The sequence below is a fragment of the Pleurodeles waltl genome, chromosome 4_2 (assembly GCF_031143425.1).
Source record: "Pleurodeles waltl isolate 20211129_DDA chromosome 4_2, aPleWal1.hap1.20221129, whole genome shotgun sequence".
Classification (NCBI taxonomy): domain Eukaryota; kingdom Metazoa; phylum Chordata; class Amphibia; order Caudata; family Salamandridae; genus Pleurodeles; species Pleurodeles waltl.
The window spans coordinates 449,972,571-450,044,659 of NC_090443.1; positions in this window are offsets into that span (position 1 = coordinate 449,972,571).

The window sequence follows — 72,089 nt, forward strand, 5'->3', positions numbered from 1 at the left end:
CCCTTTCCCATGCCCTCCATGGTCTGTTGTGCTGTCACTGCCCCTCCCGTCTGCCCATCATGGTCAACTTGTTGCCTCTGCACTCTCCTACCTGTCCTCAATTATCTGAATCCATGCCCCTGACAGCTGCCTCCCCACAGTATTCTAATAAACAACTAGATTGCTAACACTCTGTATTTATTACAAAAGTGTGACACTCCTGATGTCATGTTGAAGTAATCAAAATTGTAATACCTAAAGCATTTCCTTTAGAAATTATAAAAATGAGAGGGTGTTAGTCCCACAGAAATTATGGTTATTGTTCTAAAAAACTAAAATATGGAAATATTTTCTGAGTTCTCAAATAGGGACAAATCACTTTTAAATTATTTGCTATCTTGATTTTTTAAAATCTATTTGATCACTTGATTACATGTTGCACTTAGGGGGGAGAATGTGGTGTTACTGTCAGAGCTGCAGACTTTGCAACTGGGAAACCAGGTTTGAGTTTCAGCATCAGCTCGACATTCTGTGATTTTGGGCAAATCACCACGCCGGCGGTGTTGGCCAGACCGCTGATAGCATTGTGGTGCAGGACCGCCAAATTCTGACCACTGTAGTGAACTGGATGCATCGCAGCCAGTTCAATGCCTGTACCGTCAGGGGGTGGGACCGCCTGGGCGAAGGTTAACCACCTTCGGCTCAGCAGTCCACCTAACTCCGCCTGTGGTATAATGAGTATCCTTACCACCAGGAATTCCGTGGCGGCAGCCCACCACGAAATCCCTGGTGGTAAGGATACTGGCGAAAGGAATACTAATTCCTGTCGCCACAACAGGAATCTCCAACACCCTTCCATGTAGGAGCCCCCCCCACACTCTACCCCATCAGGAGCCCCCCAAGCAGTGATGCCTCCCTCCCCTGACCCCCTCTGGAGGTAGCTGTTTGCTTTTGCTTGGTGGGAGCTGACAGCTCCCACCAAGCAAAAGTAAACACATCTCCCCTTTCTGCAAGTGGTGGTCAAACAGCTCCAGCTTGAAGTAAGCAAGGGTTTCATCTGTTTCCCTGCACACAAAAATGCATGCAGGGAAACAGATGAAAACATTGCTCCGCAAGCAGGGAGCTGTTATTTAAAGCAGCTCCCTGCTTGTGGGAGCAATGGCAGCTCCTGCAGGAGTCGTGAACCAGCTGGGATCGTGGGGGTCTTGAGGCTCCCCCACCACAGCATCCAAAAATTTAAAGAAAAACAAAACATAATTTTCAAGATGTAACTGCACAGTCTATGACGAAGACGTTTGAGGAACAAACACATTGTCAAAGTTATAGACAACCCAGGTCACTAGAGACATTTTCTTAATGTCCTTTACACAGCTGTAGTGTAGGAGCTGCACTATACATTTACCCAATGAGGTAGAACTTACTAATTAGCCAGCAGAAAGTACTCAAGTTGGGTAGACACTTTGCACAAAACGGTGGCATCTTCTTTGATAAATACACATGGCAGGATTAATTCGGACACAATGCTCATCTTACAAAAATTAAACCTAAGATGTAAGTACTTACACATACAAACAAAGCAGGGGCCCATGTTGAAGCTTCACTTCTGTAAAGTACTAATTATCCTAACTTTCTTGTGCATGTTCAAGGCATAATCATTTATGGAGGTCTTTGCATCCTTGCCTTTTTCAAGTGTAATATCTCATGCCGCTATAGCAAGTTGAGTGCAGGGCATGGCTGCAAGCCCCTCCCTGTGGCCACCCCCGCCATGCACGACCAAAGGCTGTGCTTGGTGGAGGGTTGGGTGGTTCATACGTGGTTTGTCGCATGCCAGGCCCTGCAGCCAACCCCTGGCGTTTACGGCCAAAGGCCTTGTGCGGCGGTGGTTGAATTCATGTATAGTAAATAAAATCACTTTACGTTAAACAAAACCCATAGAAATTCACTGAAAAAAAACAAAAGTTACAGGGACATTATAGTTAGGAAATAGAATTTAAAAATGAATAGAAATTTACTTTAAAAAAAGGTTACAGGAATGTTATAGTTAGGCTCACATTTTAAATATAGAAAACCATAGAAATTAAAAAGTTATAGTTATCTCACTATAACTCGTGCTCTAGGGTAACTATAACTCACACCCTCACCATGCCCTGATAATTACACCACAAATGACAGCGCTTATGACATCTTTAATAACTTCATTCATAATATTTGCAGTAACATGTTTCACACAAAAACTGTGCATGGCGGTTGCACAAGTTATAGTTACCTTAGGGCAAGAGTTATAGTTACTAGATAACTATAACTATAACAGATTAATTTCTATGGTTTTGTACATTTAAAATGTGTGCCTAACTATAACATCCCTGTAACCTTTGTTTTTTAAGTGAATATATATATATATTCACTTAAAAAACAAAGGTTACAGGTTATATTCACTTTAAAAACCAAAGGTTACAGGAATGGTATAGTTAGGTTCTAAATGTACACACACGCAGTTATAGTTATGGTTATCTCAAGTAACTAAAACTCATGCCCTAAGGTAACTATAACTCACGCCCTCTGTTTTTTTTTAAAGTGAATTTCTATTTTTTTTAAATTTGATTTCCTAACTATAATGCCCAGGTACCCTTTGGTTTTTTTCAGTGAATTTGTATGTTTTTTTAATGTAAAGTAATTTTAATTACTTTATGGTAATCCAAATCACTGCTACACACGGTGTTGGCCACAGGGCCTGAGGCACTGCAGCCATCCCCCTATAAGCACCAAACCCTGCACCACACAAGTACTTTGGCCGTGTGTGCCAGGTGTTTGCCTAAATCCCGTGCCATGCAAGTCCTTTGGCCATTGGTGCTAGGGGTTGGAGGCAGGGCTCGCTCCCTGTATGCACCCAAACCCACACTGTGCACAGCCTTCGGACGTGCATGCCAGGGGGTGGCCACAATGTTCATCTCCCTATATGCACCTAACCTCATACCACGCATGACCTTTGCCCATGCACACCAGAGGTTGGTCACAGGGCCTGGCCTGCAGCCAGGTACTGCACTCAAAACCCAATTAAGCAGTCAACCATGGCCTTCGGAAACAAAAGGAAAGGGGCAGAGTAGGAATACCCTAACCCCCTAGCCGTAGTGCTGAGGTCCCTTTGGGATCATGCGAAGGCAAGAAAGCAAAAAATGCTGCTGCGAAATTGCGGTGGATTTGCAAACCTGCAGAAATTCTTTTTTTTAAAAAAAACAAGCGCGGTCTCCCACGCTTGATTTCAACAAAGCCCTGGGGTAGTTTCCAGACATCTCTATGACATTCAATCCAAAGACTTTGTTGAGAAAAAGACAAAAATGTTCTATCATTAGGAATGTTTAACATTCAAAACACTAGAAAATAAACAGACACACTACCATGAAACACCAGGATTTAAACCTTCAATCTACTGAGTGCTGATGCTTTGAAGTCATTTTATGGAGACTCCATTACGGGATGGAAGAGAGAGAGAGATTTTTTAGGATTTGATAAATTATATACTTAGAATGAGATATTTGCTGACAACTTGAAAATAAAAATTTATTTGTAAAGTAAAAAGAGTGAGATCACCTTTCGGTATGTTCCTTAAATATTTGAAGTTGAAAAGAAATTAAAGCAGGGAAATTAACACTGATGCATTTAGACTGGAACTGGGGGGGGGCACCTGAAGGATCCCGCAATCCCAGCCTGGTCCCCGCCTCTTGCGAAAGCCAGCATTGCTCTCACATACAGGGAGCTGCTAGAAGCTTCCTGTGTGCAGGAGTTTTCCTGCCCACATAACAGGAGCATTTTGACATCTCCCGCTTGCCAGAAGCAGTGTTAGTGTTTGCACTTGCATGATGGGAGCTGTCACAGCTCCCACCAAGCAAAAGCAAACAGCTATCTCCCAAGAGTGAGTACCTCAGGAAATAGCAGGAGCCAGCCCTGGGAGGTGGTGGTCCCCAGGGCCATTAATGGCTCTAGGAGAGGGACCGTGCGGTCTACCTCCTTTCTTTGCATGGGCCAGCCTCAGGGAGGTGGTGGTTCCCGGGGCTGTATATGGGCTGGGAGGGGGCTGCCTTGCCCCCTCCCTATTTTAAAAAAGGTATTTGGCCCTGTGGAGATGGTTGTCCCCGGGGCCAGGGTTCTGCGCGGACCCCTTTATTAATCTATGATTTAGCTAATAGGAGGTGGTGGTCCCTCCTTTAAAAAAAAAAAAAAAAACCCTGGAGGTGGTGGTCACCCTGGAAGTCTGTGTGGCCTGCCTGTATATTGTTTTATGTAGCACCGGGATGGTGGTCTCCAGGCCATTTCAAAGCCCTTAGATGGGAGTCCTATGCACCCCCCTCCTATTTTTATAAAATGCTGATGCCCCCGGGATCATGCCCATCCGGGGGCTAACTTGAGAACAAGGCGGGAGATTGCACTTGTTTTTTTCTTCTTAAATTTCTGTTGGGTTTGCGGATCCTCTGCGAATTTTGCAGCAAATTATAAAAAAATGCTTTTTGGGCCTGGAAGGTCCTAGAAGGACCCCAGCACCAAGGCTAGGTGGCCAGGGTAATCTTAGCCTGACCCTTTTCCTTTCTGTAATGGTTTCTTGGAACTCCTCTGCCAACATTTCTTGGTTGAGGTGTTGGCAGCTAATCAGATATCAGTAGGGGGACTTTTGGATCCACAGAGGATCTGCATCCCTAGATATCTACATTTCTTTTTCCTTTAATATCTCTAAAACTGCTGAAGGGATTTACATGAAACCACTAAAAAGCATGCTTTCTGGACCAAACCTAGCTTTCTGCCAAATTTTGTGTATTTCCATCCTGCGGTTTGGGGTGTAGTCATATTCATAATCCCCATGGAAAAATGCATAGGGAAAATGTGTTTTGGGACCACCCCTTTTCTCAGCCCCTACTTGACTGATCACCCCGAAACATTTAGGACAGGAGCTGCACTGACTGTTGTATTAGTTTTGAAAAGTTTGTGAAGATTTGTAAAACAGAGTCTAAGTTATGGGCAAAAGAAAAAGTGCTTTTCCTATGGAAACTAGGCCCTAACTACAACTACCTACTGGTGACCGCCAGTAGGTTTTATCTAATATATATATTAGATATTTTTATCTAATATATATAGCTAATATAATATAATATAGACCGCCTGCCCTCGTTCAATTTTAGTAGTACTGGAAGTTTTGCAGCAGCCTGCCCAGGGGGGTGGAAAGAAAAAGGAGGGGTCCAAATTGGACTTCAAATCCAATGCATTTTCCATGGACTTTTGTATTTCCCATAGCGCAAAAGACGTTGGCTAGATTTTTATGAAACTTAGCAGTATTTCATAGTAGGTGATGCAGATTATTGTTTTTTTTAGTACTCCAAGCCAATAAATCAAGTAGATCTTACGTTATAAGGTTTTATTTAGTTATGTCTGTGACAGCATACATATTAAAACTTAATGTTAATAAATGGTTTAACCTTGTAATTGCAATCGCACAGAAGATTGCTATAGTTGTGATATGTACAGTTAAAAGTTTGGAGATGTATTAATGCATGTTTTAAAATTTACGAAGTACTGCGGTACAGCTGCGTTGTACTCTAAAGGGTACTGCGGTGCGGTAAAAGTGTTTCTGAAAAAAATAACCAATAACTTACTTACACCGTGTTGTTTATATACCTGATTTTATTTAATACTTTGCATCATTTTTCACAGTGTACTTCCATTGAATGTTTTGGAAAATATTTGAATGCACTAAATGGGTGTAAGGAAATAAACTCATTAAAGTTATAAAAGTTGCTTTCATCTCAATTTTGTTTTTGACACCTCTGAGGTGAACAGTACTATTGCCTGCACAACGTATAATCATAACACGGGAACGCTCACAATTACTAAGCAATGAAATTAGAGGTACAATATTATTCCCACCTTAAAACTCTTTTCCCCACGCATGTGATATCAACATTTGGTACACCTGATTTATGCTCTATTTCTCTTCTTTTGGCATACTCTCTAGCCCAAAAAATATATCTGTGTTCAATTTTCCACACCCAAACCATTTTCTTTTACCGCAACCAAATAGCTTTAAGAAGCAGTTAGTCTATGCAGTAAAGTGAAAGCTCTATGTAATAGCCTATAATGTGCCAAACGATCTTGTTTGTAACATATTATACTTCTTAAAGAAGCATGCTGATTAATTTAATATAAAATTGGGTGGCAAACATAACCCAAACAGTACAACCGAAGCCTATTAATTCTTAAAATGTCTAAACTGTTAACTTTTAACATACTAAAGAGTACATACTGCTATTATGGTAGAAATGAAGGTCATATGACCATATTCACCAATGAGTACAGTATTACAAATATACCACACTAATTATTTGTGATGTATTTTGTAGTTGGTTCAAAATTATTCTACAACTCTAATTAACTTTAGTCACATGGGAAAAGTATCCAAGTATATGGTTTGTTCTAAATAACGTTTGAACATAACACTAATACCTATTGCATTTTATGTATCAGTAGCATATCAACATACCCAATAGTATTAAGGTGCTAGTTAGCTGTATTACAGATGTACTTGAACAGAAGCTTGAAGATACACTTCTGTACTTCTGTTTTTAAAGGGTTTCATTGTTAGGTGATTAACAGCACTGTTTATTTGCATTTGAGGTAAATTACAGGAAACTGACATTTCATTTATTATTAAAACAATTTTGCATGTACATTAAATCTTTATATTATACTTAATTGAAGTTATTAGTAATAGTACTCTTTTCTTATATTTTGGTACAGGTACACTCAAAGTTACCATGGTGCCTTTAACACATTACCTAAAAAAATTTAAAATGAAAATGTACTCCAAATTTATGAGCCAAAATGTAGCCACAACGTCCACAGGACAAAGTGGACAATGTGAAAAGAAGAATGGTAAGAGTAACATGAAGGTGGTCATTTCGATATTGGCAGTAAAAACCACCTACCGCCGTGGTGATGGGTGCCAAAATACAGCCACTGCGGCTACAATCCATCCACCATATTATGAGCACTGCCGGACTTCTGCCACAAGAAGAGCGGAAATCGGACGGTGGTAAGGTGGCGCTGCTACCACCAGCACCGCCATGCCAGTAGAACGCCACCAGGCGTATTATGACAAGCAATACCGCCTGGTGGTGTCCTGCTGGCGGGGCGCTACTGGCGGTAGCAGCGCCCCTTCCCGTTTCCCTGCCGGAAGACCTCCTTGCACAAGAGAAGTCTGGCTTCCGACAGGGGGGGGGGGGTGTTTGTGTGTGTGTCTGAGTGTGTACATGAATGTGTGAGTGAGTGTGTGAATGCGTCTGTGTGTGTTGTGTTGTTTGCGTGGTTGTATGCATCTGAGTGATTGTGTGTAAGAATGTGTGTGAGCATGTCTGGAAGTATGTGTGTATGAATGCGTGTATGCCAGTGTGAGTGATTGGTTGTAAGCGTGGTGCATGTCTGCTGGTGTGTGCGTGTATGGGGGGTGAGTGAGACGATCCAAGGGGTGGGGGGGTGTTTGGATTGGGGTGGGTGAGTGTGTTCGGATTGGGTGCCCGGCACCCCACTGAGCCCTGCCGCGGCCTGAACGGTGCGTGGCAACCACACAAAAGAAGTAAAGCCCCGGCGCCCCACAGAGCCTTGCCGCGGCCTGTACGGTGCGCGGCAACCACACAAAAGAAGGAAAGCCCCGTCGCCCCACAGAGCCTTGCCGCGGCCTGTACGCCGCACGGCGACCGCAGTGAAAAGGGAAAGCCCTGCCGCGGCCTGAACGGCATGCGGAAATTAAGAGATAGGAGGCAGCTTACCTCTGGCGCTTGCTGTGAAGCAGCGCTTTCGTCGAGGCCAGCAACACTGAGTGGGGGCTGTGCGCATTTGCACACACGCGTGCGCCCCGTTGCTTAGCAATGCGACGCTCAGGCTGTGTTCCCCTGGGAGGGGAACGCAGCTGAAGAGCCAGAGGGGCGGGAGCCCCGTAGATGCAAGGAGAAAGGGCAGGGAGCCCTGATAGAAAAAAAATAGAAAAAACGAACAGAACAAAGGAATTATTATTTTTTTTTTCTTGTTTTGCAAAAAAAAAAAAAAAAAACGACACAACATAAAGAAATGGCCAGAAGAAGGGCGGAGACCCCAAGAAAAAAAAAAGGGGAAAGGGAAAAGAAGGCAAAAGTGAACCCAAGGAAAAACAAAGAGGGAGGGCAGAAGTAGGAACACAAAAGAAAAAAAAAAGACACTCCCTGAAAAAAAAAGAAGATAACACTTAACAGTAATCATAACAGCAAAAGCGCCTACATAACTAGGGGCATCATGAGTGCCCCACCACAAGAAAACCCCCAACTGCCCATGCAAGCAGGAGCAAGTGCCCACTCCTCAGTCACCGCGCTACCCCCGTTCAGCCAACTGGTTGATCCGGCCACAGCATCCCCAAGATGGCGCCTGTGGCTAAACCGATTAGAAAATTACTTTTGCGCCACTCGTGAGACAGATGGGGCCGTGCGCAGATCTCTCATGTTGCTCATGGGGGGAGACAAACTGCAAGGGCTGTTTGATGCTCTCCCAAACACAGGTGATAAGGCGGATTTCAATGCAGCAGTGGAAGCCCTGAACAAGCATTTCGACCCACAGCTAAACTCAGACTTTGAATACTTCAAACTTCGGCAGGCTCAGCAAACGGATGCTGAGTCAATGGATATGTTCTATGCATGACTGAGAAAGCTAGCAAGCTCGTGTGTAGGCCTTAATCAACAGGAAGAGATTAGGGCACAGATCATTCAAGGATGCTGGTCGAACGCACTAAGGAAAATAATTCTATGCCAGCAAGGCATGCCCCTTGACGACATCCTGGTTTTGGCACGGTCACATGAACTATCAGCAGTGCACGCAGATGCCGTGGCGGCAGTAAGAGGACAATCAGTGGCCGCTGCGTCAAGTACGCGTCCAGTCCAGGTGAAGGAAGAGCAGGTAGAGGCCATCCAAACTCGTCAACCACCAGGATGAAAGGTGAACTCCGGCAGACAAAACGCACGCACCTGCCGAAGTTGTGGGTATGATCACAAACCATCAATGGTATGCCCAGCGAAAGGGAAAACATGTATCAAATGCGGCAAAGATAACCACTTTGCAAAAGAATGCCGGTCTGGCCAAGGATGGCAAAGGGACCAGAAAGCAAGGGACACAAAAATCAGAAGTGTGACTAAAGAAGCTGATGATTCTGGTGACACCACCACTCAGAAGACCCCAGTCTTTGAAGAGGACGAAGATGAAGACATCTTTGTGATCTCGTTCATCGGTGGGAGGCAACAAAATAAACAACCTCCACCCATGAGCAATGTCCAGATCAACGGCAGGTCGGCAACAGTACTCATAGATACTGGAGTGTCAGTGAATGTGATGGACGAGACTCTGTTCAGGCAGCTGACCCCAGCACCATCGCTTACCCCAACTACCACTAGAATTTACAACTATGGGGGCAGGAAACCATTGCCTCTGAGGGGCACTGTGGAGGTGTCGGTGTCCATCGGGCAGGCATCAACGCTGGCAAAATTCTACGTGGTGGCTGGAGATCGAGGTACGCTGTTGGGCTGTCACACCGAGGAAGAGCTCGAATTGGTATTCTTTGCTAGGCAAGTGTATGACTCCCATGCTGAACGTTTGATTAACGAGTTTCCGCAGCTCTTTGAAGGCCTGGGGCGGCTCAAATGCAAAAGGGTCAAGCTACATATAGATCATAGAGTTATGCCCGTGGCCCTCAGACACAGACGCGTTCCATTTCACCTACGACCAGCTGTGGAGAAGGAACTACAGTTGCTGGAAGATCAGGGAGTGATTGAGAAGGTAGACGGGCCAACACCGTGGGTGTCGCCGTTGTGATAGCACCGAAACCTAAGCAACCTGGCGCTATCCGTTTGTGTGTCGATATGCACTTACCCAATAAGGCTATTAAAAGAGAGCGGCACATAACGCCTACGATGGATGATATCATAGCGGATCTGAATGGTGCCCAGTGGTTCTCGAAATTAGATCTCAATGCTGGGTATCATCAGCTGGAGCTGGAGCCTGACAGTAGAAACATCACTACTTTTTCAACGCATGTGGGACTTAGGCGATACAAGAGTCTAAGCTTAGGGGTATCCTCGGCCGCTGAAGTATTCCAAAATGTGATTAGGGAGACGCTCTCAGAACTGCAGGGGGTAATCAGTTTGAGTGACGACATTCTCATCTACTCCAAAACCCGAGAAGAACACCATCGACACCTAAGGGCTACACTGCAGAGGTTATCGGAGGCTGGACTAACACTCCACAAGAAAAAATGTGCGTTTTATCATACGTCAGTAGAGTTTTTTGGCTATGTGTTTTCAAAGGATAGTCTACAAGTGGACCCTCGAAAAGCGGATGCTATCCGTCAAGCCCCAATTCCGAAAAACACCACAGAAGTTAAAAGCTTCCTGGGTATGGCAACCTATTGTGGAAGGTTTATCCCACAGCTGGCAACCATGGCAGAACCTCTCAGACAGCTCACGAAAACTGGGCATCGGTGGGAGTGGAGCCCGATGGCAGGCAAGGCGTTTGCTGACATCAAGACTGCTTTACTGGACAAGTCAACAATGGCGTATTTTAACCCTCGCCGACGAACGGAGGTGGTGGTAGATGCAAGTCCAGTGGGGCTGGGTGATGTTCTTCTCCAGGAGCAGAACCCGCATGAGTGGGTTCCGGTTGCGTATGCCAGTAGGGCATTGTCGTCGGTCGAAACACGATACGTCCAAATAGAACGAGAGGCTTTGGCGATTCGGTGGGTGTGCAAGCATTTTCACCTGTATCTCTATGGCCAAGAATTTCAGGTGGTGACCGATCACAAGCCTTTAGTTGCACTGTTTGCAGGTTGTCCTTGCCTGGCACCTCCGCGGATAGAACGATGGACTGTTCTGCTGCAACCATACCAGTTTACTGTTGTCTACCGCCCGGGAGTGAACAACCCGGCACATTATTTGTCTCGTCACCCGTCGCTAACCACGCCCGATGACTCTCAAGAGAAAGATGAAGAGAACACGGAAATATTTGTCAACTTGGTGGTGAAGTCGGCATGCCCTAATGCCCTGAGTGTAGGAGACATTGTGGACGCCACCAAAGGGGATTCAACGCTCACCCAGGTCAAAGAAGCACTTGATCACAGGAAATGGAAGCTCTTCCTGGAAAAGACTGACATGGCTAATCATGAATGTAAAGCAGCAATGCAAGGGATGTGGAGGGTGCAAGATGAATTGTCTACAGATGGGCAAGGACTGATCCTGCGAGGAAGGAGAATTGTGCTGCCTCAGAGTTTATGGGCAAAAGTAGTGGAGCTAGCACATCAAGGCCATCAAGGCGCTGCAAAGACTAAAGCAAGATTACGGGCCAAGGTGTGGGTCCCTGGCATGGACAGTCAAGTGGACAAATTGGTGGGAAAATGCCATTCCTGTGTAATCACCTCAGGGGAACCACCCTGCTGTCCCGTGGTCACTGAGCCAGCTAGTGTGAAGCCATGGACAAAAGTGAGCATGGACTTTGGGAGCTTTCCGGATGGGCGGCTGTCTGTTGTCCTCATTGACTCTTGCAGCAAGTTTCCCGTTGTTGACGTCGTATCTTCCACGGCATTTGAGAATGTGAGGCCGGTGCTTCAGAAAACTTTCGCCATGTTTGGCCTTCCGGATGTAGTTAGAACAGACAATGGCCCTCCCTTCCAGGGACAGGAGTTTTGGTCGTACCTTGATAGTTTAGATATACGTCATTGCAGGGTCATGCCCTATTGGCCACAGGCTAATGGGGATGTAGAAGGGTTTATGCAAACTCTAAACCGTGCCCTCAGAATAGAAGTTGATCAAAGAGAAGACAGTGAGAAATGTCTACAAGATTTTTTGAGTGCTTATCGCCAGACCCCTCATAGCACTACAGGATGTGCCCTGGCTGCCCTGATGTTTAAAGTTCCACAGCGGGATTACATCCCGTCTGGTCCTCAGTGGACACCACCAGAGCTGGATGTTGAAGCCACTCAGCAGCGCAGAGCACGCACTAATCGGAAAGCCACTGAACGGACACGATGTCGATACAGGGGTTTGCAAGAAGGAGATGTGGTTGTAGTGAAGAATCGCCGGCCAGGTGGGAAATTCCAAATTCCATTTGAGACTGAACTGTGGCAGGTTGTCAGTGTCCGGGGTACCATGATAACAGCTGCTCGAGGCCGGCAGAGGGTAACCAGGAATGTATCACACTTCAGAAAGGCAGGGGTTGCGATCACATCCGAGGAGGAGGCAGAGAGTGATGACTTGTTGCTTGGGTCACCGGCTGAGGAGGTGCAGGCCGAGGGGGCTCAGGTAGCGGTGCCCTGTGTACAACACTCTCCGGTTGAAAGCGTCAGTCAGGGACAGTCGCTTCCCCGAGGTGGACACTATCATCTACGCCCCAACCCAGTGCCGAACAGTCAGCTTCGAGACTTTGTTTGTACCCTGGATCCCTAAGGAGCGACGTCAGATCATAGCTGCCTGTTTGACAGAGGGGTGTTGCCCCTGAGACTTTGGTTCCTTGCATCTGTTCTGTTACTAGTCCGTTCTGTTTCATTTTTTTGTTTCTAGTTTTCTTGCATTCTTTCTTTCCCTTCTGTGCGAAGTAAAACATGGGAGGGATGTAGAGAGCCACCCGGGCTCTCCTTTTGTTGGGACCAGGCTCCGCACGTCCTGACGTAGGGCGGAACCAAGGTCTAGTAATAAAGTCGGGGCTGTGCTGACGCAGTTCCCCTTGAGACCCCAACCAGGCTGCACGTGTGTGTTATTTCAATCCGCTTTGATTGCACTGCTCGTGCAATCTTACAGGCGGTACTACTGCAACATTAACACTCAATGACCCCCTAAATGTTTGCAAATTAAAAAATGAGTTTCCTCTCAGAATATGCTTGTGGATGTAAAATACATGCATCTATGTATAAACAACATACATTCAAAAGGAAACAGGTGAATTCCTCCTTCTTGCATACTCGTACACGGAGGGAGACTACTAGAAATATTATCTCTAAACAGCTTAAAAACAAAGTACTTGGAAATTTGCTGCAATAAATACTTCTTTTCAACACCATACTGTTAAACTGAAACATAAACTATATGTTCAGTTAATTATGGAGAAAGACTTTGCAGTGAAAAGGAAATTATTTATTTGGGCAATTAATCACATGAAAACACGAACATGCTTATTTTTAAGTTTTAAAATATGTCAAGCAAAAGGAAATTAAATCTCTACACTTCATGAAGCATATTTGGAGCATGGAGGAGACATATGTCCAGCAGTAAACCATACTTTCACGAAGAAGGTTATCATACATATACTAATTAGCTTTTAGCTGTAAACGATCTGGACATTGCTATGACTTATGCATGGATCTGTAGTTGGCTTAGAGAAAAATGTGACCCATGTTATGAAGCACTCCTAACAGGATTTTCAGGAGAAAAAAAGTAAACATCCTGCTTACCAATGGAATTGCCCCTCTATATGCAAAGTGACACCTAATTGTATGGAAATACTACTAAAATGCATTACCCATTTTAAGAAAAAACATTTACGAGGCAAAATTAACACTTTGCAAAGTTTGGACAACTGCCACTTTTCATTACATTAAAATGATTTCTATACATGAGTGCACTATCTGAAAGCTGAGAAGGTCCTATTGATTACAAACTATATAATCAAAATACTTTGGTGGTGACTGTGAGGATCACATCTCCACGGATATGTTACACACAGAACCTAAAGATGGTGGTATGATACAGTTTTGGACTTCACACAGTTTAATTGGGATATTTTGCAATGTCATAAAACCATTTCTGAAATTCCAAATAAAGTGTGCATTTGTTGTAGATGCATACATTATAGAAAACAAATAAACTATGTCAACAGAAAAAGAAGAAAGCGTAGCTTGGGGAAAACTTACTATGTATCTGATTGTGAAAAACAGAAAACAGATATGATGTCTGTTCTTATCCAATGGAATATTATTATTGCCTTTGAAATCTTGACCATAACTTTATGTCTTTGCCGTCAATTTGGGATAATTTGAAAATATACCTTATGCCTCCTAAATTACAAAATTTGAATTCATATGAACGTATCTGTATTCAAACCTTACATCCTTTTCAAACTATTGTTAGAATACAACCAAAATCAACAGGCTTTCAAGCACAGGAATTAGTGTGTGCACTAAAAGGAAATGTTGTTTTCCTACCATTAGATTTTAAGAAAAATATTGACACTGTGGAAGCACAGCACAAATTAGAAGAACCTTTGGTTGTGTTACTTAATGGACCTCCTCCAAAATATAAAAAATGTTGGCAAGAATTGATAAGCATTTCAAAATATAAGATGCAACAAAGATTTAATATTTGTTACAAAATTATATACACTACAACTTCTTTCAAGTCAAGGACTTCTTTCACACCAATGACCTACAACTTCCAGAGAACAACAATGAAGGGCAGTTTTTAAAAATGAATAAAGAACAATTCAAAGCACTACAGTATACACCCACGGCAGTCTAAATATTTAATGGGAGATGCCTTAGAACTCTATCAAATTAGAGAAGGTACAGGAATTCCTGTTAGTATTAGGGAAAAACTTTAGAAGCTCAATGTTATTCAGTTTTGTTTCCAACTGGAAAAGGAGGGCACTATGATGATGGTCTAATTCCAATTTCTGTATCAGAATATCGTTCTACAAGACTTCATTGTGAAGACCCATGTTTGAGGCAAAACATACCTTATACTTTCACTTTTGTAAATGAAAGTGAGTTATCTGTTACCTCTTATGCTGTTGCCTATGTCATGAGAATTGGAATAGGGTTTAATCACATAACAGTTAAATATTGACTACATAAAGTTGAAAATAATGATGATAACCTGGAATATAACTTAATTAATATTATCGCATGTCAAAGCAGTACAAATAAATACTAGTTCAGAAGACACAAAGAACTCGAATGTTTGTTAAGGAATTTGGGACCACCTCATTGGTTTCTCATATTAAGCTGTTCGGAATACCTATTGGATGATCTATACACTTTCCTTCTAGAGGCTAACAATAATTCACCAGATGTGTCTATGAAAACACCAGGGGAATTATATTCTTTAGATCCAGCAAATGTAAGTAGAGTTTTTTAATCACAGGTTCCAAGCTATACTTCAGTTCCTAACAAATAAAAAGAAAAGTTCGGTAGGACACTTTGTGACTCACATTTTAGTACCTGGTGAAAACAATTATTTGTTTTTTTCTCAATTTGGGATTTCACAAGAAATGTATTGTCCTATAAACTGAATAATCAGAGTCATATCCAAATTTTGGTGCATTCCTTATCCATAGTAGGATATGACTATGAGGTGCGCCTCTTGCTTGGTACTCTTTTCTCCAGAAAAAATCAACCCCCTCACCACTCAATCTCACTCATACTTGTGTAGTCTCACTCATTTAGTACCACTCATTGCAACTCACTCAAACTGAGTCTCACTCTGACTCGTTCACTCAGTAAGCTGTACTGATTCTTGCTCCCACTTAGTCTCACTCATTCTCTGGTTCACTGAGACTAACTCACTGAGCTTCATTCTGACTCATGCAGTCTCATACACATTATCACTCAGTTGCACTCACTGTCAGTACTTAATTTAAATAAAAGTGAGTGCTGATACCTAGGGCAGTGCTCAAAAGCCCACTTCCACTGCAATTAAATGTTGGCATGTTGAAAACCAAGCTGTATAGCCTCAACCAACATTGTGTCTCTTTAACCCACCACCAGACATTCCCTGTCCCTTTATTTCACTCCTGCAGGTTCCCTTTGTGATGTTTTTTTCAGTCTTTCTCTTCCTTGTTCGTTCCCTTGTGTTTTTTTTCCTCCTCTCTTGCTCTCGGTAAATGTCTGATGATGAAAAATAAGTGCCAGTTCCCCAAAAAAGGTGTTGGCGACCCCCACCCTCAACCACTGGCTCAAATTAAGCTCTGCTCACTGTCATTCTTCCCCCGGAATCTTTTTGTCACTCTGATTCATTCTCATTCATACTCACTCTTCCTATCACTCACTCACTCTCTCTGACTGGCTCCATCTCACTTTCACTCACAAATAGACAAAGAATTGCTGATACATAGACATACTCTCTCATAGACACATACTCTCACCCATATGCACACAAGATTTAAAATCTTTTCTACTTACCTTGTTGCCTGTGCAGGTGCTGTTTCAACTCACACTGTTCCATTTACCTGCAGGCCACCACACAGCTCCTTTCTGCTTCCTGAGCTGAAGCATGAAACTGAAACCATGACCCTGTACTAATTCAGATTAGAGGTTTCAGTCTCTGCTTTTTCACCCAACCCTTCCCAAGCATATGATGAGCTGGGAAGGAGTGGGGTGACAGCCTGCAGTTCCAACGGATACCTTTAGTGATTCTTTAGCACCTCACATATGGGGGAGTCACTGAGGCATGCCAGTGCCCTGAGGCGAGGGCTGGGATTTCAACAACCATGGACAGTCTTTTTAATCGCTCATGCAGAAGCATTCATGCAACTGCATCAGCCATCATACAGGGTCACTATCTGCCTCAGACTCTTCCTAGACCTGTAGTAGGTCAGCATTTTTTATTCTACCAAAAGTGAATAATAGATTAATATTCATTCTTGATATGATAAATATGGTTCTGGAAATAAAGAAAGGAGGGCTGTAGTGGGGCGTCCTCCGTGGACACAACTCGAAAATGCCCTGGGGGTACGTCCACGGACGACCTTGGTCCCCGGGGTACTTCTGGTGAATTTTTTTTTTACCCAGAAGCATTAGGCTCAGAGCCGAGGATCGCCGAGACGCCAGTGGATGCGGGGCTTATTAAAGCCGGGGAAGACGAGAAACGGAGGACACCGCCACCGCCGCAGGAACAAACAAAGATGGACGAGCCGAACCACGGACCGGGCAGTCAGGAGGCAGCAGAACGCTGAAGCCGACCACGCTCTAGGAAGAGCGTGGCTTAACCAGGTACGGGAAGGTGGGTGGGCGAGGACTTTTACTTTTATGTTAGTTTCTCCCCTGGTATATAAACAGGCATAAAAAATGCCTAAACCTAGTGTGAGATTTCTTTTCCCCATACACACAAAAGGTTGTTGGTGTTTTCTTTAGTTAGTTATGTTGGTAGATGGGGTGTAGATTTAACCGCTTGGGTACCCCGGACGAGCTGGTCTCTCCCTCGGCACTGGTTGCGCGGGGCCACTCTCCAGGGGGGGCAAAATATTTTTAGGCCTTTTCTGCCCCCCCCCCCCGGAGGCAGATCAGCCTAATATAATTAGGCGGATCTGCCCGCGGGGGGGCAGAAGCATCTAGACATCAGGGATACATATATTTTTATGTTTTTATGTATGAGGAGCGACCCCTTAGGCAAGGGTCACTCCCCTGGGGGCCAGATTGTATTTAGGCTATTTCTGCCCACCTTGGGGTAGATTGGCCTATTTGTGTTAGGGGGCAGAAACCTCTAGACACCATGGATTGGTGTGTGTGTATGTGTGTGTTTTGTTTGGGGGGCAGCCCCTTGGGCAAGGGTCGCTCCCCATGGGGGCACATTACTGTTGGCCATAACTGCCTTCCTTGGGGCAGATTGGCCTATTTTTGGAAGGCCCGTCTGCCCCAAAGGGGGGCAGAAAGCCCACCAAAGACCAGGAAAGATTTTTTTTCAAAATAAGAGGTTGAGGGTATGGCCATACCCCCACCCCAAATAAATGGGGCCAATGTTGTTCTGCCCACCCCCCGATCTACACCCCGGGGGACAGAAAATCTACTAGATGCCAGGGAATAAAGAAAAAGGTGGGGTGGTGGCTACCAACCAGTATGGGCCTGGTTATGCCCCCACCCGAACTGAAGGGGCTAACAGTCTTTCAGCTCTCCCCCGCACACTAAAAAATATTATCCCATGGCAAGCAAGAGGACATTTGATTATTTTTGTTTATTGTTTTACATTTGGGCCATGAGAGCTTGGTAACTCTCAAAATCGTCCCACTTGGAATGGTGAGGGCTGCACTTTTTTTAACTTTGGGACGCTGCCATGTAGAAAAATCCACAAGACCTAGACACATCTGAAAACTAAACATTTAGTTAATTCCAAGGTGGTGGGCTTCACATGCACCCTGCATCATTTCCTTACCCACAATGCCCTGCAAATCTGCAACTTTGCTGGAAAGCACACATTTTTCCCACAATTTTGTGATGGAACCTTCTGGAATCTGCAGGAATCCACAAAATTCCTACACCCAGCATTGTCTCATCTATACCGATAAAATTTCTGCTGCACTTGTCAGCATAAAAAATGTTTTTTTTTCAAACTGCCCTTTTGGACCCACTTTGGTTCCCCCTCTATTTCGACGTGTTTTGCCTCTTCCCTGTCACAAACACTTGGCCCACCTACACAAGTGAGGTATCATTTTTACCGGGAGACTGAGGGGAACGTTGGGTGGTTGGAAATTTGACCCGGTACGGTCATCCCACACAGCAATGTGGGAAAAATTTGTTTTTTTAGCTAAATTTGAGGTTTGCTGAGGATTCTGGGTAAAAAAACATTGGGGGATCCACGCAAGTCACACCTCCCTTGACTCCCTTGGGTGTCTAGTTTTTAGAAATGTCTGGGTTTCGTAGCTTTCCCAGATGGCTGCTGAGCCCCGGACCAAAAAAGCAGGTGCCTCCCCTGCAAAAACAGGTAGTTTTCAATTTGATAATTTTTATGTGTCCAGATAGTGTTTTGGGGCATTTTCTGTTGCGAGCACAAGGTCTACCCAAACAAGTGAGGTACTATTTTTATCAGGAGACTTGGGGTAACGCTGGGTGGAAGGACATTCGTGGCTCCTCTCAGATTACAGAAGTTTCTGTCACCAAAATGTGAGGAAAAAGTGTTTTTTAGCCAAATGTTGAGGTTTGCAAAGGATTCTGGGTAACAGAACCTTGTGAGAGCCCCACAAGTCACCCCGTCTTGGATTCCTTAGGTCTCTAGTTTTAAAAAATGCACAGGTTTGGTAGGTTTCCCTAGGTGCCGGCTGAGCTAGAGGCCAAAATCCACAGCTAGGCACTTTGCAAAAAACACCTCTGTTTTCTTTAGGAAAATGTGATGTGTCCTCGTTGTGTTTTGGGGCATTTCCTGTTGCGTGCGCTAGGCATACCCACACAAGTGAGGTACCATTTTTATCGGGAGACTTGGGGGAACATAGAATAGCAAAACAAGTGTTATTGCCCCTTGTCGTTCTCTACATTTTTTCCTTCCTAATATAAGACAGTGTGTAAAAAAGACGTCTATCTGAGAAATGCCTTTAATTCACATGCTAGTATGGGCACCCCAGAATTCAGAGATGTGCAAATAACCACTGTTTCTCAACACCTTATCTTGTGCCCATTTTGGAAATAAAAGGTTTTCCTGATACCTATTTTTCACTCTTTATATTTCAGCAAATGAACTGCTGTATACCCGGTGTAGAATGAAAACCCACTGCAAGATGCAGCTCATTTTTTGACTCTGGGTACCTAGGGTTCTTGATGAACCTGCGAGCCCTATATACCTACCAGAAGAGTCCAGCAGACGTAACGGTATATTGCTTTAAAAAATCTGACATTGCAGGAAAAAGTTACAGAGTAAAACGTAGAGAAAAATGGCTGTTTTATTTTCACCTCAATTTCAATATTTTTTTATTTCAGTTGTTATTTTCTGTAGGAAACCCTTGTAGGATCTACACAAATTACCCATTGCTGAATTCAGAATTGTGTCTACTGTTCAGAAATGTTTAGGTTTCTGGGATCCAGCATTGGTTTCACACCCATTTCTGTCACTGACTGGAAGGAGGCTGAAAGCACAAAAAATCTTAAAAATGGGGTATGTCCCAGTAAATTGACAAAATTGTGTTGAAAAATTGTTTTTTTTATTCAAGTCTGCCTGTTCCCGAAAGCTGGGATGCTGGTGATTTTCTCACTGCAAACCCTTTGTTGATGCCAATTTCAGGGAAAAAACCACAAGCCTTCTTCAGCAGCTCTTTTTTCCCATTTAAAAAAACAAACAATATTTTCACTGTATTTTGGCTAATTTCTTGGTCTCCTTCAGGGGAACCCACAAGGTCTGGGTACCTCTAGAATCCCTAGGATGTTGGAAAAAAAAGGACGCAAATCTGGCGTGGGTAGCTTATGTGGACAAAAAGTTATGAGGGCCTAAGCGCGCCCTGCCCCAAATAGCCAAAATAAGGCCTGTCACCTGAGGGGGAAAAGGCCTGGCATCGAAAGGGTTAAAGAAAAACAAAACAGACCCAAAAGAAGAAAGAGAAGAGAACAAAAACAGAAACAGCAGACTATGGCCCTCATTCTGACCTTGGCGGTCTTTTCGCAAGACCGCTGAGTTACCGCCGCGGTGAAGACCGCCGACCGCGGCGGTGTGCCGCTGTGCGCATTCTGACCGCTGGGAGCGTTCCGCCGGAAAACCGCCAGCAGCCACACTGGCGGTCGGCGGGAAAGTGGAGACTGGTCAACCTCCACCGCCACGCCAGCAGAACACCGCCCACAGAATTACGACCCACATTTCTGTGTGGCGGTCTTCTGTTGGCGGTCTTCTGTTGGCGGTCACGTCCCTATGGCTCCCGTCGCCTCCCGGAGGACCAACGCACAAGGTAAGTTGATCGTCCGTGAGGGGAGGGGGTGGGGGGGTGTTGTGTGATGTGGGCGTGCATGGGGGTGTGCGTGTGAGTGTGTAGAGGGGGTGTGTGAGTGCGTGTATGCGGGCGGGGGGTGCTGCTGTGTCTATGGGTAATGTGTGCTGTTCGGCAGGTGCGCATGTCGGCATGTATGTGTGCGGGTATGTGTCCCCGTTGTGTATGTGTGTGTAGGGGGTGTGTATATGTGCATGTTGGGGGTGTGTGCATGTCGGGGTACATGTATGTGCATGTCGGGGTGGGGGTGGGGAGGGGGTTCGTACCACCTCTGGAGGGTGGCAGGGGGGTGGAGGGTGTGGGGGGAGGACTCGGGTGGGTAGTGGGGGGTGGGGGAGACCCCTATCAGTGCCAGGGAAGGAATTCCCTGGCCCCGATAGTGCTTACCGCCATGGTTCGCACGGCGGTTCCCGCCCGCAAGAAACCGCGGCAGTAGGCAGGGTCATAATACCCTTGGCGGTCTTGGGACGACCGCCGGGCCGGAGTGCGCAAACTCCAGCCCCGCGGTCATGACCGCCGTGGCGGTCGGAGTGGAGAAGTAGCGGTCGGTCGCGGCGGGGACCGCCGCGGTCAGAATGCCATTTTTAATACCGCCGGTCTGTTCGCGGTCCGACCGCCGTCTCTCCGCCGACCGCCAGGGTCAGAATGAGGGCCTATGTTTTTTTGACATCTTTATTTATATATATATATATATATATATATATAAATATACATATATTTGTCATTGTTTTGTTTACATTTTGTTTACATTTTGAGAACAGTAAGAAAACAAATATAAAATATAGAGCAGACCAGAAAGAAATACAGCTAAAGACAGGAAAGTGAAACCAAGACAGAAAGAAAAACGAAAAGAGAAGAGAAAAGAGAAAGAAGCAACACATAAAGTTAAGGAGGTTACAAAATAAAAGTGTAACAGAGAGGAAAGCAAAGGAATACCAGCACATGAAACGAAGGGAGTAGAAAGAAAAGGAAGGCGGTAGAAAGAAAGAAAGAATCAGAAACAGTAAGGGGAAGGAAGGAACGTAAAACAAAGGAGAACATACTTACCAACCACCTGTGTTCTTCTTTTCTTTACATGCTCCTCCTGAGTTGGCTCCTGGGTAAAAGAAGAACAAAAGAGAGGAAACCGTGAAGATCAAAGGAGAAGACCAAGATGAAGAGCCAAGACAGACCAAGGTTAAAAAGATTAAAAGACTGTCATACTCTGATTTACTTTAATAAACTACTATAACAAAGACACACGTGCACCTCCTTTACTGACATCTCTCTTACAAGGGCATAGCCCTGGAGTCCTTTAAGGGTGGGGCACCTCTGGTGTTATAACTTGATGAATCTTTCGTACAACAATGAAGAGGTGCCTAAAACAAGCCAGACACATTGGCTTTGCCAGTGCTTGTTAGCAGTATCAGACATATTAGTGAGAACAACGATTTTACCATGAATGAGAATAAATGTAAACATTTTAGTTCTGAAAATATGAGACAGTTAATTAAATATTGCTAAGGTCTGTCGAGCATTAGTGTTCTTTAGCAACCTCAATCAATCCCGTTCTTCAATATACATTACTTTCCTCTCTCTCTTTTGGATACTTAGGGCTACATGTACAATTATTTTTTTTCTGTCACAAATGGCCCGATTTCCAAAATCGGGCCGTTTGCGATGGTACAATTGTCTTTTTAAATGTATTCAAACTCCAGAATCACAGTTTGGGTGTTGAAATCATTACTTGGAAGAGGAGTGTTCAGGGCGTCCCTTCCAAATAGTGATTTCCAGTGTTATGTATCAAGCTTTTACGACCAAAATGCAGTTGCAAAACCTGGATATTTTACCATCAACTCAAAGTTGTAATGCCATCGCAAATTGGAAGAAGTCCCTATGAGACCCCTTTCCCTTTGTGAATATTGGAAAACAACTTTTTTTCAGAACAGGCAGTGGCCCCAAAAATGAAAACAAAATGTTTCATTTTTTTATTGTTGAAATGCATCATGTTTTCCTTCTAGGGAAAAAAGGTTGCATTTCAACAAAAAAGAAAAACCTTTATGGAAAGTCAATCACAGACATGGTGGTCTGCTGACCTCAGCAGGCCCCCATCCCTGTGATGGCAGGCATTCTTAATAGGTCGCAAACTGCAACCTACCTCATTAATATTCATAAGGTAGATCGATATGCAACTCACTAGAAATCGCAAGTATGAAACAAAAAGTTTCATATATAAGTAACAACAATTTCCAAATAGCAATTAGGACAAATTCGCTATTTGGAAATGTTATTTCTAACCTTTGTACATCTGGCCCAGAGCCATTTCTCTCCATACACCTTTCTGAAATGCTCTATATGCATTCCTCACATGCCATCTTCTACTTCTTCACTCTCTTTTCATTCTGTCCTTTCTGCTTGTACACATTTTTTCACCTCCCATGCCCATTCTTTCTCTCTCTCTCTCTCTCCCTCTCTCGCAGACACATCCTCTCTCCTTCTCTCCTTGCCTGTAAACACAACATTTTCTTTCAGTTTAGTGCTACCAAGATTTTGATAGCTGTGTACCTACATCACTCACCCACATAAAATGGTAATTACATTTGGCACACACAAGGTCATTGCTGTGTGCACTTGGCAGAGGATTGGATGAATGTGACATCTGAACACATTTATGACCCACTGACTGGCACCAAGGGAAACTCACACTACCATCAGCCTCTGTGGCGTGGCTTGCATGTAGTCTCCATTTTAGATTTAACTCCTTAAATTGACATCTGCTTTTGGTGGTAACCTTTCCCACACTTTAACTCATGAATGTGATGCATGTGCATTTCTGATCACTGATGCCCCGTAGCCTGTACAGCTTGTTCCGGGGTCCTACATTTCAGAACACTTCATTTGTTTTGCTTTCTTGCTGTGCTTATTAGGAGACACCTCATTTCATTGCTCTGCCTCTGTCTCACAGTGTGATTAGAATGCTACTTTATTATATAAACAGCTTCCAGGCTATGGCTCAGCGAGAGGAGAAGTTTTATGCTGGGATGATCATGGAACCTCTGCAGGCTGTGACTGAGATGCAGACCTGCTAACTCTGACTTCCGCCCTGCCAAGGTGGATAATCTTTACTGGCATCCTGACACCTAACACAAAGTAAGGGGTTAGACACTCACAACTAATCTAGAAGAGGGTACTTCACTTATGCTCTCTTTATTATAGTATTAGATACAAATAGGAGTACACAGACATTAGCAAAAATTACCATTTATTTAAAATTTTCATATTGTTAACCATTCTAACAATGCTTATTACAGTTGTATATATCATCTCTCTAATAATCACAGCATATACTATTTATACAAGAATATGATCAGTTCAATACATGTTTGAAAATGCTTTCCATGTCTTTCTTGTGCTTACCTTGGGCATGCAAGAGTGTCTAACGAAATGGTTAGATCTGTTTCCATGGATTCCTTGGGAATCAGAGTGTCATGTTCGAGGTTGCCAACAACATCTTTCACTGGTCTGTTTGGCGGATGGATATTGTATGTGAGTTAGCCGAGATACACCAACACTTACTGATGGTATATGTAGACTGAGTCCCTATATTGTGAAGTTTGTGTTGATTTAATACACAGTCCTGTCATATTTGTAGGAACTTTATAAAATAGGGTCACACTAGGAGGTTATTTAACGGTTCTCCTGAGTTGTTTTCTCGTGTGTGTCCAAGGCTCCTTTTCATCTCTACACAGAGACATCTGTGGTGAAAGTATTCATCCTGCTCAGCTTAATAGGAAGCTCCTATTTATATCCGTAGGATAAAAGGATTACCCCACCATAGTTTGCCTTTCTTTAGTTGCCATTCATTAAACATGGCACAAGTAATTGTTATTCCTGCAACTGCAGACAGGCAGTACCTGCACATTTAACTACACATGGGCTCATCCCTGGCGAGGGAGATGTTCTATTCGTGATTGAGGCACACAAAGCTTATAAATATGAAACCTTTTATTCCTTAATCCATTTTCCTGCAGCCAGTGCTAATACACAAACATTTCATACAGTCACTGACGTAGCACTACAAACTCAATATAGAGCTTCTGAATCCCAGCCCTGGACTTTGGGACAAAACTAACTGGCAATTTTGACACCATATTCTCAATGATTTTAGGTAATATTGAAGGGGAGGTGGCACCTTTGGCAACACACTGACATTTTGCAGCAGTCTCTCCTGTATATTAGAAATGCGAGCACTTATTTATTTATATAATATTTAAGTCTCTAATTGTTTATTAGAAAGAATGCATCTGAAATGCTGGGAAACTATTCGTGAAAGCAGTAGAGCAGTGCTATAAGTGAACCAGGATCAAAACAGAAAAATGAATGTTGAACCATGGTCATGTAGGCCACACATTTCTGTCTTTCACAACTTGAAAATAACAATATACCTGCATCTCATGGGGGAGAGCTGCAACATCACTGCAAATCCACTTTTTGACATGGTCATAAGTGACAGAGGAGTTCACCATTAATGTACCAAGCTGTGCTTAATTTGAGCCTGTGGTTGCCAGTGGGGGGCACCAGCAATTATTTTTTAGGGCCAGCAATTATTTTCTTCCTCAGATATTTTCAGAGTGCACAAGAGGGAAAACACACAGATCAGAAAGAGAAATACAGTAAATCTGTCTTAAAGGGCGAAAGAAGGAACCTACCAATCGAGAAAAAGTGTCAGGGAGCATGTGGTAGTGTATTAAAAACTACCATCCTTGATATTTGGCAGGGGCGTGGCTAAGATGGCGGCTGCAGTGGATGCCTAAAACGTAGGCTCTGTCCCGGGCCCAGCAAAGTATCCTGATCGGCGCTCCCGGCGAGGCAGAAACCCACTGCGCCGACCAACGAAATCCCTCAGGAACCGGCTGGCACATAAAAAAAGCAACGCGGGGAGGCTGCCTCGTCCCTGCGGACCTCTGACGCGGATGAGGCTTTGCCGGCCGACGGAGCCCGGGGCTCGCAAGCGAAGGAGACGCGGCGGGGCAGGGCCCTGAGGCGAACCCCGAGCGAAGCGACCGGCCGCAGGAGGGAGCGGTGAGTGGCTGGGGGAGGGTCGCAAGCGAGGGGGGCTGATACCAGCCGGGAGGCCCTTCTTCCTTCTGACCCCCTACCCCCTCCAGCACCCCGCGATGCCTAATTGACTGGAGATACGGCACGTGGAAACAAGGCACCACTGCAGGTAATGGGACAATTTAAAGCAATACAACGGGGATTTCCTCCCCCCCCTCCTCGATACTCCGCAGTTGAAAGGAGTGCACCTGGGAGACCAAAGGCCTATTTGTGGTGAGCCACACCACCATGAATAATCGAATAGAGTCCAGATACTGGGCCATAGAAGGAGCAGAGAGGTCCACATGACTACCTGTTTTGGGCATTGGGATGCCCCAAACGTTATAAAAATATTAAGAAAGACTAGGCCGCTTTAGCAGGTCCTCCTGGACTCCATGCTGCCATACTTGTGGTGACTGTTGATGGTTCGGGGTGGCCTGGCCCGCACTGTATGGTCTCCCACTGGGTTGTGGGTGTTGATCCCCAGAGAAGCTTGACGCGCAGATCAGGCACTGGAGTGGCAACTTAGAACACAGAGGAAAGATCCTGTCCGGCTGACATGGTGGGGAAATCCAAGGCAGCTAAGACCCAAGAGCGTCCTGTCCCCGCAGGGTTCCTGGGTGAGCAGCAGACGGTGCCTGGTCTGCAATCACTGGAAACCACGCTACAATCCCACTTGGCCCAATTTGAGAAAATCCTACAAGCGATCATAGACAATAAGGGCCTGATTCTGACTTTGCCGCCCGCCAAAGTCCCGCCGACAAATGACCGCACCGCGGTCAAAAGACCGCGGCGGCCATTCTTACATTTCCGCTGGGCCAGCGGGCGCTCTCCAAAAGAGCACCCGCCGGCCCAGCGGAAATGCCCCTGCAACGAGGATGCCGGCTCCGAATGGAGCCGGCGGAGTTGCAGGGGTGCGACGGGTGCAGTGGCACCCGTCGCGATTTTCACTGTCTGCTCAGCAGACAGTGAAAATCATGGTGGGGCCCTGTTAGGGGGCCCCTGCACTGCCCATGCCTGTGGCATGGGCAGTGCAGGGGCCCCCAGGGGCCCCGCGGCACCCCCTACCGCCATCCTGTTCCTGGCGGGAGACCCGCCAGGAACAGGATGGCGGTAGGGGGTGTCAGAATCCCCATGGCGGCGGAGCGCGCTCCGCCGCCATGGAGGATTCTGCAGGGCAGCGGGAAACCGGCGGGAGACCGCCGGTTTCCCGCATCTGACCGCGGCGGAACCGCCACAGTCAGAATGCCCTGCGGGGCACCGCCGGTCTGTCGGCGGTGCTCCCGCCGACCCTGGCCCCGGCGGTCTCGGACCGCCGGGGTCAGAATGACCCCTAAATCTTCACTAGAAAATAGAATCGACACAGTATCTCAAGATCTCAACTTGCAAAGGGTGGATCATCGTAATCTGGCGGAGCGAGTCAGAACAGTGGATGTTACGCTGGGTGGGATGGACCCACTGGTCTCAGAGAACCAGAATCAAATTCAACGCTTGGACTCTGAGGTGAAAGCCCTTTGGAGACGTGCAGAGGAAGCTGAGGGCAGGTCGCGCCGCAATAATGTTCGCTTTTTGGGATTTCCTGAAAGATAGGAAGGGCAAAACTCAGAGTTATTCCTGGAGCAATGGCTGATCAAGGAGGTACTACATGGTGCCCCATCAAAGTTCTTCTCAGTGGAAAGGGCACACAGAGTTCCGGGGAGACAACCGGCTCCAGGACTGCCGCCTAGACCGATGATTGCACGATTCCTTACAGAGATCGTGATGCGATACTTCAACACTTTCGCAGTAAAGGACCAATCCAATATGAGGGGACCACTATCACTGCCTACCCGGATTTCACCCAGGAAGTACAGCGGCAATGCCACTCTTACATGAAAATTAAACAGCGCCTCCGTGAGCACAATATTAAGTATGCCCTTATGTTTCCTGCTAAACTGAGAGTGATCTCGGATGATCAAACCCACGTGTTCACCACCCCGGCAGACGCTTGGACATGGATGCACACCAAGGGCATAGCACAGACCCAGGACGGGGCAGGAGATGGGGATGTATGGCTCACATCGCCGGCACGGAGGAGACCAAGGAAGCGCTCAAAGGCGCAACCCATGGAAACATAAGCTGCGGCCGAGAGAGCAAAAGTGTTGAAGGAGACGACTTTGCACACGCAAAACTCCTTCGGAATGCTACACGCTAATCTAAGTGAACACACGGACTCGGACTCTGGTAGCTCTGACTTGACGGTTCTGGAGGCGCTGAGGGGCCCCACATTCACGCCCAGATCTGCAGATGTACTGTGATTGCCCTGGGGTGGGTCATGGGGGTTACCTCATTTTTTCTTGTGCTCCACGTCCCTGCAGTGGAGCCTCGAGGCCATAGGGTTAAGTAGGATAGGAATGACATTGCTTTTACATATAAGTATCAGACGGTTAGTCTTTTCCTTTACACCCGTAGCACATTGCCTCGAGCCGTGGGGGATTAGGTGGCTATGAACCCTGGGAGCGCTGATACGCTCACTCTTTACTTCAATGCTGGGGGCCCCTTACAAGGGCCACCTCCAATTGCTACCATGGCTCCCCAGATGGTATCCACATGGATACAGTTTCTCGATGTTAGAAGTGTGCTGTGTTTTTTGCTATCATGGATGGCAGTTAGAAAAGTGCAATTATGCCACAGTTTTCGGGGGTTTGAGGGGGTGGGTGGGGGTTGGGAATGGTTTTGTTTATGTTTACTAGGTCTATCTAGATTGCAAAGTATATCCTCACAGCTGTTAGTTCACAGTAACTCTCAGAAATGGAGTAGTACAACACGTAGTGGAGCTAGAACCCAGAACACAACACACACACAAATATTTTACAACAGGACACGGTTCAGTGTGCATTCCGTGTTATGCATGAATATAATATAATTACGTTGAACGTGCGAGGCATGGCTGTGCAGGGCAAGAGGCACCGAATTTACACTTATCTCAAATGTCAAAGAATACACATTGCTATCCTGCAGGAGACACACCTGCTGGAGGCTGATTTGGGGGCGCTAAGGGGGTGCTGGGGGGGCCAGATTGTAGGCACATAATTTTCGGCCAATGCGAGGGGGCTATTGGTGTTGATAGCACAAGGGGTGCCGTACGTCCAACATGCACATAGGATAGACCAGGGGGGCAGATATGTGGTGACAGAGGGACAGTTAGACGGCAAACAACTCACAATAATAGGGATTTACGCCCCTAACAAAGCGCTGACTGAATTTCTACGCACACTGTCTCCAGCACTGCTGATGAACCCCGCAGCGCCTGCCGCGGGGGGGGGGTGATTTTAATAGCACACCAGATATTTTGCCGGATTGATCGGCACCACCCTCAGGGAGGTTGACACATAGGCGTGACACTAGTCCACTGTTGACCTGGGCAGGCGACATGAGACTGCACGACATTTGGCGCATTGGACACCCGACGCATAGGGAATACTCATTCTACTCCACACCCCACAAGATACACACCAGAATAGATATTTTATGGGGGACCCCAGATATATAGTCTCTAATTAAGGATTCTGGCTACTTGGCCAAGACACTTTCTGATCACTCCCCGCTAATGATGCCAATGCGATGGGGTAAGAGACGCCCCGTGGTCCCTACTTGGCGCCTGCAGGTGGAAGCCCTCCAGGATCAGGCATTTAAGGAAGAATTGAACATAACAATAAGACAGTACTGGGAAACAAACAGTGGTTCTACAGAAACAAGAGCGATGGAATGGGATGCACATAAGGTTATCGTGCAGGGTCACAGCCTGTCGGCCACTTGGGGAGTGCGGCACACCCTCCATGTGGAGGTCGCCAAGCTGGAGAAGGAAATGAGAGCTTTGAAGGTTGCGGTGGCTCAAAATGAGATACCATTCACAGAGCTCAGGGCTCAGCGGATGAAGTACGAGGAGGAGGACCTACGGCTCCGCCGGCATGATTATATTTACCACCTGGTGCGCTTACAAACAGAAGGTGACAGATCTGGGATACTGCTGGCATGGCTCCTTCGCGAGGACCACCAGCAGACTCCCTAGGGGCTATACGCTTGGCTGATGGAACTATGGCCACCAACCGGGAAGCAATTAATAAAGCGTTTAAGGACTACTACACAGGCTTGTACAAGGGGCAAACCACATGCAACACTCAACAATTGGGGACCTTTCTTGTGTGGACTCCCCTAGCACGGTTGTCACTGCTAGACAAGGTGACATTAGAGACTCCTCTTACAGTGGAGGAGCTGGAGGTGGCCGTGGCACAGATGTCCCGTAATAAAGCACCAGGGATGGATGGCTTGCCAATAGAGTAAAACATCACTTATTCGAAACATTTGAAACAATACTTATTGGCAGTGTTCGAGGAGGCGTGGTCCCGCATTCTGCTCCCACCATTGCAAAGAGAGGCGCTGATAGTGGTCCTTCCTAAACAAGGCCGAGATCTTACAGACGTTAGGTCGTACAGACCGCTCTCTCTCCTCAACCTAGATTGCAAAATCTTGGGTAAAGTATTGGCAAATAGACTTGCCCCCATAATACACACTTTAATACATGAAGACCAGAATGGCTTTATCCCAAAACGCAATACATTCCTAAATATCCACAGATTGCTCAGCGTCATTGGGGACACTCCGCGGGAGGCATATGATAACGTGGCGATGTCATTCGACATCGAGAAGGCATGTGATAAGCTAGGTTGGGACTTTTTGTTTGCCACCATGCACGATATGGGGTTTGGCCCCGGCTTCATACGCTGGGTACAGACACTATGAGGGTCATTCTGACGCCAAATGGCCGCTCCGCGGTCAGAAGACCGCGGAGGCCATTCTGGCTTTCCCGCTGGGCCGGCGGGCGACCGCCAAAAGGCCGCCCGCCGGCCCAGCGGGAAAGACCCTGCAACTAGGAAGCCGGCTCCGAATGGAGCCGGCGGAGTTGCAGGGGTGCAGTGGCACCCGTCGCGATTTTCACTGTCTGCAACGCAGACAGTGAAACTCTTTATGGGGCTCTGTTAGGGGGCCCCTGCACTGCCCATGCCAGTGGCATGGGCAGTGCAGGGGTCCCCAGGGGCCCCACGACACCCGTTCCCGCCAGCCTGGTTCTGGCGGTGAAAACCGCCAGAAACAGGCTGGCGGGAAGGGGGTCGGAATCCCCATGGTGGCGCTGTAAGCAGCACCGCCATGGAGGATTCCCTGGGCCAGGGGAAAACCGGCGGGAAACCGCCGGTTCCCCTTTTCTGACCGCGGCGGTAAGAATGGCCCTGGAAGCACTGCCAGCCTGTTGGCGGTGCTTCCGTGGTCCCCGGCCCTGGCGGTCATGGACCGCCAGGGTCGGAATGACCCCCTATATGCTGAACCCAGGGCTAGGGTGAAAACGGGAGGCATCATATCCGATAGTTTCCCCATTAGCAGAGAAACTAGGCAGGGATGCCCACTATCTCCCCTGCTGTTCGCCATTGCGATGGAAACATTGGCGGCTAGGTTCCACGCGGTGGAGAGGCAGTGGGGGGGGTGCAGATCTGGAATGCATCACATTATTTTGCTTTATGCGGACAATGCATTGATATATCTGGAAAGAGGGAGCGAGACGATGCCGTCGGTGATATCCCTGTTAGATGATTATGGGAGTATATCGGGATTGGTGGTCAACTCTTGCATATTTCCCTTGACTGCTTGGCCTCTGGGCATGAGGGAGGATGCTCCAGCGGGGCATTTGAGATGGTGTTTTGACATATTTAAATACTTGGGAGTCCATATTTATCATAAACCTGGGGATCTGAGGGATGGCAACTTGGGCCGAGCGCTGAACTCCATGAAAGGATCTCCGCGTTTTTGGTGCTCGCTCTCCTTGTCACGTTGGGCAGAGTAGCGGTCGCAGTACCCAAAAGCTTTTTTCTCAAACTGAATAAACTACTACTGAGACTCATATGGGGAAAGGGCAGGACTCGAGTTGCACTTACCACCCTACACCGGCCATTAAATGATGGCAGACTCGGCGCCCCCAACTTCGAACTTTATTTTGCTTCCGCGCAACTGCAATTGGTACTGAACTGGATACACAGGCTGGAATCAGCAGAATCTGCGTGGGTTAACACGCAGCTACACAGTGTGCCGTTGCAGACATGGCTGTCGAATAACTTGGTGAAGGATGCCACTGGTAACCCCTTCATTATAGCTGCACACGGATGCTGGAAACGGTATATACAAAAAAGCCGCACAAAGTCTCCATACTCTCCCCTCATCCCCTTGGGACAACTGCCGTGAAGGGCCAACACGACCAGAACGTACTCCGCTGCCGCTTGGGCAGAGGCAGGAATGTTAACAGTAGGAGACTGCTTTGAGGACGGTGTCTGGATGTCATTTGAGGCTGTAAAAGACCTTACGTGGGTGGGGTCAGGTCAATTCATAGCATACTACTCCATATGCCATCTAGTCAAGAGGGCGTGGACGTCAGGCGACCAGGAACCAGCCATTTCCCCTGCACTACACCACATGTTGCTGTATGACAATCAAACTAAAGTCATAACAAATGTCTATAAAGTCTTAAACAGATCTCCCGAAACTGGTTTGGAAAATGTAAGAGGGCGATGGAGCGCTGTTCTCCTGAACCAGTTATCCCCTGAGGATTGGTCACAGGCCCTTGGTCACACCCGACAGGTGTTGAGGAACCCAGGTTTCGCCACACCCAATTCAATTATATACATCAGACGTATCTATCACCGTCTCGTTTGAGGGGCATGTTTCCTGCGTCCAATCCTCTATGCCCCCGCTGTGGCTCCCGTCAGCCCACTTCTATCATATGGTATGGGATTGCGGTCCCCTAGAAGAATTGTGGCTGGAAGTAGTAGCTGACATCTCAGGCATAACGGATCATTTATTCCTGCTAGAACCTAGATCTTGCTTACTGGGTGTTAGAATTAGGAACAAAGACCACATATACATTCATAGATTTTCAGACCTAGCACTCATAATGTACAAAAGATTGATTGCAATGAACTGGAAGGCCCCCAAAGCACCAGAACTAAAGTTGTGGCGTGCCCTGACACTACGCTGGGCGCGCACGGAGCATCAAGTACTACGCAGGCTGCCAGACAGAGGGCAGACCCACACTGGAAGTGACGCTTGGGAAACATTTGTCGCTAGGCTAGAGGTTAAGAATGATGAGCGCCCCCCTTGAATCTGATAGCACGGAGCACGCATATTGGGGAGGGTATTTTGATTACGCGACATGCACTTACCTCCTACATTATTTGATCCCTCCCCTTAAAGCTCGATAATTGCATAAAAGACCAGGAGTGGGGGGATTCCCGGTCACCGCTCCATGTACATATAGAGGTAACCACACAAAACACACCCAGTGAGAGTGCACAGGGAAACCGATGTTGGATCAGTTCAAAGTAAGGACTAAATGATAAAGTTGCGATAGGAATGCCGACACACCCAAAAATATCACAGGGTCACGTATTCATAATAACGGACTTGATAGATGACAAGTCAAAACGTGCACACTCCACGACAAACAAACATCCGGAATACACGCTATAACACCGACACTACAACACAACCCACCAGTACATGATGGTTGGAGAGAAGGGTAGTGGACTCTATTATGAGTTTAAGTTTGTTTTTATGCTACTATGTTATTACAGATGAGTTGGTATTCTGATGCTTCATTAGCTGCATTTATTGCTGTGTACCTGTGCTGAAAACAATAAAACAGATGTTTAAAAAACAAATCCTTGATATTTGGCGTGCCAATCCTTAACAGCACCGGACCCCGACTTCTGAGCACAGCTTCAGGCACCAGCACTATTTTATTCACAAACTAAGCACTGGTATCAAGACCTAAGATACTGTTTTATTTCAAGTGAATACACACTCAATTCTGTTTGTGTTCATGGCTCTCACAGGTAGCATGTAGTTAAGGTTTAAAAAAAAAACTTTTTTTGCAGTTTTATACATCGTGAACTTGGCATGGGGCAGTGTAGCACTTTGTAGGAGAACTAGATTAGTAGGCCACTGGGACTTTAAGTGATTTGCACAAGAATCACATGATATGGAGGGAAATCCATGGTTTGAACCTGGTTTCCCAGTTTCTGAGATTGTAGCTGTAGCTGTTGAGACACTTTTCTTTCTGCTTTTAGGTTTGCAGTGTGAAATGTTCTATGGCTTATTGGTCAATGGTGCTGTACACTGTTAAATATTTATCATGTTTCCTGCTGATTTCGATTATTCTATCTACAGGGCAAGATGTTATTTCAAATGTATTAGACTGTATCATTCGTTAACAGGCCGCAGATCTTTAGGAAGTTCCTTGGGCATGCGTTTTCGTACATACCCCATTAGAACCATAATCATTTTGATGCCACTTAGAGCACTGAGGAGGAGAACACAACAGCATTATCAAATCAAATTCAAGTTGAAATAAAGTAATGAAAGAGGATTTGAGAGATACTTAGACGCATGCGAGGAATATGAAATGGAGATCGAGAACACTGGTTGAAGTATCTAAAACAAAGTAGAAATGAGCGAGAGAGCAAGTGCAAAGTAAAATAACAAATGCATTTTAGAGAAGGAGACATACAATATAATATGGGAAACAAAAGCAGAAAGACAAACAAAGTGACAGACAAAAGGACAAGTAGACAATAAGAGATAGAAACAAAAAATGAAGGGGTAAGTGAGGTAAAAACACTGAGTGTGAGTCAGAAAGTAAGAGAAAATATAAAAAAAATGTGGCAACAGTAAAAAAAAAGGAAAGCAACTATACTACCTTGAGAGAGGAATCCATTCTCTTATGAATCATGTACTGCCTGGACGATATTGACTTGGCTGCCCTCTTGGCGCTTCGCACCTTTCATGCTCAGACACCTCACACTTCGTCTTCACACACATAAATACTCATAAACAGTCAGGGGCAGATTTATACTTTTTGACGCAAACCTGCATTAACGCAGGATTGCGTCAAAAACTATAGCGTTGGATAGCGCCATTCCATGACACCGGCCGGGTGCCATATTTATGGAATGGCACTAGCCGGCGCTAATGCCCTGTTAGCGTCCTTGGAAAGGGCGCTAAGAGGTCCGGGGAGGCATAGTGGGAACCGGGGCTTGTGCGCCAAAATTATGGCGCTACACTGTTTAGAGGTAAAAAAAATTGCCTCAAAGCAGTGTAGCACCATTTTCTGGCACACAACCCTCATGGATATGGCTCCTGTCTTCGTAAAGAAAGGAGTCATGCCCACCCCCCCAATGGTCATGCCCAGGGGATGAATGTCCCCTGGGCATGGCCATTGGGGCCAGTGCCGTGCAGGGGGCCCCAAGTCAGGGCCCCGAGCGGTGTCTGGAAAAAAACAAATACTCACCCGGACTTACCTGGCATGGGTCCCCCATCCTTAGGTGACCTCCTGGTGTGGGTGCGGTGGGTGGGGGTGTCCCTGGGGCCAGGGAAAGGCACCTGTGGGCAATCTCCGTGGTCTCCGACCATGGAAATATGCCTACAGGTCCCCTTACGCCTGCTCAGACCCAGGCGTTAAATAATGGCAGTAAGCAAGCCTATCGCCATTATTTAAGGTCCCAATCCCCCCGTGCTGGATTTTAGCATGGGGGGATAAATATACCACAAAGGCCATATCGTCCTTTTCTGGACAGGAATGCCTACCTTGCATCTAATTGATCCAAGCACAAACCAAGTATAAATATGGGCCTCAGTCTGTAAATCAGACTGAAGATGTTCACTTAATAAAAGCAGCGGGGACAAAACTCTGGCTAATCTCCCCAAAACTTCAGGCTGCTGAACATCAGATTTAAGCATACATTCAAACAACTTTCCCCTTAGTAATACGCTTAAGTAGCAAGATTGGCGGGGCAAAAGGGGGTGCCCTTGTCCCTTGCATCCTGTACTTTCCTGGGTTACTTTATGTGCTGTAAATTACATTGCAGCTTTGCGATTCTTTTTGAGTTTCAGTCTTGCTCTATTAGTTTTTTGTTGACTACAGATTTTTTCATAAATGCACACAACTATCACAGTCCTTAATGCCATGGCGGCACCGCCGCTAGGATATCATCATTCATGCAACTTTTTGACCCAATTTGCAACTCATAAACAGACCCGTAATCGGGACAGAGACTACGACACCCTTCTTTAGTGTAAAACTGCCATTTATTAGGATAGGCTTGCTCAAATCTCGTAACATGTAGAATACAAAACAACTTTATCATAACTTTATACCTTTATTTTAACATTGTAATTCCTTTCCGTCCATTCGCGTTTCAAACCCCCCACTTATCCTTCGCATCTCACCCAAACCACTCCTATTTCCACGCATCTCCCTTTCCCCTTCTGCCCCTTGCCTGACTCTGACATCCCCACCGACTGTCATCCTTCCTCTGCTTCTTTCTCCCCCCCCCCCCCCGGAAGGGTGGACAAGCCCGCATCTGACTCTCCACCCTCCCCCATCCACTGCCACCCAGCAAAACCCACTTGGTGTTTTGCTGCCCCACCAGCGAACCCACTGCAACTCGTGCCACACCCCTTACGATTGCTTCCAGAAACTTTCACCCCAGAAGTTTGTGTGTAGAAAACGTAATTCCATCACATAGTGTGCGGTCCCCATCTCAGAAAGGTGCACCCCGTCGTTCCTGAAAAGTACCTGCTCTTCTTCCTTCAGGCCCTCATGCCTCAGGACCTTAATGTTGTGTTCTCCGCAAAAAACTCGCATTGCCCTATTTAGCTTCCTCCTAGCCCTTTCAATTGCCCCGTGATTCTGCGCCCCTTGCCATATCCTTCTCGGAACAAATTCTGTCCACACTAAACAGGTTCCGTGCATGTTGCGCTTCATCATTACCAAATCTCGCTGCATGTGTTGCAGTAGGGTGAGCCCTGAAAGACGTACCAAATAATTTTCCCCAAAGTGTATGACCATCATATCTGTGAATCCCCAAGCCGGCAACAAAGATGTGACAAAAGGAAGCAGATTACCCCACCTCATGCCGCTCTTCCCCCACCACAGCACTTCGTGACGGCTACTTGGTAGTCCCAATGACCGTCCGTAGATCTGTCTTTCCGCATATTTGGCCGCCCAGTGTAGGAAAGAATGCCCCACTAGCCACATGATTGACTTCATGATCTCCCGGGCCCTTCACACAACCTGAAACGAGAAAATGTATTAGCTTCTTGTCCATCAATCCCCATTACCCATTTTCCTCCCCTTCCCTCAAATCCAAATTGCGACAGGAAAACTCTTCCCTGACGAACTATGTCCTGACATAACGTTCGCAACACCTTGATCTCCATCGCCCAATGCGCCTGATCTTATCCCAGTCACAGCCCAGCCTGGCTGCCTCCGTCGCCGCCCCTATTCTAAGAGTGTGTACCGAAATTCCCCTCCTGCCTGCCCAGTCGCCTCAATGCCATCCTCAAGACACACAATAACTGAAAAGCTGTAACTTTACTGCCATTCTGGTTCTGAAAAACCCACTCGCCTTGTAGCTCGCAGCCCGCAACGAAGTTATCCCATTCTCGCACCGGGCAGGCTTCGACCATTCCACCTGGTTACAGCCAAATCCACTTACCCCTCCCCAGTTGGTCCGTTTTTGACCTCCTCAGCCAGATTCCCAATCTGTCCCCCGTGCGCTGCACTTCTCTTTTCATCAGACCCCAATGTGTGCCCACCCCCAACAATTCAGACACTCGGAAGGCCCCAAAAAACATCCAAATCATACATAACCTAAATAACGACACTTCATGTTTGTTGAAGCAACATACCGGTAAGAGGTGTAGAATGTCTATCAGCAATTCAAAAGTAATAGCTTCCCGAACTGTAACCAAACTAGCTCGAACTCTCCCCCATCCCTTTTGCATTTTTCCCAAAATATCGTTCTTAGCTGGACCAACCAAAAAACAACCTCCCGTAAAAAAACACCCCTGCCAACTTGCCCCCAATCGTAGTGGGCGACAAGCCTTTGTTAATAAAAAACAGTACAAAACGCATAACTCGCGCCTCCAGCGCCCCCCGACCCATGCTCCAAAATTGTCCCTTATACACTACAAAGTCCTGAAACTCCAACCACGCCAGGTGGTAACTCCTAAGGGTGGATTCTGCCAGTGACCTTTCCACCAGTCTCCTGACCATCACGCCCCCCACTCCCAAATGTCCTTCGGGACCGCTGTCTTGTGTTCGTCCGCGCCGGGTGCCAACTGTCGGAAACGTTGCCACTGCAAACGATACAAAGAATCTGCAATGGAGTTGTTAGCCCCAGGGATATGTGCTGCCTTAAAAATTATGTTCAAAGTCAAACAACGCAACATAAAAAGTCTCAATAGCTTCAAAACCCTAACGTTTATAGCTTTTTGGTTGTTAACCAATTCCACCACTGTCAAATTATCCACATGAAAGATCACCGTTCTGTTTGTCAATTCCTTTCCCCAGACTGCCAGTGCTACTAACAACGGAAAGAATTCCAGGAAAGCAATGCTCCTACCCTGACCGATCCAATCAGTGGTCCATGCCTCCGCACACCAGCGCCCATCCCAAAAAATTCCAAAGCCAACAGCCGCTGCAGCATCCGAAAAGATCTTCACCTGCCACACGGTCTCTTTCTCTCGGAAAGCCATGGACACCCCATTGAACTGTGTCAGGAAGAGGTTCCAAATTCTGATGTCTTCCCGTAGGCCAATTGTCAACCGTATCCTGTGATGCGGGAGCGATGCCCCTGACATTGCTAAACCCATGCGCCTACAAAAGGTCCTTCTGCCCCGCACCACGCTGCATGCAAAATTCACGTATCCCAGCAGTTATTGTGCCACTCTGAGTTCGATTTTGCGCCTCAGCCTGACCTCCCTTAAGAAAGCCAGCATCTCCCCAACTTTTTCCGCAGGGAGCCGCGCCATGAAGGCTGTCGTGTCTAATTCGATCCCCAAGAATGTCAACATACAACTGGGTCCCTCTGTTTTCTCTGGGGCCAGAGGTACTCCGAACTCCTGGGCCAGCTGCTCAAACATCCTAAGAGCCCTGCCACACGACCCTGACTGTGTTGTCCCTACAAAAAGAAAGTCATCCAGGTAGTGTGACACCATCCGGTGTCCACTCCATTGCACAAAAACCCACTGCAAAAAAGTGCTGAAAGCTTCAAAGAGGGCACACGAGATCGCACACCCCATCAGGAGGACTCTATCTTCATATATCGCCCCCCCCATTTGCATTCCTAACAAAGCGAAATCCTCCGGATGGATCGGGACTAAACGAAAAGCTGCTTTGATGTCGCATTTGGCCAATTCTGCTTGTTTTCCGCACCCCCTGATGATCCGTATGGCATCATCCACCGACGCGTACACCACCTTGGTGTCTTCTGGTGCAATGAAATCATTCACTGATTCCCCTTCGGGCCAAGACAAATGGTGTATAAGCCTAAATTCTCCTTTGTTCTTTTTTGGCACCACACCCAAAGGCGAAATTATGAAGTTTTACAATGGCCACCCGTAAAAGGGGCCCGCAATCCTCCCTTCCTCTACCTCTTTCTGCACTTTTTCCCACACTACCTCTGGCATGACCTTGGCTGACTGAAGGTTCTCCGCCCATCTCCTTCGCCTCAGTCCCTGATAACCTACTCGAAACCCTTCTCTAAATCCCCACTCCAATTTGAGCTCTGTGTCCGTGTCAGGGCAGCCAGTTCAATAACGCCTCAAGTCTAATTGGAGTAGGTGCCCTTTGGTGCAGTAGCACCTTGGCTCCCTCTACCCCTTGCCGCTCTCCACTGTTCTGCAGGACTATTGAGCGCAAAACACTGCATGACCGGATGTTTTCCTCAACATTTGGAATACTCATGCTTGAACCTGCAAGGGTATTGTGAGCAAAATCCCTTATTGAAGTTCCAGCAAGCCCCCGATGTGACTCCCTGCGTTTTCTGAGGTACTCCCGCCCCTCCCTGAACGGGACGCTGCTGAAAAGGCTTGTACACTACAGGGAGACCACTTGCCGTATGTGTCGATGCTGCCGAGTGTGACGATGCCATCCATTGCATCCACAACTCGGAGTCCACATCTCCCCATGGTTTCTCTGGATTGATGCTAACTCTGGCTCGGAACTCCTCGTCATAATTTAACCAGGTGAAACCCCCAAAGTGGAGCTGAGCTTTCCTGATTATATCCATGTATTTAAACATGGCAATTGCCCTATCCAGGAATCTCTCACAATATATGCTGGCATATATGAGAAAAGCCAAAGTCCAGTTATCCATCGTAATCGGAACCCTGGGCCTCCGTGCCAGTTCCCATTCTTCATCTTTGGAGCCCTCTTTAGCCTGTATATGCCTGTGCAAGAGTTTGAAACCATCGACATATTTGTGTCTCCAAATTCTCGCCTTCGTTTCTTCGGCCACGTGAGACCCTAACGGCATCGCGAGCCCCATGCAAGGCAACCTCTTCTTGTGTCCCGCTAACTCTTTGTCCTCCCCTTCTTTGCTAATCTCCCCCCCACTCCCCTCCCCTCCTTTCTTTAATGCTTCCCCTGTATCGGTCCCTTTACCTGCTCCGGTCTCCACGTTGTTACCTGTTTCCAAACCAGTGTGCACAGAATCTTCCCCAACACCCACTGACTTATATCGGGTTGTGCCTCCTGCCCCTTTCTTTTCCTCCCACGGCACCCACCATTCTCCTTTACCTTGGATCGCCCGAGCCGCCGTTCCAACGTCCGTTGAGGTCCTGCTTCTGCCACCTCCTTTACGTGACTCCGTGTGTCCTTGCCCCGCCGAAGGCACCTGTAATACAGAAACTGCAGAGGGGGTTGCGTCGCTCTTGCGCCCTTTTCCCTTCCCTTGCACTCCGCTCACCTCCTTTTCTTGAATCTTACCTTCCTCCAACTCATCAAATTCGTCTTCATAATCCAGCTCGAGCTCAACTTCTTTCTCCATTCCCATCCCTTCATTTATACCACACACCTCCTCCATGCTGCGTTCAGCCCCCGCATTAGGCCCCCTCTGGCGCAAGCAAGGCATATCCTTCCTGCGTTCCCACGGGGTAGAGAAAGCCATTGGGGACTCCTCTATCGCTTCTGACCAACGTCCCAGGGCTGTTGTGCGCCCCGTTGGCTTCGCCACTTTTCTGCCCACCTCTGCTGCAGGCATCGCCTCTCTCTGCTGCGACTGGCCATGTGTGCCAGGCGCCACCGGCTTGCTGCCAGACCCCCCGGCCGCACAGGCCTCCTGCTCTAATACCTGTTCCTCCTCTGGTGCCCATACCCAGCTGCCTTTCTCTGGCCAAGGGCCTTCATCTGGGCAACCTCCTGCCACACCCACCTTCTCTTACCCTTCTTGGACCTACCTTCTGCCTCACCTCTTGCCATACATAACTGTTCCCACCTGCGCTCTGTCTCTTCCACTAACTGTCCTTGCTCTAATATGCGCGCCTCAATGTCTACCGCCGCCCAGTCCGCAAATATCTGGTGGCCAGGCCCCTTCTTATGTTGTACTGGCCCATAATCCCCTCCCTGCCCTCTGTTCCAGGTTTGCTTGATGTGCCCGCTGTGCCAGCTGCACCTCCTGAGGCTGCTCCTGCCTTGTCTGTCCTCTGTGCCTGGGCTGCCCTGTTCACCTCACTGTCTGGCATGTCCTGGGTGGCCCCCTCTGTTGCACCCCCCCTGGTCTAATCAAGGGGCTGTTGGTGCCCTGCTGTGTCCCCTAGTGCCTGTCTCGCCGTGTCCTTTGTGCCCTATGCGCTCCTGCCTTGCCCTGAGGGGCCTGGTGCCCCTCCCTGGCTGCCTTCCTTACTCTTGGCCTTTCCCTCCACCTAAGCCCATTGCTGGGGCTCTCCCTCAACCCCCTGCTCTTGTGGTGCAGGCCTGGGGGCGGCAGCACCGTGCCCCTGGCCTTTTTTCTCCTTTCTCCGCCTTTGCATAGTGGCTGAAAGGCATGCGGCCGTTGCCGCTGCCACACTGTGCGCCGCGGCGCGCGCTTCAAGCCCACCCAGGCTTCGTCCAGGACGCCGGGCCTCAAAAGGTCCGCGCGTCCTTCCTCGCCAAGAATCTTCAAAGCGGCTTTTACCGCTTCAATATCGGGCCCTCCTGCCATGCTCTTGCAAGCAGGGCGGCCGGTGTGCCGAACAGCGCGCGCCCCGCCCTCGCGCCTGCTTCCGCCCCTGGGCGGTAAAATACCCAACGCGCTGGGTTGAAATTGCTGTAAAAATGCACCCGCTGGTTGGTGTACCAGCGGGTGGCCTACACTCGCCTGCCTTCCCTTGAAAATGGCAAACTCCGACTCTGCCACACTCTGCCCCAAACTCTGCGCAGCTTGCCGGATGCTGGCGCCGAGAGAGGCCTGCCCCTCCCCACCCTCCCCTTTCAAACCTAACCTACGTCCCTCCCCGGCCCAGAAAGCCCACCTATCTCCTCCCAGGCCTCTACATCCGGCCCGAGAGCTCCCGTAGATGGACTGGACTGCGTCCAGCTATCAATGGGGCCCTATTGTCTCCACACCCTCAGTGGTGCAGCTGCAGCACCTCTCCGCAACGCTCTAAACAATGCTCTTTCCTCCATGTACATTTAACCAAACAACACCCTGCTCACCTACACATGCACGGTCCTGAGTGACTCTGAGCAGTGCTTTATTGGTAAATTAAAACGTGCCGGTGCCCGGAGCTCTCCTCTGAAACACGCGGCTGCTGCAATTAAATGTGCGAGCAGGGGGATGTGAGGCAGCTTAAACCTGAAGCCACCTCGGGCCTCTTCAATCCATTTATGGACACTCCCTGCCCCTTCAGCCCACTCTTGCAGCTTTCTGTTTTCTCCCTTAGTGAAGCTTTTCCGTTTTTCTTTTCTTTCGTCTTTCACATATGAGGCTTTTGCTCACAGTAAATGCTTGAGGCAACAAAAAAGGTGTTGGTGCCCTGAGTCGGAAACCACTGGCTCAAATTAAGCACTTCCTTGGAGGCTGAAGTAACAGCGCTTCAACGTTATGGCATAGACAGCAACGTGATGTGTAATGCACAGAGAGCGCCAATGACAAAGTCCTTATCTGCTCTCATCATTGTGGGTTCGCTCAGCCCCCCACCTTCCTTCAAAAGCTGAGGGGAACGGCTGCCTGCTGCCTGGAGATATCAACACGCAGCCCTGGCTGTCCAGGGTTAGTTACCATGGCTGGCCAGCAGGGCCGGCTTTAGACATAGGCAAACAGGGACCAGGTCTAGGCCAGCAAGTTTCATGGGGGAGCACTGGAGTTACCTGTAAAATTGCTTTAATTCTATTATTTTTATTACAGTCCTCTGGCACTTCTTCTTTCTTTTCATGAGCTGCACAAATGTTCCTTCCTCTCAATGCCCCCCTGTGTGCATCATTCATGTTTGCTTACTGCACTTACTTCATCTTCGCTCCTTCTCCCCCACCTGGGGCATCTCACCTCTAACTTAACATCTGAACAGGTGATTCAGAGAGGAGGGAGGGGACCAGATGTGTGAGCACAGAAGATGCCCACTGCCACTTCCCAATAACAAACATCACAAGCAGCAAAAGGAGACGAATTAGGTCAGTGGCAGACAGCGGCGGCTCCTCCTCTGTGGCGGAGGAGCATCACCCCATGCCAGCAGCAACCACTGCAAACCGTTAACAACGAAACAATAATAAACTTTGTTTATAATTGTTTCATTAGTAAAGGGGCAGGGCCATGGAGGATGACGGGAAAGAGAGGGAGTGCACAGTGCACTCCACTCAGTGCACATGTGTGTTTGGGCGGCTGTCTCGGGCCTGCCAAACACACATACGCACTGTGCTCTCTCCAACCTAGCACTGTTTTGCTGGGCTTGACAGAGCAGGCACAGGCTCCCAGTCTGCCTGGGAGCACCCTGGCTGGGCGCTCCAGCTAATCCTAATGCTGCTTTCATGCAGCTTTAGGGTTGGCCGCATGACAGGCTGGGTGCCTGTGCCTGCTGTGGGGATGGCGGAGCGGCGCAGCAAGTAAATTGTTTTGTTTTGTTATTATTTATATGTTTTTTTATTATTATTATCACCCCCTGTCTGCCGCTTTTAACCCCCGTGAGCTGTGACTGGTGGCAGACTTTCCAGAACTCTCACCCACAAATTTCATGTGAGATTGCATGGTGCATGCTTATTTTCCTCATGCAAACATAGTGGGTACAATAGTGTCACACAGCAGAACAAGCTTCTCTCATTCACACGTAAAAGGTGTAGCATAACTGAATCAGTTGTATTAGGAACTCCTCTCATATACATCACTTAGAATTGATTACGTTTAAAAGACAGGGGAGATAGAGAAGAGCAAGGGCATGGGGATCAGAATGTTTGCTAATTTGACTTTGCCAAGGGCGCTATTGTGGGTATGGCTGGCTCTGCTGGCCAGCTTAGGATAGGTGGGGTCAGGTTTACCTCTAGATGTGGGAGAACCGCAGTGCTGAGCCAAAGCTCTGGCTTGGTCATAAGAGCCCACGGACGAGCTCAGCCCTAAAAATGTTCATCATGTAAAGGAAACGCCATATAAACTCTGACAAGGTGTGTTCAATTTCTTTTTAAAAAGTGTATTTCTTTAACATGCAGAAGCGTTTCACCTCAGCACAGCGGAAGCGTTTAACCTCAGCACATCAGCTTATATGAAGGCACTGAATGCATTAAATAGTGAAAAATTTAACATGAATTTAGAGCATACACTTGGATCCCCTGCCTTGACAATGCAATGAGTGAAGTAAAAGGCGAGTCTGTTTTCACCTACGCCTTATGTGTCCTAGATTCTTATTGTACATGGAAAAACACCATAATCTATTAAATCAAACACACAAGTTTTTTTTTTCACACATCCTAAACTCACATATTTGACACTGCACTCTTGTGACCATGATTTAAAAGAGTTCTCGATGAAAGAATATATTCATACAGTTTGAATCTAGATTCGCACTGTGTAATTGAGCAGATGGGCATCTCTTTCTCTGGGCCTTGATATTATGCCAGAAGTGGCAGGCAGAAAGAAACCACATGCCTCATTTTTGCTCCGTGAATTCAAAAGGACCTCGAGCTGGGCTGGGCTAGGCATCAGGATTAGGCCTCGGCGTAGAACTCCGCTCCACTGGTGGAGTTTGCAGAAACTGGGCACTTTATACTACGCAGCGAAATGCTCATGTGGCTGGCAGCCATTGGGTTTTGATGCTCTCTTGTGAGCACGACAATACTTCTGGGCTGCTAGTTCGCACACACAAGACTTTGCGTTCACTCACATTGCTTCCAGACACGCTGGTGGCCAAAACAGGGCTGCTAGCGAGCGTGAACTCACTTCTGATGTAGATTTTCTACTCCAGAGCCACAAAATCTAGTCCAAAAGAGATTTTGACTAGATTTTTTTTCTTCAATGGACACTGCAATTTGTTTTTCAGATTGGGAAGCCTTTTTTTTAAACAAGAAGGAAGTGTGTCAGAGACTCCAACTCCCTGATCCTGTCTAGCATGCTCCGCCCAGTGCTTTGTCTGATCCTTGATATTATGCCAGAAGTGGCAGGCAGAAAGAAACCACATGCCTCATTTTTGCTCCGTGGATTCAAAAGGACCTCGAGCTGGGCTGGGCTAGGCATCAGGATTAGGCCTCGGCGTAGAACTCCGCTCCACTGGTGGAGTTTGCAGAAACTGGGCACTTTATACTACGCAGCGAAATGCTCATGTGGCTGGCAGCCATTGGGTTTTGATGCTCTCTTGTGAGCACGACAATACTTCTGGGCTGCTAGTTCGCACACACAAGACTTTGCGTTCACTCACATTGCTTCCAGACACGCCGGTGGCCAAAACAGGGCTGCTAGCGAGCGTGAACTCTCTTCTGATGTAGATTTTCTACTCCAGAGCCACAAAATCTAGTCCAAAAGAGATTTTGACTAGATTTTTTTTCTCCAATGGACCCTGCAATTTGTTTTTCAGATTGGGAAGCCTTTTTTTTAAACAAGAAGGAAGTGTGTCAGAGACTCCAACTCCCTGATCCTGTCTAGCATGCTCCGCCCAGTGCTTTGTCCATCTCCTGTTTACTTTTCACTTGGATTTCAAGGTTGAAGGATCACCCTCTTTGTCTCCTGAATATGCATTTGGATAAAGACTTTGTTTTTGTTGAATCACACAAGTAGTTCACAAATATTGTATAAGGGTGTTGTGTTTGGTTGCATGGGCATGCACCAGTATTTCTTTGTACTTTAATTTGATATTTGATTTAAAAATTGTATATAGTTTTGGGTGGGCTGGAGTTTAATTATGGGCCTAGTTATTATTCATTTTTCATTTAATTGATTTTTCACCTTTTGTAGAGGAAAATTGTTGCATAACTTAGTACCTTTTTTGCATGTTTGTAACATTTGCAATATTATTTTAGTATGTGGGCTAGATTTCCAAAGGGCCATTTAGCCAGACGGCCCAGTACTAGAAGTGATCAGTGCATGAAATAAATGTTTCAGTGATATTGGTTTTTAAGATTTCAGTTAGGGCAGGGATGGCATTGGATTCAATTTTATTTGTTGGCTATTTTTTGCATTTCATTTTTTTGTAAACATTGTGACCATGCAGCTGACTGGCAGCCATTTTGTTCATTTAGCCAGTGTCCCTTGCCATAGGCGTGCAAATGGTCTTTGTTTGCCATGCTTCCTTGCTCCTTGTTGTTGTTTTTTACCATGTGGCTAGCGGCCATTTTGAGCATGCAGCAAGTGTCCTTTTGCCATAGGCTTGCATGTATTCTTTGTTTGCCATGCCTCCTTGCTCCTTGTTGTTGTTTGACCATGTGGCTGGCTGGCAGCCATTTTGTCCATCCAGCTAGTGTCCCTTGCCATAGGCGTGCGTGTATTCTTTTTTTACCGTGCCTCCTTGCTCCTTGTTGTTGTCATTTGACCGTGCTGCCGGTTGGCAGCCATTATGTCCATCCAGCCAGTGTCTCTTGCCAGAGGCTTGCATGCGGTCTTTGTTTGCCATGGTTCCTTGCTCCTTGTTGTTGTTTTTTGACCATGTGGCTGGCTGGTAGCCATTTTGTCCATCCAGCCAGTGTCTGTTGCCATAGGCTTGCATGTGTTCTTTGTTCTCCATGCCTCTTCCTTTCTCCTTGTTGTTGTTTGACCATGTGGCTGGCTGGCAGCCATTTTGTTTGTGTAGCCAGTGCGTCTTTGGCATAGGCTTATGTGTGAGAGGATGGTTCTGACTATCTGGTCTGCCCTGATTTTTTTCGTTTTTTGACCAGCTGGTTTTTTACCTTTTACTGTGAGGGAGCCTCCTAGTCAGGGACTCCCCCACAGTAAACTAATAGTAATATGGACTGCGTGTGTGACCACCAGTACCACCTTGCTAAGGAAAGGCTGCTGAATAGGAGGCCCTAGGCTCATTAAACGTGATCATGTGTGCACACGCGTGTGAACCCATGTAAGGGCTGTGCGGGGAGGGTTCCTGGCGTGCACAGATCAAGAACTGTGCTTAGGGAGTCTGGCGCAGTAGGAACTATGCAGAGTTGGTGGTGACCTGGAGTAGACCTCATGAGATGGGTGTACAGAAAGTAGGGATAGTCAGTGTGCTTACTGTATTTTTACCATAGGAATCCTCCAGAACATGTAAACATTAGTGTGCTTACTGTCTTTTCACTGTATGGACACTCCATTCACTGTCAATAGGAAAGAGTGGCCTAGGACATAACTCAGGTCCCTAGGGCCCACATAGACCGGAGTCTCACCGTTGTACACTGTAACCTGTGTGAAAAGCATGATGCAATAGATTGCAAAAGCATAGTAGTACCACTTATGGGTCATCCAGGAATGTCATCTTTTTCTGGCTCAGCTCAGGATTAGGATCAATTATTGCTCTATCCAGCTGCCTGAGCAGGGCCTTGCATCAATCAGCCAGCTGTTAGCCCCTGCCAGGAAATGGGCTGGGAAGCCCTGAAAGGAATGTTAGGAAGGAGGGGCTGAGTTTCAGATACATGTAGCCCAATCTCCTGGACGATTCCATTTTTTTGAGCTAATCCAGAAGCCTGTGAAGGAAGAAGGGGACAGGGGCAAGGAAGTGATGTGGCACATCTGGATTGGCCAGAGTTGCAGGTCTGCTGGACACTTCCACCCCCACTTAAAAGGTCCTGCACAGGGGGAGCTCTCTCTCTTGACTGTGCTTCACTGTTGGACACTGAGACTGTAGACAGGTGTCATGGGCAACAGGAAAGAAGAGCCCCTGACTGCCCCCTGGGTCAGGGACTCTGTTCCTGAAGGACTTCAGGCCCAGCAAGGTGTAGGCCAGGGCCAGGCATGCTGGCCCCCTTACTTGCCCTGAGGACTAGTTGGGGGAAAGACTGGGCTGGCGCAAGGAGAGCGCACTGCCCAGAGGGAAAGAAGAGCACCCAGAGGAAAAGCTGGCACAGGGAGTCAGTGGGACTGGCCCCCTATCATTTGGGACCCTTCTAGGCCAGTAGGCTTAAGGAGAGTGCTCCTGGGTGGCAAGGGATCGTCTCCAAGAGCAAAACGACACCACAACCATCTGAATCGGCCCTTGGGGGCCTGACATATCTAAAAGAGAAAGTGTGTGACCTTTGACTTACTGCTGAGTGATCAGCGAAGCGTGAGGGTCTCCGCCGCTGCTCTGGTCGATGATCTCGGGTGGGCCTGGGCCCTGCCCTCAAAACAGAAGCAAAGCCAGGGTAGCTGTCGCGACCCCCGTGAAGACAAAGAAAGGGCCCCGGATCCCATCCCGGGTCCCCACGGAGAAGGAAGGTGGGGAGCACTGTCGCGCTCCCCGCAAAAATGATGAAAGGGGCCCTGGACCCCATCCCGGGGCCCCACCAGGAAGAGATATCGGGGGAAGCCTTTGGATCCCCCACGAATATAGCTGCTGGCTGAGGGAGAGCCGGCAGCCGAAGACTAAGCCGGGGAGCACCGCCGTTAATTTCTCATTAATTCTGCATTTTGCCTCGATACGTCTATCCACATCCATCCGATCCATTCCATTCCTCCATCCATCCAGTAAAGATGCACAGCTGCAGTACAGCATTCAGTTTCTTAGGTATAGTTCCATTTCCTCCAGGACACCCTGGCTGCAGGGCAGAACAGACAAAATCAACAGCATAATTCATTTTGTTAATGATTATTCCATTTCCCCTAGACCACCGTGCCGCCATAGGTTATTTAAGGATTATTGCATTTACCTATGCACCTCTCTCTGACTGCCTCAGGTGTCTTCTTAAAAACAGATGGAGATAAAGAAAAGAGCTAGATCTCCCTGTTGTACTATCTGATTGGCAGAGTCTGGAAGATGCCAGGAGAGGCAAGGGAAAATAAAAGTTCCAGAAAACCTTAGAATCATTAAATGAGACGATGATGAGAAGTATGATAACTTTGAGCCAGTCATTGTAGAAGCAGGTACAGAGGAGTCCGACATTACTATCCAACCTGCTCTGAGGGATGTGGCACACACAGCAGTACCAGCTCCCATATTTGTAGGGCCCCAGCAGAGACCAGCACCAACCAGTACCTCAGTAGAAGTATGCACTACAAAGAGGCAATTGACACACCCACCTCCATCAAGTTCTTCGGGCATTGGCAGTGGTCCAAAAAGAAAGTACTCCTCCCCAGTTTGGGACTTTTTTACGATTAGCAAACATTTGCCACGCGAGTGTTCATAGAGGTAAGCCTGGTTCACATTATGGTACTAGATGCCAAAAGACCCATATAAAAAATCATCATGCAATCTGGTAGGAGGTGCACCTTAAAAAAACGGCTCAACGTGGTCGCAGTGTTGAAGGTAAGGAGAGCCTGGAAACATCAGCTACGGTGGAAGGTGAGGAAGAAGAAGGTGACATCTTCATGCAAAGCAGCCCTGTCCCCAAAAGTGCGCCAGAATCACCCGACTGAGCGACCTCGCAATGGTACAAGAAGACTCAGGGGGTCATTCCGACCCTGGCGGTCGGTGTTAAAGCGGCGGCCAACCCGCCAACAGGCAGGCGGTAAACAAAATGGAATTCTGACCCTGGCGGGAACCGCCAACACAGCCCGCCACTTTAACACTCCGACCGCCACGGCGGGGCAAACAAACAGCGCGGCGGTCACCGCCAACAGACAGGCGGCAGACAATGTACCGCTCGGCGGAAACAGACCACGAACGGGAAAACGCTCACCTTTATACACTCCACGACAATCTGGACAGCATGGAACCAGAATTAAACATCCTACCAGCGATTGTCTACCTGCTCCTCTACCAGGAGCACGAACGCCGCCGCAGGAGACAACAGTGAGTACTGCACCTACGACACAGGGGAGGGGGGAGGAGAAAAGGTAATGGGCACACACATACACGACACACCCACCCCACCCCCCAAATCCCCACACACCAAAGCAGAGCAACAACTCAGATTTACACCCCCCAAACCCCCCGGAATAATTCAAAGACACAATAAAATGATCATTAAAATAGAAGTATATTAAAGCATATTTGAACTGAAGTGAAATATGAGATATTTAAAATAAATAAATCACAACATGAACAATGTATACATAGTCCAAAAGTCCGGCACACATTGGGTACATGCCATTGTTCGTGGGCCAATGTGCATTAATACATGGGCAAAGCCCACACACGAGACCCGATTCCATTGGAGAGAACACTGCTGGGGCATCAGATAATAAAACCACAGGCATCTCAGAGGAAAGGGAAGGGGGGGCACCTCAGCCACATGAGTCCACGACGCCAGATCCACGAGGGGCCTCCATGCCCACTGTACCATCCTGGGGAGTGCAAAGCCACAGTCTCTCAAGTCTCTACAGTGGGTGGCTTGCCCACTGTACCATCCTGGGGAGTGCAAAGCCACAGTCTGTCAAGTCTCTACAGTGGGTTGCTTGCCCACTGTACCATCCTGGGGAGTGCAAAGCCACAGTCCATCTGGTGGATTACAGACTCCACTGGTTATGGAGGAGGCATGGTGCCCAGAGTGCTTCGTGAAGCCCTGCCCGACACAGATCCGGCCCTGCCAATGGGCGAGCGGTGCTTGAGATGAAGGGCTCAGCGGAGCGGTGCTTGACAGGAAGGGCCCAGCGGAGCGGTGCTTGAGATGAAGGGCCCAGCGGAGCGGTGCAGAGACGGCGGGGCCCAGCGGAGCGGTGCTTGAGATGAAGGGCCCAGCGGAGCGGTGCTCGAGATGAAGGGACCAGCGGAGCGGTGCTTGAGATGAAGGGGCCCAGCGGAGCGGTGCTTGAGATGAAGGGCCCAGCGGAGCGGTGCTTGAGATGAAGGGCCCAGCGGAGCGGTGCTTGAGATGAAGGGCCCAGCGGAGCGGTGCTTGAGATGAAGGGCCCAGCGGAGCGGTGCTTGAGATGAAGGGCCCAGCGGAGCGGTGCTTGACAGGAAGGGCCCAGCGGAGCGGTGCTTGACAGGAAGGGCCCAGCGGAGCGGTGCAGAGACGGCGGGGCCCAGCGGAGCGGTGCTTGACAGGAAGGGCCCAGCGGAGCGGTGCAGAGACGGCGGGGCCCAGCAGAGCGGTGCTTGACAGGAAGGGCCCAGCGGAGCGGTGCTTGACAGGAAGGGCCCAGCGGAGCGGTGCAGAGACGGCGGGGCCCAGCGGAGCGGTGCTTGAGATGAAGGGCCCAGCGGAGCGGTGCTTGAGATGAAGGGCCCAGCAGAGCGGTGCTTGAGATGAAGGGCCCAGCAGAGCGGTGCTTGACAGGAAGGGCCCAGCGGAGCGGTGCTTGACAGGAAGGGCCCAGCGGAGCGGTGCTTGACAGGAAGGGCCCAGCGGAGCGGTGCTTGACAGGAAGGGCCCAGCGGAGCGGTGCTTGACAGGAAGGGCCCAGCGGAGCGGTGCTTGACAGGAAGGGCCCAGCGGAGCGGTGCAGAGACGGCGGGGCCCAGCGGAGCGGTGCTTGACAGGAAGGGCCCAGCGGAGCGGTGCTTGAGATGAAGGGCCCAGCGGAGCGGTGCAGAGACGGCGGGGCCCAGCAGAGCGGTGCTTGAGATGAAGGGCCCAGCGGAGCGGTGCTTGACAGGAAGGGCCCAGCGGAGCGGTGCAGAGACGGCGGGGCCCAGCGGAGCGGTGCTTGAGATGAAGGGCCCAGCGGAGCGGTGCTTGACAGGAAGGGCCCAGCGGAGCGGTGCAGAGACGGCGGGGCCCAGCGGAGCGGTGCTTGAGATGAAGGGCCCAGTGGAGCGGTGCAGAGACGGCGGGGCCCAGCGGAGCGGTGCTTGAGATGAAGGGCCCAGCGGAGCGGTGCTTGACAGGAAGGGCCCAGCGGAGCGGTGCTTGACAGGAAGGGCCCAGCGGAGCGGTGCAGAGATGGCGGGGCCCAGCGGAGCGGTGCTTGACAGGAAGGGCCCAGCGGAGCGGTGCTTGACAGGAACGGCCCAGCGGAGCTGTGCAGAGACGGTGGGGCCCAGCGGAGCGGTGCTTGACAGGAAGGGCCCAGCAGAGCGGTGCTTGACAGGAACGGCCCAGCGGAGCTGTGCAGAGACGGCGGGGCCCAGCGGAGCGGTGCTTGACAGGAAGGGCCCAGCGGAGCGGTGCTTGACAGGAAGGGCCCAGCGGAGCGGTGCGGAGACGGCGGGGCCCAGCGGAGCGGTGCTTGACAGGAAGGGCCAAGCGGAGCGATGCAGAGACGGCGGGGCCCAGCGGAGCGGTGCTTGAGATGAAGGGCCCAGCGGAGCGGTGCAGAGACGGCAGGGCCCTGTTCAGCGGTGCTTCTCTTGGCCGGGCCCTGTTCAGCGGTTCTTCTCACGGCGGGGCCCTGTTCAGCGGTTCTTCTCACGGCGGGGCCCTGTTCAGCGGTGCTTCTCACGGCGGGGCCCTGTTCAGCGGTGCTTCTCACGGCGGGGCCCTGTTCAGCGGTGCTTCTCACGGCGGGGCCCTGTCCAGCGGTGCTTCTCACGGCGGGGCCCTGTCCAGCGTTGCTTCTCACGGCGGGGCCCTGTTCAGCGGTGCTTGTCTTGTGTTCCTAGGGAACCAGATCTGGGCAATCATTCCCGCTCAGTCGCCATCCGACCTATCGCTTGCGGGGCCCTCCTGTGCAGGACTCCTGGGCCCGTGGGTGTCCTCCGTCATACCCCAAATGGGGCTGGTGGGGCCCTCCTGGGCAGCTCGCCTGCTGCCGGACTTGTCCGCCCTGCTGCCCTTGCCCCCCTTGGCGGAATCTCTGGGGCCCTTGCCTCCCTTTGTGGATGGGCCAGGTGACGGTGCAAGGGTGGTGTCCTTGGGGCAGCCGTCTCAGGCCTGTCGCGCCGGCCCTTCCCTTTTTTGTTTTTTTTCCCAGGGGGTGGGCTGGCTGTCCCCTTGCTGCTGGCCGATGTTCCTGCTCTAGGAGCTGGTGGACTCCAATAGCCCTGAACGATGGTCCTAGTAGGTGCAGGGCTTGTGGTGGCTGAGGTGCTGTTTGGACTGTTACGAGATGGAGGGGGTGGGTCAGGTGATGCAAAGAGGTTAATTTTGGAGAGGAACAACTTTTTAGGAGCAATGGGAAGGGTAGGTGCAGTGGGTATGGGAGTGGAGGGAGAGGATGTGGTTGTAGGAGAGTCAAGTGTGCTGTCTTTGGGTGCAGGTGCTTGTGCTGGAGGCTGTCGTGAGGTGGATGGCTGTTGGGTGGGTGACTGCCTGTGTTTGTGTGGTTTGGAAGAGGGGGTGACAGACACAGTGGGAGAGGACACAGGGGACGTGTAAATGGCAGTGGGGGTGGTGACTGCACGTGTGCGGACTGTTCTTGTGGGTGTGGTGGTGATGGACGTACTGGCTGATGGTGGTGTGCATGCAGGTGTGAGTGGAGACGTCACAGGGAGGGAGGAGGGAGACGAGGAGGAGGGGGACACAGAGGAGGCAGTGGCTGTTGGCATGTCTGCATGTGGATGTTGCTTGTGTGAATGCTTGTGTGATCTGTGGTGCTTATGTCTGGATGAGCTGCCCTTGGGTGTTGAGGTGTGTGCAGGCTGGTCTGTAGGTGTGTCTGGGATAGGCAGAGGAACAGGGGAGTGGGACTGGGTTGAGGAAGTTGGAGGGGGGAGGCTAGACACAGGGACAATTGCTGCCGTCAGTGCTGAGGCCAGAGCGTTGAACGATCGCTGATGGGCAGCCTGACCCGAATGAATGCCCTCCAGGTATGCATTGCTCCGATGCACCTCCCTCTCTACACCCTGGATGGCATTCAAAAGGGTAGACTGCCCAACAATGAGCGTCTGGAGGAGGTCAATGATCTCCGCACTGAGGGCAGCAGGGGTAACTGGGGCAGGACCTGAGGTGCCAGGGGCGAAGGAGATGCCCGGCTTCCTGGCCGAGCGGGCACGGGGCGAACGCTGAGGGGCTGCTGGGAGGGCGGGCTGGTGCGCTGGGTGGCGGCTGTACCTGTTGTTGCGGTGGGCACGGGTGGTGCCGCCACCACAAGGAAGCTCCCTTCCGAGGACGTGTCGGTGTCGCTGACTTCTCCACGGGTCCCCGTTGTGGAGCCCCCCTCGCCCTCCGTCTCACTGGTGTACTCTGAGTCGGTTGCATGGCCCTCCGGGGCCATGTGAGATGCAGCTCCCTCGTGCGCCGATGCCACTTCTCCTCCGCCTGATGATGCTAATGCAAACATGAACAGGAAAACCAAAAAAAGGGGGGAGAGAAGAAAGAAAGACATGTTGAGTGCATGCATTGGCGGCACCGTTGGCGGAGAGGACAGACACAGAAGCCCCCTGCACTACGCCGCGCACTCGGGGTACACTACTCAATTATTGTGACTTGGCCTACAAGTCAATGGACGACAAATGCACACATAGGTGACGCCCAACCATGGATATCTGTACTTAGCACCCTACAGAGGTGGGGGGCGGGGGCACAGGGCCATGCCTAACGGAGGGGCCTAGCCTACAGAAACCGCCCTGGCCTAGAGATAGCCACAGCCCTCCTCCCCCACCCAGACACCTCCACTGTGCGCTAATATAGCAGAATGTGCTGATACTCACCCCCTTGTGTCTGCTGTGATGTCCTCACGCGCCCATCCAAATCGGGGTAGGCCACCGCCAGGATCCGGGACATCAGGGGGGTCAATTGCCGTGTGGCACACCTCCTAGGTTGGGAGGCCATCCCCAGCAGAGCCTCGGCGGTCTTTCTGCTCCCGCGGCGGATGTCCTCCCACCTCTTGTGGCAGTGGGTGCCCCGTCTGTTGTGGACCCCCAGGGCCCGGACATCCTTGGCGATGGCACGCCAAATGTCGATCTTCTGATGGGCGCTGACCTATGTGACATGGACAGGATGGAACAAGAAATATCATCACTTTCCTGCATGGTCGATGTGAGTGGCCCCAACCTTGCCATGTGGCACATGCTCTTATCTGTCGTGCGTTGCACTCCCCATTCACACCCCTCCCCACCATCTTACACCCACCCCACTCAACACAGGCATAGCCCATACTACGTGCTCCCTGTGTACTTACCTGTTGGTCTTGAGGACCGTAGAGTAGCGCATACTGGGGGAGGACCCCATCCACAAGTTTCTCCAATTCCTCAGATGTGAAGGCAGGGGCCCTTTCCCCGGTCGCAGCAGCCATTGTATCTCCCAGACCGAGGTCACAGCAGCACTTGCAGTATAGGTCCTCTCCTGTGGATGATCAGGTCTCGAGTGATTAAGCAGTTAGAAAATGGCGGTCACGCCCACGGCAGTGCGTACCGCGGCGGTGCGTACCGCGCCCGCCGGCGCCCGCCGGCGCCCATCGTCATTGGCTCCTGAGACCCATAGGGTTCAATGTTTACCAATGCTGCTTTGCGCCGCGGTCTTCGACCGCCTACCGCCACGGTGTGCCACGCCAGCGCATTGACCTCACATCCCATTGTCACACTTCACAGGTCAGGCAGCCGCCATTTCAAGGGCCCACATGGCTTAATTTCTACTGCGTCACACAGGCCTAGGCCTTGCATTGCCACTCATACAAGCCATTCAATGCATAGCGAATCGTGTTTTGTGCAAGCTGTGGTTACGTACCTGTGGGTTGCTTGACTCTGTGCTCCATGTTGTCCTTCCTAGGCACCGTCCGCTGGGACTTGCGAGGAGATGGAGGAATCCTCCTGTGTACAGACCGCTGGTGGACCTGTCGACAATGGAAGAACGACATGTCATACTTACATACAGACTTGACCGAGCCACTATACAGGAACTGTGTGCCCAGCTGGAGCCAGACCTGATGTCCCCCATTCGCCAACCCACAGGGATTCCCCCTCTGGTGCAGGTTCTGTCAGTACTCCATTTTTTGGCAAGTGGCTCATTCCAAACAACAGTGGCCATATCATCAGGGATGTCTCAGCCTATGTTTTCTAAGGTTTTGTCCAGAGTGTTGTCTGCCCTGATGAAATACATGCGGAGCTACATTGTTTTCCCTGAGGTGGGCGATTTGGCTACAGTGAAGGGTGATTTCTATGCCCTTGGACATATCCCCAACATCATTGGTGCCATTGATGGGACCCATGTGGCTTTGGTTCCCCCCAGTGGAAGTGAGCAGGTGTACAGGAACAGAAAAAGTTATCATTCGATGAATGTCCAGGTGGTCTGTTTGGCTGACCAGTACATCTCCCATGTAAATGCCAAGTTCCCTGGGTCAGTGCATGACGCGTACATCATGCGAAATAGCAGCATCCCTTATGTGATGGAACAGCTACAGAGACACCGTGTGTGGCTAATAGGTGACTCTGGTTACCCCAACCTGTCGTGGCTACTTACCCCAGTGAGGAATCCCAGGACAAGGGCAGAGGAACGCTACAATGAGGCCCATGGGCGAACTAGGAGGGTTATAGAAAGAACCTTCGGCCTCCTGAAGGCCAGGTTTAGGTGTCTGCATATGACAGGTGGATCCCTAATGTACTCACCAAAGAAGGTGTGCCATATCATCGTGGCCTGCTGTATGCTTCACAACCTGGCTTTGCGACGCCAGGTGCCTTTCCTGCAGGAGGATGGTCCAGATGGTGGTGTTGTAGCAGCTGTGGAGCCTGTGGACAGTGAAGAGGAGGAAGACGACGGGGATGACACAGACAACAGGGACACAGTGATTCAACAGTATTTTCAGTAGCACACAGGTACGAATCAACCACGCCATTTTACATTTCCTTAAAGTCTCCTGCCTCTCTACTGTCTGAGTTCCCCCCCAGTTCCTGTTAACTGAGTTGTGACTTTCCCTTCCGTTTTCAGAGCTGTGGGCCCCACTGCGTGACCTCTGCTTTGTTTGCCCATGGACTACAGCTGTGTGACAGTGGTATGTTGTCATCACAATGTAAATGAACATTTTGGCACTGTTATGTCTAATACATTTGTTCAAAATTCAAGCAGACTCCAGATTTATTTAGTGCAAGAAGTGATTTAATTCAAGTGCTAAATTTAAGGAACATGATTGTCAAACGGGGATGGGTGATGGTGGAGTAATGTCCATGGCAGAGTCCAGTTCTCAGTCGCACAGGTGCATTGTCCATATGCCTGTGGAAGGATGGAGCAGGGGCAGTTCAAGGTTGGACAGGGTGACAATGTGGGACAGTGGGATGACATCAGGGGGTATTGTTTGCTGGCGGGGGTCTTGCAATCCTACTCTGTCTTCTTGTGAGATCTCAGGTTGCGCTTGCGGGGTGGTTCTTCTTCTGCAGGAGGTGGGGTTCTGGTGGCCCGTCGTTGTGTGGGGGCCTCCTGTCCACTAGCGCCGGCGGAGGTGGTAGGCTGTTCCTGGTCCAGGCTAGTGACAGGGGCCCTTTGTGGTGCCACATGGTCCTGCAATGTGGTGACTATCTGGGTTAGGGCCACAACGATGGTCCCCATTGCTGAACTAATGTTCCTCAGTTCCTCTCTGAACCCCATGTACTGTTGCTCCTGCATGACCTGGATCTCCTGGAACCTGGCCAGTACCGTAGCCATTGTCTCCTGAGAGTGGTGGTATGCTCCCATGATGGAGGAGAGGGCCTCTTGGAGAGTCGGTTCCCTGGGCCTGTCCCCCCCCTGTCGCACAGCAGCCCTCCCAGTTCCCCTGTTTCCCTGGGCCTCTGTCCCCTGGACGGTGTGCCCACTACCACTGCCCCCAGGTCCCTGTTGTTGTTGGGGTGGTGGGTCAACCTGGGTGCCCTGTAGTGGTGGACACACCGCTGATTGACGTGTCCTGGAGACAGAGGCATGGGCCCGCTGGGTGGGAGCTGTGCTGGTGTTCCCAGAGGGGGTTAGGTCTGGTGTAGCCTGTGGCTGTCTGTGGGGAACCGACTGTCCCGAGGTCCCCGATGGGCCGGGCTGGTCATCAGGGTCCAGGGAGACAGAGCTGCTGTCATCACTGGGGGCCTCTTCTGGGGGTGGGATGGACATCTCTGGACTCTCCTGGGCGGTGTGGTGGCGTTCGGGTCCTGCAGGGGTATAAGAGTATGGTTATTGCTTCTGTGTGTGGCATTTCGTGTAATGGGTGGGTGGCCGTGTCCCCCAGTGCTGGCATTCCCTTGTGGGGGCTTTTGTGATGGTGGCTTGTGGGGGTGATGGGTGTGTGCAGTGGGCATGCTTTAGGGATGGGTGTCCATGCTTTGGGGACGCACGCAGGGCTAGGTTTTGGGATGGGTGGGATGTGATGGTGAGCCATTTGCAAGGAGTTGGTGTGATGGGGGTGGGGGTGAGGGTGGGGGTATGATTTGGCATGCAGGTGGGGTGGGGGGAATGAAGTAGTGGAGATTTGACTTACCAGAGTCCATTCCTCCGCCTACTCCTGCGAGGCCCTCTGGATGCAGGATATGCAAGACTTCCTCCGCCCACGCTGTGAATTCTGGGGGAGTAGGTGGGGGTCCGCCGCCAGTCCGCTGTACCGCGATGTTGTGCCGTGATACCATGGAACGCACCTTCCCCCGTAGGTCGTTCCACCGCTTCCTGATGTCGTCCTGATTGCGTGGATGCTGTCCCACAGCGTTGACCCTGTCCACTATTCTGCTCCATAGCTCCATCTTCCTGGCAATGGTGGTGTGCTGCACCTGTGCACCGAAGAGCTGGGGCTCTACACGAACTATTTCCTCCACCATGACCCTGAGTTCTGCGTCAGAGAACCTGGGGTGTCTTTGGGGTGCCATGGGGTGGTGTGGATGAGGTGAGGGGTGGTGTATGTGTTGTAGAGTGTGGTGAGTGTGGTGGTGTATGGTGTTTTGTGCGTGGAAATTGTGTGGGTGATGTTGTGATTTGCCTCTGTGTGATGGTGTACTCTATGCTGTGCTCTCTCTCTCTCTGTCCTTCACTCGCAATTGTGGTCGTAGGGGTTTGTGGGTGATGTGGGTGTGTGTTTTATAGTTAATTGGGTGTGTGGGAGTGGTGTGTGTATGTGTCTCAGGTGTGTGTATTTTGAATTATCCAATGTGGTAGTGTTTTGTAAAGGTGTGTGTATTTTGAGCGCAGCGGTGTGTACCGCCAATGGAATACCGCAGTTGAAAGACCGCTGCGGGGATTTGCGGGTCGGAATGGCATGGGCGTATTTCTGTTGCCGTGACTGTGGAGGTTTGGTCATCGCCAGTTTCCCGCTGACCTTTGGTGTGGCGGACTTTTGTGGATGTCGGGTTTTTGGCAGTTTGCCAGTTGTGGGTCAGAATGACCGTGGCGGTTTACCGCGACCGTGGTGGTGTTATGGTGGCCTTCTGGCCGGCGGTAAGCGACTTTTACCGCTGAGGTCGGAATGACCCCCTCAGACTCAAAAGAAGACACCACAGGATACAGTGATTGTACCACCACAATGCACATTGAGTCTTCCCTCCACCTGCATCTCAGTAGTCACGTTTGTCAGTGGCCCCACAAATGTAGAAAATTGTGCCAACAAATATGGGCATGTTTAGGCAGGAGGGGCCCTACGACTGCAACCACCCAGTGGCACGTTTGTACAATGGGAAGCTGCAAAATGTTAGCCCTGGACCTCCTCCCTTTTTTCTTTTGTGGAAGGAGTCAGAGTTTTAGAGTTTATGGCAGTCCTGTGCCCAAAATGGAAGGTTCCAACCTAGACCTATTTTGCCAGAGTTTCTGTTGCAGTTCTGCATTGTGATGAGCAGCAATTGGTTGGACAAACTTTGCAGCAAAGTGTTATTCACACTATCCACCTGACAACAAATATGTGGACCAGTTGTCAGGCAACTGATTACATGTGCGTCACTGCACACTGGATCTCTTTTTTGGGGATAAAGCAAAGGCTATCTACAGGTCATGGCCCAGGAAGACAATCTTAAGAGTGTTTTGTGGCATGCAAGAGTAAACATGTTCGCCATGGAGAAATCACACACAGCTGCAAACATCTTGGGAGGCATTTAAAAGCAAGGTGTCTGAATAGCTGCGACCCAGAGGTCTCCTAGTTGGATTTGTTGCCAAGGACAATGGCAATAACATAGTCAAGACCATGGCAAACGGTGGCTATTTCAGGGTCCTGCATTTGGTGCACTGGAGAACTGGAAGAAGAACGACTGGAACTTAGAATCCTACTCTGCAGTTCTGGGGTTGCTGCCTTCAACTTCCAGAAAGGGCAGTCTTGTCTCACATCCACAAACCCAAACAACAAGAAACCCAGTGACTGCAGAAGAATGGGACCCAACTTGTGCAATGGTTTGGTTTAAAGTGACAGGTCTTAAGTCAAGTGCAGAGGAGAAGGAAAAAGCGGTCCAGCAGGTGGCAGCACCAATGATCATTCAGAGGATGTTCAAAGAGCATCTGGATGACCTGAAAGAGGTGTATGGGGATCAAAACCCTTTGGTGTATTGGTATTGGAAGATGTGCCAATGGCAAGAGCGCACCAGGCTGGCAAGAAGGTTTCTGGCTTGTCCTGGTGAAGTGTGTTCAGTGCAGCTGGTGCATTTGTTATAGTGACAAGGACCAGTCTCTTGCCTCAAAACGTGGAGAGATTGACCATGATAGCAAATATACTAGCATTTTATACCACCTGATTGCACTGTTTGTGAAACACCACAGGAGGAGGAAGAGGACGATTGGTAAGAACAACTTCCGTGAGAACCACCAGAGTTTGAGGACAAACTCTACTTCCCAGATTAAGCATGCCAGTGCCACCATAGAACTTTTTATATTATTTCACGTTCAACTTCTTTTTCTCTTTCTTTCTTTACATAAAAAAAATTCTAGTGCAATATTGTGTTTAAGTTGGATTTATGCTGCCCAACCATTGACTTTATAGTCATATTTAAGCCCTGATTGGAGTTAGACCCGTGTACAGTAAAGAAGCCCCCACATACCCTTCAGGACACATGCCATTTCCTATCCTATTTTTACATCACCTAGCAGGGCTGCCCTAGAAGATCATTGATTGCCAGTGCCAATGCATAATTCCAATGTGTGGATACCATAACAGAGGAGATATTTTGTTCAACCACAATGCTTGGGTTGGAAGCGGTAACTAAGTAACTATTGCACCAATGAGTGGTGATATATTGATTGATTGTGAATTTGTTAGTGATGACTGATGTATGTGATAGCTGACAGTAAGGGAGGAAGTTCAACAAATTTGTATACTTTTTTCCAATGATTTTCATTGTTTGGGGGCTGTTGGGCGATCATTTTTTCCTGAGAGTGATTGGCCTTTCAGAAGTAATTAAATTTATCTGCTGGGTCTACTCCTTTTTTCTGGTTTCTCATAATAAACCAGCCACACTAGTTACCAAACTCAAATATACACTAAAAAATACTCTGATTCTGTTTCCATATTTATTCTTTAACAGCAGTGCACATCACAGGTCCAACTTGCTCGGTGTGGGCATGGGACGGAGTTAGTCTGAATCTGGAGGAGGAATATGGAAGGACTCTGTGCAGGACTATCTCAACAGCCAGAAAGGAGAAAGTTATCGACTTCAATGAGAACCCATGATGATGTCAAAGACTGTGAGGCCTAGTACTCTCTCAGCTCTGTGAGCTGGAGAGAGTTGCGTTGATTTGGAAATGCTGCTGAGAATCTGTTTGCTGCATTGCTAGCTCAAATGTGAAACTCCTCTTATGTTCTTGCTCTGCCTCTGAATCTTTTTGGTATACTCCTGACTCCTCATGAAGCTTACCTTGCTTTCTTTTTGTCCTATTCCTTTACTCTATAATACAGCTACTTTTTTTTCAACACACAGGCCTTCTCCTTGCCCTCTCTTGCACGAATAAAACTGAGAAAGCTCAAGACTCCACCCTACCTACCACACAGGTTTCAGACAGCCACCAGTGTGATGGTCATTCGAAGAAGAATGGAGCTGCATCACCCAGTTTGGCAATACAGAGCCATTTTCCTTTTAATAATCATAATTTTTAGAACTGGGTGGGTTACATTCAATCTTCCATATTTCTAAACTAGATGACATAACACTCAAGATATACAATCTGTGGTCTCTCTGGAGCAGAAGGGCTGTTTCCAATTAATTTCCTTAACTGTGCTGTACTTACTTTTCCCTTTGTTTCCTTCCACAACAGATTGATGATGTTGTGCTGCTCAGCGCCCCAACAAATATTGTCTTGTCTTTGTCACACCTTTCTCGAAATCCCCTTTTCCACCCATTCATTGCGCCTCTAACCCTTTTCCCCCAGATCTGTGATTTATTGAGGTGTGACCTAATAAATGAATCACACACTTGATGGGGTGGATGTGGTGAAAGCAACACCAACTCAGTGCATGACCTTCTACCTTCTATTACCTGAGCAATATTCCACACCGGCCCCATCAACATCTTCTTTCATGCCTTGTGTGTGTGTTCCATAAACGCTTAACCTGGTCTAAACACTCTTGAGACTGAGCCCACTTCTCCTGACTCCATGATTTCATTTCATAAGTTTAGTTTTATAGCTCCCTACCATTGCTCCGAAGAAATTGATATTGCTAGATTTTATTATCATATGGTGTTGTTTGCTGTGTGTCTATTGCTTGCTGTTTTATTTCATTCTAGTTGCCAGTGATGGGTAACCCTTTAATTAAACCTACAGTTGGAGTTCACATAGGTGGGAGAGGCACCTTCTGTCTTCCCTGTTAGTGTGCAAGCCTGCCACTGTGAGCGCTTCTGGCCTTATTTGGTCTTTTATAATTTATTTATAAGGGGACGCGTTAAAGGTTCAATGGACCTTTTAACTACGCTTAGTCCTCCCTTGGCAAAGAACACTACTAGCTAAATGGTAAGTTCCCACAATTGAGATATCATATTGTTGGTTGTAATATTTCAAATGAAGTAAAGTCTCTTAGGTCCAATTCAGTGCACTTTAATTGAAAAAGAAAAGGTATGTTCCAATATTTAGGTTTCAAAGTTCGACGAAGTTTCAGCTTCCAAATTGACACACTTTGATTTGAGAAAATTTTTTTTTGGGTAAATTCCAAAAGATTACATTTCAAAGTTCAAAGGAGTTGTTGCAAGAGTTCAGTGGAGTATCAGCCGACACGTGTTTCGCCCCACACTGCAAATACGCCAGGGCTTTCTCAAGGCATAACGAAATAGAGAACAGAATTCTTCAGGCATAAATGCCACAGTACATATGACAGAGCTATTTTGGAAAAACTGGCATAATTTAAAGGTCTGACGCGTCCATCGTCTAATCTCCCTGAACCCTGACTGCTGGTGGCGGCACCGTGAGGTACTGGCTGGGGGCTGGTGTGCTGCTGCTGCTGTGTAGGGTTCTGTGTCGGAGGTAGCATTTTCAGCCTCTTCCTCATCCAGGATCACCAGGCAGGATATTGTGCCTGAATGTTCCCCTGCATCTGTTGCTGCAGATTGGCTGCTATCTCCTGCCTGCTGGTGGTGGTCGAGCAGGAGAAGCTATATCGAGAAAAAGAAGAATAACAAAAAACAAATTGTCAACAATGCTCTGAACAAACACCTCTTCAAATGATAAATAGTGGGTGGCACAGTAGCACTACATTGCTGGTTCCCTCAGGGACATTGGAATTTGATGTGATTATGATTAGGAGAGTGACAGGCAAATATTTTATTTGTTTACCTACTCATGCCTCACATAAAAAGCACTGACTATCTGCTAGACAAGAATTATGGCAGAAGACCTGATTAAAAAAAACTGTGATTTCAGTTTTTTCTTTTAAAGTCTTTTCTAGTAACTGAACAGACACATTTAGTGGAAAAATAAAAAATGATTTATCTCTCCTTATGATGAGATGGCATTATGCACTATGGAGTACAAGTTGTTGTGCCAAATAATTGGAGACATATTAGCCAGTACTTCATGTATGTTGCTACTGTCTGCAGCTCGGGAAGCTGTTGCTGACAATTATCTGTCTTTAATTCCAATGGCCCTGCTCTTCCCCAAGAGGCTTTCACTTAGTTTAGTTTTTACTCTGACTCCAAAGAGGCAGATGAATAAATGAGATATGTCACACATGTCATGTATAAAATGCATATATATTTATCCTGTCTGCCATAAGTAGACGTGGAGGAACGATGCACTGTACTACAGGGAAAAGGAATGAGCTATATAGATTGTATTTGGCACCTTAATCACAGAGTATTCCCTATGCCAAACTTGAAATCAAATCAGGCACTTACTAGTACCACTTTACTTACTGGTCTCATCCACCATCACAAATTCTATCCAACAAATTGATTCACTGGGTAGTTAGGAAATTGGTCTACAGAGAAGGCAGATGAATTAGACAGATAGGTAGCGTTGTTGCTATAGAAGAATAAAGGGGTGTCACCGATCTCTCAACAGTAGAGCAGCTCCCTTCTTTATTCATTCAAGCAATTATTCAACCTTTTCTTTCATGCTTCCTCTATATACACCCATAGCCACTATGATTTAAGCTTTACTTTCTCCCATCCAGTCTTTCACCAAAATTCACAATCCTTTATCTATCCATTCATCAATACCCACACTAGCCACCCTTTCTTTCAATCATCCTTTCACCCATCCACCCATTTACCCAATACCAATACTCACCCACACATCCTTTTTCATCCTCCCACCAACCTTTTTTTTCACTCTATTCACCCATCCTTTCTTTTAACCTTCCGTTGGTTCACGTTTCTATCAAGCCATCATCTTTAGCATACAGTATGTGTGCTTTTGCTGAGTTGCAGATAGAAGAGGCCATATGTATCCCAACCACCTCTTTAGCTGTAATAGGGGGGTTCATGAATCTGATCATGACAACGCCCTTGTAGCTAGTGAGTAAGAGTAATTGCCAATAAGCAAGTAATATGACTTGCTATCTCATGTCCCTGATGCCATCACTCCCTATCCCCCATCTGCCCCTGCAGCGGTCGAACCTGAGCAAGCTCCACTGGTTGGTATGACTGTCAAAAAACGGTATACAGTTTTTGGATGCCAGTTAGACTACCCATTCTTAATTTTTTTAATCAAAAAACTGCAACCGCATTTTTTGCAGTTCGGTTAGTACTGCAGTATCTTTTGTCAAAATTATAACCCTGGGCATTTTGTTGGAATGTTAGAAAAGCCATGTAGTCAAGCCAACCAAAACCTTTATGTAATAGAGGGGCAGTACTATAGCCTATGACTGATGATTACTCACTGATATCAATAATGCATTATGGAGACAGGAGGACAGAGGAGTCTGCGTTGCAATGGCTTCTTAAGTAATGAGCAGAAGTGAGTAGATCACATAATAAAAAATATTCTTATTGTAAACTAAACATAACTTACCTCTGAGTGGAAGCTGCATGCTATTCAGAAAAAAAAGTTAGCATTGTAGAACACAAATGCAATAAAAGTATAATAGTCACTAAGCCCCGGGCAGGTTGAGCAGGTCCTGCTCGCAGTCGATTATATCCACCCAGTGGTGCATCAACTGCTGGGTGGTGCCCTGGACCGGGGTGGTGGCCATTACCAACTGGCGCACCCTAGCCCAGCACTTCTGATGCTCCCGCAGGAGGTAACCACTCCAAGACCTGCCCCCTGCTTCCAGCATGGAGTGGAGGGGGTGCTGCACATAAAAAAATAGTGATGCCACCTCCTCATCTCTGAAGATCAGCCAAAGCTACACCCCTTGACTGTGGCGCTGCTCACTAGGCAGGCAGCAGCTGTTGCCCTGCTCTGCCATGGTGCTGAGTGGGGTACTGGGGTAGGGTGAAGAATAGAAGAAAAGAAACAGGAGGAAAAGGGAGGAAGAAATAAACAAAAATACAAAAAGTAAAAAAAATCACCAAATAAATGAAAACAATGTAATAATATTGAGACTCAAAAAGACACACTAATACAATAAATAAAAAATATTGGTAGATCAATTGTATGGGTGGAGGATTACAAAGATTGGGGTTGGATTGAAAGTCGAAGGCCCAGCACCATAAACAGAGTGAAAAACAAGATGGCCACACCTATTCGAACCCCATTGTGCCGTTCAAGTGTGATTTTGAATGTAAGTACGTATTTTGATTGCGTATGACGTCAAACACAATGCGAACGGGTGCAACAGAGAACTTTGCTAGCTCACAGAACTCCTCGAAGCACAACAGAGTTTTTAGCCACTTTGTGAAGTTCTGCGTAGCCCGACTCTGTGCACTCGTCCCAGGCCTAATCAGGGTCTAGTCTAGCTTAAGCCTTCTGTGGCCTGCCTATCTCTATACTCACCTCCATGCAGGCCACCCTATAAGAGCCTGGTGGGACAAGACGCATTCCAGGCAGATCTCATTGCATGCTGCCTATAGTGCCGCCTGCTGGTGTGCATCGCTCATGAACCACGGGTGAACAGATGCAATAACTACATGGGTCCTATGAAAAAAAGTTTGGGGCGCATGAAAATATACCATGCCCAAAGCCCTAAATAAACTGAGGCCTCCTCAAGCAAGGGAAAGGGGAATGCCCTTCCGAAAAGAAGTGTAGTGTAGCCATTTTTATGTAGCTTTTGTGCGTTAGCTTCAGGCAGTAGGCCTTTGTGCACTTTGCCCTAGATGCATTTTATTCATTTGCTTAAAGCATCGGGCCTCTGTGCACTTTGCTCTAGCTGCATTTTATTCAGCCTCGTACTGTTATTTTTCAATAGCCAGTTCCACTGTCTTGTTTTATTTTCTTATATCACACTGTTTAGCCTACTTCGACACTGGAGTTCTCAAATAATACATTCTTGCTCACTCTGTGCTTCAGTCAAGGATACAGTCTATTACATTGCCGTTAGACATGGTAGGAGTTTAGTCTTTGGGTTGTAGACGATACACATTCTTGCGAAGGACATTTTGTTAGCACATCGACATGTTAGTTATAAAAACACCTCCTAGTCCTAATACAAGTAAGAGGGAGATTCCGACCAGGGAACCACAACTATACACTGACTGCCCTGTTGCAGATGCTGATCCAGATCACAGGCCTTTGCTCAGGTATGAGGGTTGATGTCTTCCCAGGGAATCTGAAAGGCAAGTTTAGAGCTTAACATGCTGTGCTCGAAATAGAACAAAATTAGAGAGAACATACTTTGTTAACACTATGATAGCGTTATTCCTATGTTTCACTCTCTTGGTTACTATTTTAATCCTACTGTGTTGTATGGTTCTGGTTATTGCGGCTCACGCCTTATTATCTAGAATGCAGTCGTTTTATTAAATCAATCTATAAAACTTAAACTGTTTCTGTCATTTGTATATGAGATCATACTGTAAATGAGAGAGCTGGTTGGGACCTGAGTGACCACGACTTCCCTGAGAAATTCTAAGTTGTCATGCGCTCGGCTGGCAAATCATCCCTTCCCCTTGGGAGAGATGAGGCACTGCTAGTTAGCCGGAGCAAAACCGGATTGAAGGTGACAGGGGTCCTTCTCCGTGGGTCAGACTTAGTCCCCCACACCAGGAACGACTCTGCCACATAGAAATCCAGTAGTCTCATTTAGAATAATGAGAGCCAATGCGACATGGCGCCACCAACAATTGGTCTGGCTCTAATTTTCGGGTCTGGCTGACTCTCTCAGTCTCATATATATATTGACTCCTCGGTTACGTTAACGGAGACGTCCGTGGCTCTGAGGAATTCCACCTCCACAATATAGCGGTTGGTTATTCAAGCTTGAACTCTGAAAGGGAAAACCCCAATATTGGTGTGCTTTCTCTGAACTATCGCTGTTTTGACAGTGGCGAATCCTCAGGTAATACAAATAAAAAACAGTGATTTCAGTTTTTTCTTTTAAAGGCTTTTCTAGTAACTGAACAGACACATTTAGTGGAAAAATAAAAAATGATTTATCTCTCCTTATGATGAGATGGCATTATGCACTATGGAGTACAAGTTGTTGTGCCAAATAATTGGAGACATATTAGCCAGTACTTCATGTATGTTGCTACTGTCTGCAGCTCGGGAAGCTGTTGCTGACAATTATCTGTCTTTAATTCCAATGGCCCTGCTCTTCCCCAAGAGGCTTTCACTTAGTTTAGTTTTTACTCTGACTCCAAAGAGGCAGATGAATAAATGAGATATGTCACACATGTCATGTATAAAATGCAGATATATTTATCCTGTCTGCCATAAGTAGACGTGGAGGAACGATGCACTGTACTACAGGGAAAAGGAATGAGCTATATAGATTGTATTTGGCACCTTAATCACAGAGTATTCCCTATGCCAAACTTGAAATCAAATCGGGCACTTACTAGTCCCACTTTACTTACTGGTCTCATCCACCATCCAAATTCTATCCAACAAATTGATTCACTGGGTAGTTAGGAAATTGGTCTACAGAGAAGGCAGATGAATTAGGCAGATAGGTAGCGTTGTTGCTATAGAAGAATAAAGGGGTGTCACCGATCTCTCAACAGTAGAGCAGCTCCCTTCTTTATTCATTCAAGCAATTATTCAACCTTTTCTTTCATGCTTCCTCTATATACACCCATAGCCACTATGATTTAAGCTTTACTTTCTCCCATCCAGTCTTTCACCAAAATTCACAATCCTTTATCTATCCATTCATCAATACCCACACTAGCCACCCTTTCTTTCAATCATCCTTTCACCCATCCACCCATTTACCCAATACCAATACTCACCCACACATCCTTTTTCATCCTCCCACGCAACCTTTTTTTTCACTCTATTCACCCATCCTTTCTTTTAACCTTCCGTTGGTTCACGTTTCTATCAAGCCATCATCTTTAGCATACAGTATGTGTGCTTTTGCTGAGTTGCAGATAGAAGAGGCCATAAGTATCCCAACCACCTCTTTAGCTGTAATAGGGGGGGTTCATGAATCTGATCATGACAACGCCCTTGTAGCTAGTGAGTAAGAGTAATTGCCAATAAGCAAGTAATATGACTTGCTATCTCATGTCCCTGATGCCATCACTCCCTATCCCCCATCTGCCCCTGCAGCGGTCGAACCTGAGCAAGCTCCACTGGTTGGTATGACTGTCAAAAAACGGTATACAGTTTTTGGATGCCAGTTAGACCACCCATTCTTAATTTTTTTAATCAAAAAACTGCAACCGCATTTTTTGCAGTTCGGTTAGTACTGCAGTATCTTTTGTCAAAATTATAACCCTGGGCATTTTGTTGGAATGTTAGAAAAGCCATGTAGTCAAGCCAACCAAAACCTTTATGTAATAGAGGGGCAGTACTATAGCCTATGACTGATGATTACTCACTGATATCAATAATGCATTATGGAGACAGGAGGACAGAGGAGTCTGCGTTGCAATGGCTTCTTAAGTAATGAGCAGAAGTGAGTAGATCACATAATAAAAAATATTCTTATTGTAAACTAAACATAACTTACCTCTGAGTGGAAGCTGCATGCTATTCAGAAAAAAAAGTTAGCATTGTAGAACACAAATGCAATAAAAGTATAATAGTCACTAAGCCCCGGGCAGGTTGAGCAGGTCCTGCTCGCAGTCGATTATATCCACCCAGTGGTGCATCAACTGCTGGGTGGTGCCCTGGACCTGGGTGGTGGCCATTACCAACTGGCGCACCCTAGCCCAGCACTTCTGACGCTCCCGCAGGAGGTAACCACTCCAAGACCTGCCCCCTGCTTCCAGCATGGAGTGGAGGGGGTGCTGCACATAAAAAAATAGTGATGCCACCTCCTCATCTCTGAAGATCAGCCAAAGCTACACCCCTTGACTGTGGCGCTGCTCACTAGGCAGGCAGCATCTGTTGCCCTGCTCTGCCATGGTGCTGAGTGGGGTACTGGGGTAGGGTGAAGAATAGAAGAAAAGAAACAGGAGGAAAAGGGAGGAAGAAATAAACAAAAATACAAAAAGTCACAAAAATCACCAAATAAATGAAAACAATGTAATAATATTGAGACTCAAAAAGACACACTAATACAATAAATACAAAATATTGGTAGATCAATTGTACGGGTGGAGGATTACAAAGATTGGGGTTGGATTGAAAGTCGAAGGCCCAGCACCATAAACAGAGTGAAAAACAAGATGGCCGCACCTATTCGAACCCCATTGTGCCGTTCAAGTGTGATTTTGAATGTAAGTACGTATTTTGATTGCCTTTGACGTCAAACACAATGCGAACGGGTGCAACAGAGAACTTTGCTAGCTCACAGAACTCCTCGTAGCACAACAGAGTTTTTAGCCACTTTGTGAAGTTCTGCGTAGCACGACTCTGTGCACTCGTCCCAGGCCTAATCAGGGTCTAGTCTAGCTTAAGCCTTCTGTGGCCTGCCTATCTCTATACTCACCTCCATGCAGGCCACCCTATAAGAGCCTGGTGGGACGAGACGCATTCCAGGCAGATCTCATTGCATGCTGCCTATAGTGCCGCCTGCTGGTGTGCATCGCTCATGAACCACGGGTGAACAGATGCAATAACTACATGGGTCCTATGAAAAAAAGTTTGGGGCGCATGAAAATATACTATGCCCAAAGCCCTAAATAAACTGAGGCCTCCTCAAGCAAGGGAAAGGGGAATGCCCTTCCGAAAAGAAGTGTGGTGTAGCCATTTTTATGTAGCTTTGGTGCGTTAGCTTCAGGCAGTAGGCCTTTGTGCACTTTGCCCTAGATGCATTTTATTCATTTGCTTAAAGCATCGGGCCTCTGTGCACTTTGCTCTAGCTGCATTTTATTCAGCCTCGTATTGTTATTTTTCAATAGCCAGTTCCACTGTCTTGTTTTATTTTCTTATATCACACTGTTTAGCCTACTTCGGCACTGGAGTTCTCAAATAATACATTCTTGCTCACTCTGTGCTTCAGTCAAGGATACAGTCTATTACATTGCCGTTAGACGTGGTAGGAGTTTAGTCTTTGGGTTGTAGACGATACACATTCTTGCGAAGGACATTTTGTTAGCACATCGACATGTTAGTTATAAAAACACCTCCTAGTCCTAATACAAGTAAGAGGGAGATTCCGACCAGGGAACCACAACTATACACTGACTGCCCTGTTGCAGATGCTGATCCAGATCACAGGCCTTTGCTCAGGTATGAGGGTTGATGTCTTCCCAGGGAATCTGAAAGGCAAGTTTAGAGCTTAACATGTTGTGCTCGAAATAGAACAAAATTAGAGAGAACATACTTTGTTAACACTATGATAGCGTTATTCCTATGTTTCACTCTCTTGGTTACTATTTTAATCCTACTGTGTTGTATGGTTCTGGTTATTGCGGCTCACGCCTTATTATCTAGAATTCAGTCGTTTTATTAAATCAATCTATAAAACTTAAACTGTTTCTGTCATTTGTATATGAGATCATACTGTAAATGAGAGAGCTGGTTGGGACCTGAGTGACCACGACTTCCCTGAGAAATTCTAAGATGTCATGCGCTCGGCTGGCAAATCATCCCTTCCCCTTGGGAGAGATGAGGCACTGCTAGTTAGCCGGAGCAAAACCGGATTGAAGGTGACAGGGGTCCTTCTCCGTGGGTCAGACTTAGTCCCCCACACCAGGAACGACTCTGCCACATAGAAATCCAGTAGTCTCATTTAGAATAATGAGAGCCAATGCGACATGGCGCCGCCAACGATTGGTCTGGCTCTAATTTTCGGGTCTGGCTGACTCTCTCAGTCTCATATATATATTGACTCCTCGGTTCCGTTAACGGAGACGTCCGTGGCTCTGAGGAATTCCACCTCCACAATATAGCGGTTGGTTATTCAAGCTTGAACTCTGAAAGGGAAAACCCCAATATTGGTGTGCTTTCTCTGAACTATCGCTGTTTTGACAGTGGCGAATCCTCAGGTAATACAAATAGCAGTTAATATGTGACAACCGCTCACAGGGCATTTACTAGCACATGGTCTAACAAACCAGGGGGGTCCAGTCACGTTTGTGGTGGACGCCCATGCAGCCTATAGAACAGAACTTTTTTATTCTTGGGTCACATTTCCAGCAGTTGATGGGAATTCAAACACATTTCATAAACTACACATTTGCTAACGCCCCTGGACAGTACAGGGCATATGCATACCTAGAGATACCTCTATCTTATCAAGAACATAATAATTGGCTTGATGGCACCCTACCCCACACCATAGCACCTGTTCGGT